This window comes from Phlebotomus papatasi, chromosome 1 (genome assembly GCF_024763615.1).
Source record: "Phlebotomus papatasi isolate M1 chromosome 1, Ppap_2.1, whole genome shotgun sequence".
NCBI classification, from domain to species: Eukaryota; Metazoa; Arthropoda; class Insecta; order Diptera; family Psychodidae; genus Phlebotomus; species Phlebotomus papatasi.
Window position 1 is genome coordinate 31,662,223 of NC_077222.1, and position 72,089 is coordinate 31,734,311.

Here is a 72,089-nt window from a genome sequence, read left to right on the forward strand (position 1 = left end):
TTTAATATTTTTATTAAATATATACTTATATAAACATACATAAGTAACAAGTAACAGGAAATATTTATTTTTTTTTCACGTCAGATACTCTAAGAAATCTCGTCTACCGAAAAGTATGTTTTTTTTTTCAAAAAACCGTTTCTAAATATCAGGTCCCAAAGGATGAATTTCGAAAATTTTGAAATGAAAAATTCAGAAAATATAATTAAAGTGTTGTGCTTAAGAGTTCCAATTATTTTTTTTTTATTTTTCGAAAATGTAAAGCAAATACGCTTTTTTTAATCTGCGAACCCTTTGAGACAAAATAATTTTTTTTTGATTACCTAAAGTTACTGTTTTATTATCTCAGACTACTATCACATGGGAGTCATTTAACAGTTGGTCTTAATTATATACCAACAGTTTTAACTTAGGTGCTGATGATGAAAATATTATCAACTGGTATTAAGGGGTAACGTCTTTGATAACGCTTAAAATTAACGTTTTTGGTGATTTTTTTTATGACTTAGCTGGTGAATTTGTTTAAAAAATTGATTTTATTTGTTCTATATTTCTATAGAGAATATATCTGCGCAGCTATCCTAAAAATTTCAAGTAAATTTGATAAAAAATACTCGATTTTTATTGCTAGTCGCGGAACGGCTTTGAAACGGAATCGATCTTTAGTCTGTGCACTGTTGCGCTGTTATTTTGTATTCAAAATAAAAATAAAAATATTATTGTGTTGGTCAAGCCATGCGTAATAACCTCTGAAAATTTAATATTTATCGATTCAACTGGAAAGTCACAAAATATTTATAAAAAATAAACTGTTAATTTTGGGCACTCCTGTAGAAGTTACCCCTTTATAAAAATCTAAAAATTGGGCAACAATGCAGCATTTGCAGTTTTTAAATTCAACATTTTATTTTTTTGAGAATTTTGCATATTATTTAAATATTACATAATTTATTTAATTTATGAAATACTCGTTTTGAACAGAATCTGAAATTTTTGTTCTTTTTATTCATAGGGTGGAATCACCAGTTCTCGCCAGTGCCCCACTTCTCGCCACTTACATTGAAATCGCTATTTTTCGCAATTTATGAAATAAATGAGTCGCAATTTTTTTGTATTGTTTCTGCTTCTACGCATAGAATCGAAAAATAATAATTATTCGTTTTGGATTCACGATTTTGATCACTTTTAGAGCAATATTTTAAGCAAGTGCATCGAATCCAACATCTCTTACCAAATGTACTAAGTGTCGTCAAATTTTCATCAGGCCAAAAATACCTATTTGGGTAAATAATTTGTCTATTGAATATTTAATTGCACTTGTGGAATACATAAAATTTTTATTTAGTCAATTAATATTTCATTTTATATTATTTTTGTATAAAAATGAGGCATGGCGAGAAGTGGTAATATTCTGGAATTGATTTTACCACCTGTCGCCATATCTTTTCAATAGGCGACGCTAACTTCACTTCGTACATTCTCAGTTGTCAAATCTGCATTGTTTACTTTCTGCAAAAGAACTCAAGATAGTGGTTACAATTAAATGCTACAATAAGTTGTATACATAATTTACGTGCAAGTAACTTTTTTATGCATTTACATAGTATACTTTTACAGAATAATACAATATTGTTACTTGGGTAGCGATGGCAGGAGGGTCTTCAATCAAAAACCGTTTCCTTTGATACGACTTTGATACGTCATTTGATTTGTAATGTCTCACCGTTCATAAACAATCCAGATTCGTGCTTAAGAGTAAATTGTATAAGCAACATTGAATCATTTAATTAATTGTATCTGGATAATTAACTTGCTTTTGACTTAGTTGATCGGTGTCGGAGCGTAAATGAGCTCTTAATTATAACGTTCATTGGTAATTTGACTAATAATCTTTAACATTTCCCACAGCGTTAAATTTTCATGTGCGCGTGACATACAGTAGGACGAAAAGTGATGCCAGAGATATTCAGATATCGCAATGCCATTAAATAATTTAGGAAATATTTGGCTTCAAAGGAATCTCATAACTCGCTTTTAATCAAGGCAAAACTATTTTGTGTTACAGGACATTTTACTTTGATTTCCGAGCCATGAAGCAAAGTCAGATTAGTGCGAGAGGCAACATCGGGAACAGCGGGCATAGCCTAGTAGAAGATTATAATTACAGTGTTAGACAATGTTGTGCATATTATTGTGGTATTTCAGCACGATCCTTCTGAGTTAATTACGTTATTTTTTTGGGGTGTGTTGTGTTTACACAGCCTTGGTGATAATTGGGTTGAGAAATAAGTGCACAGAGGCAAAATGTGCAGAAATTGAGAGAATTTTAAATTCACAACACGTGCAGGAAGTAATTGTATGATGGGTAATTTACTGGCTAATTCGCATCTTTGCCAGACAAATGAGGAAGAGCTTTATATTGTGTACATTTCCGGGAAGTTGCAGAAAGCTCGGAAATTTCAAGACTCATGTACATGGAGAGGACAAGCTGGAAGGGTGAGATCCTGTGGAAAATTTGTGTAATGAGAGGCACTGAGTGGATTGTGAGGTTCACCACTTCCGTCTTCTCTATACAATCATTGACTTTCTGGTAAAGATGAGTTCAAAGCATTTCTCATCTTACACAATTATCACGTAGAAACTTTTAATCATACCCTAAAAGCTCTGGTAAGAGAACTAATTGAAACGTTATGAAAACACACAAAATGATTTAAGAACTTGTTGCTTTTTCAACAGAGATTTTCTCATACTCATCCCGAAAATTGTCCTCAAGACCTCAAGTCATCCCAGCAATTGAGATCCTCCTACAAATTAATGAAGGAGAAAACAAAGAAATTCCCGCCCTTTTCACTGAATATGTGAAAAGTTCGTCTTTCTAGAAGCTTTTGTCGCAATTTTCTGTGATGCTCTCCAAATCCAAGAAGAAGCATAAATTACTGACTTTTCTCTTCCAAGTAATTTTTGCAATCATCAGCATACATTTGGGCATGGAGAGTGGAGGAGAAATCCACAATTTTCTTTAGATAACGTGGCAGAGGGAATATATCATTAGTGAGGATTACTTTCTGGCTCTTAATAGCGCCCACAACGGAAGAGAAAACTCTGAAAATTATCTCATTGCAATTTGAGGAAAACATAAGACATAAGAGATTTATTATACTAAAGGAGCGAGTTATGGATTTTATGAAACTATTAGGGGAGGATGGGGCAATTTCATTGGCCATTATTATAAATATAACCTTTATATGAAATGTGAATTACAATAACAACACAATTGCCCCTCTTTTTCCTAAGAAATTCTAAAATAAATTCTTGAAAATAACTAGTCACAACTGGTTACTTGTTACTGTCTATTTCCTTTGTCGATTGCGCTTGGTTTTACGGAAATATAGCCATGACAAAAACCAATTATCTCGTACGCCACTCCATTTTATATTAATCCGAGACACTTTCCCTTCTTTTAAACAGTGAGACAATATTATTTTTATAAACTATATTAATCATTAACCAGTCAAAAACTTATTTGGTTACGCTCGTGAATTACCTTTTTTAGAAGTTGATTATTAAGTAGTAAAATTTTACTTAAGTGTACAAATTATGTCATGACAACGTTATTTGCACGTCATTTAAATAACTTGCGGTAGTTTTAGGCTCTAACCAATTTTTTAACTTGATATTACGGTATTTTTACGAGTAACAATTTAGGGGAAACTGAGGCACCACTGGACCACTACTTGGACGAACTACCATGACAAACATTTCTTTGTGGTCTCGTCCTCTGAAGTCTAATATTTTGTTGCGGATTTGGCCGGAGATTATGACAGCAGGGAGGAAAAACAAACCCTAAGAGTTAAACACAACAACACTTTATTTACTTCACTATGACAGCAAATATCCACGGGAATCTAATTAAAAAAATCTCAGTCTTCGGTACTACCTTGTGTTAGGTGGTAGCCCAGTTTTCCCTATACTAAAATTAACTGAGAGTATTATAATGTTAGTTTTTCAAAAAGATATCTACAATATTCTCAAGGTAAGATCTACATCAGATTTACGGCACTAAACTTATAGTGTGCCCGCGTTTTTTTTTACGTTCTTTCATTTTTTCGAATCCATTATAAAGTTTGAATGCAAAATATGTGTGGCTCAATAGTTCCTTTATTTGTTATATTATTGTTAAACACGTTTTGTATAAAGCATATTTTTTTTATTAATTTTCTTCTTTACAATTTACAACTGATTTGATTAACGACGATATTCGTTATTGGCTTCATAACATTTACTATATCATAGGGGAGTACCGGCATAATTGAGACACTTTTATGTTTTGACTTAAAAGATTTTTTTCAAAACTCAGAAAATTACCTTGAAATTTTGTAAAACACACAAAAAAATTTTGACTCTAAATTTAAGAATATATAAGATCCTAGGATCTTAAATTGGACGTGAATCCCTGAGGCGTTTAAGTTTAGAAGCTCTGAGCGAAAGAAATGGGCTAGAATCCCTAGCTCTTTCAAGTTAAGAGATCGGGAACTTAAGGTCTGCATTAGCTGGAAAATGAAAAATGTCTACAGATTTGCAAATTGCAACTAAAACTAAATGAGCAAGGATTTAGAATTAGGTCATTGGCATTCATTGGATGGGATTTGAAATTAAATTCCTGGGTGTTTCTGTTTAAGAATTTTCCATTTTTCTGTGTGTAGCGCTTCGTATACTCACTAGTAGGGTAACGTGTGGTATTTCTGGACAAGGTGCTTTTCGAGACATAATATGGATATTTCTAAACACATTAAAAATCCTATAAATATTAGTTTTCTTATTATTTTTAAGTTGTACATGAAATTTTAAACTCTTTACGCATCAGATAAACATAAAACTTCTGAAATTTTAAAGCGTGAAATACACGTGAATTGTGACAAAACCTTCATTGCATTGTGGTCAATTTTATAGATGTCAACATAAACATTGCTGAGTTTTTTTCGATTTAAGCCACTTTACAAGTGAAATTTAAACAAAATTTATATGAATGAGTGAAGTTTAGACCTTCTACTTAAAGGTAAATAGTCAAGCTCAGTGAAATTTATTTGCATAATAGCGATTTTTGTCTGTCCCGAAATACCCAATTGTCCCGAAACACATCATTCTTACTTCTTTACATTTTTTGCTATTTTGAATAAAAAATGATGCTTTTTTTCAACATTTTTCGGTAAGAATCTTATTCTGGACAGAATAAGGAACATAAATATTTGTATCAACAAGGAAAAAAAATTTGAGAAGTCATTAGGCTGTTTGAAATTGCAAAATGCTAAAAAGTGCCCCGAAATACCACACGTTACCCTATAGACTTTATTAAAATAGCTCTATTAATGTTTTTGAAATATTTATTTAAATAATCAAAGAATAATCTATGAGTCTCAAACATGAAGGCTCTCTTCTATTTATATATTTCCTGTAAAAACAGTTTTCTTAGTCACCAGTCCATGCAGAACGGTTGGCGATATTGACTTGCAGCTTTACATTGAAGCCAAAATTTATTAAGCATTGAAAAATAGAAGAATCATATCGCACTTGCTATTTTAATTTGAGTGACATGCGTCTGGGTTCAGAATAATATTACGAAGAGGACGTTTGAATAAAAAATCTGTGCCAGTGTTCATGTAAAATAATTTTCCTCAAATTTAATAAAATGAGTGTAAGGGGAAGTGGGGCACCTTTGAAATTGGGATTTTTCTCTTATGTTTAACTGGAACTGAGCTATACCATAATGTAATTTAGCTTTTCAATCTCTTTATGCAGTTATCACGATAAGGCTCAATTTTATTTAAAAATAGGTGAAAAATCCAAATTTCAAAGGTGCCACTTCTCTCTAACCGGAACTAGTTTCTCGGGTGATGCACGCACTTTTATAACGAATAATAATGTCCAATTACGTGGGACCTACCAAAAATCGGGAATGATTTTCTCTTCCTTTTGTGGAAGAAGATTTTTTTTTATATCGGCCCTCAGTGGTTGGACATCTAAAAAGAAAGTTCAAGATGTACTCACCATAAGAATCCCTCAGATTTAAGCCTTTCACTGATTATGGAAATTTATTTTAACACTCCCTAGCACTGTACTTCATTACTAAACACTATTTACTCCACTTCGTGGCCAAAGAGGTCATTCTGGCCTTAAGAACAAATCAAATTTTATTTACACTCTGGATAACAAATAAAAAACATATGCATTGAGGAAACTCGATTGAATTTTCAATTTTTGAGGTCGTTTCACTTTCTATTAATATTTATTTTTTCTTAAATCAATTTAATGCAATGGCACCATTATTGTAGAAGAAACCTAGCACAGAGGAATTTCAATTTACTTTTTACTCCATTTTTGATTGATTTTCCATCTCAATATTATTTAACTTTCTATTTCTGTCGTCAAATATTAGATTTTTCAGCGTAAAACCTCACACCTTTAGCAATTTTGCGGATGACTTTGAGAATTTAGCCGTCTGAAATAAATATCATTTCCTTCTTCTTCCACATCGACACATTCCTGAGTCACATTTTGATGAATCTAAAATCGATAATTGGCAGAAGTGGTAGAAGCTTCAATAAAGTTAGAGGATGAGAAATGGATTCTATATTCTTGGTGAAGGTGAATGTGCGAAAAAGGGTGAAATTTTATCTGATTGGAATTTACCATATCAAAAACTATTTCCATTAAAATTCATGGAAAATGTGGGTAGGATTGAGTAAGATCAAGAGAATAGAGATTACCATCTCACAGCAACCACTTTTTTTCATTACTTATTTTCTCAAAGTAATTGTAATGGAAATTGTTTTGATGTGAAAAAATCCGATCTAATGAAATTTCTCATGGAGTCCTCTGTAGTCGCTCTTTTTGTGGCTTTGCATCCTCCTTGCTTTCCATTCGAGGTCAAAGGGCAGGATGAAGAGAAAGAAAACAATGGGAAAAGGCACGTCGCTCACGTATAAAAAGAAATGTTGTGAAAATACCATCGTAGAACTAGCAATAACACTAATATCAACCCCCATTTTTACCCTCTTTTCCCTCCAAAGAAGCTCCGATGCCAAAAAACTTCCCTTCGAGATGGAACCTCGGAAATGGTAAGGGCGAAGTACATATTTGAACATTGAGATTTTCATTCTATAATCAAACCCCTCATTCTACATTATGTATATACATATTGAAATGCACAATGGGATTCTGAGATGGTTACATTGAGAAAGCTTTCAGTGATTCTTGAAAGGAGTCGAAAGAGCGCCGTTATCATCGCAACCTTATACACTTTTCACCCTCGCAGAAACATTCGCAACTCCACATACGTTTGCGACATAAAGTGCTTATTCACTTTCAACCCGCGCAACCCATCACTTATGTCGCGATAATTGATAAGAAATTGTGATATCTTCATATCGTCTTTTCTCTCCTGGAATTTATTCCGCCAACATTCATGCTAAATTTACCAGGTTTGTATTCATGACTCGGAATTATTCCCTGGTAGAACAATTGAGTCTACGATAAAATTTTCCTAGAAATCCACAGGGATTCTTGCACGGAAGTTCTCGTTTGGTACTGTTCAAAAGGTCGTATATCACAATCTTGGAACATGAAGTGCACAATTAAGGGTTCGAGGAATCCAGATAAGATTTTAAAGTTTTATCCTGGAAAATGAAATTTTAAGGGTTGAAAATCTGGGAGGGGAGGAGGAGGAATGATAACTTTTCGATATTATCGAATCAATAGTATCGATAAATTTATAGTTGAGCCATTTATTGTGATACTCTTAAAATAATGTGACCTTTGAAAATTATCTAAATTAGGTACAAAAAGAGCAGCTATTGTTTATCAAAGTTTTCAGAATCGGTAGATGATACTATTGAAAAGAAGTTATCATATAGGATGGAGTCTATACTTATGGATATTATAGACACTTATGGACAACGCAAAAATCTTAAGTTATTACACTAGACAGATTTCGAAAAATCAAAAAAAAAGTGTTAATTACATCATAAACTAATAATTTTAAACCTTTTCGAAATTTGTTTTACGTAAAAACTTAAGATTTTTTACGCTGTCCATAAGTGTATAACATCCACGAGTGTAGACTCCACCCTAACCCTTGTTTTCACTGAAATAATTTTTCTTAATTTAAACAATTTTTTTCATATTAAACGCACGGTTTATTCCATATAAGGTCGAAGGAACACTTCTTCGACAGGGAATCCCTATTGGCACTTTTGTCAAAATGTTGAAATTTATTTAATGTATCAACGGCGTTATCACACTAGCACATTAAAATTTTAATGTGATTCACAATAATTGTCGCTTGTGAGCGTCTAAATATGTTATTTGTGTCTTTGAGTCACCTAATATTTGGGGTTTTTTCTATTTATTGATAAAGATGTGGACTTGGTCTGCAAAAATAAGTATAAATTTACCTAAAGCATAAATATTTTTCACATTACAAAATTAAAGAGAAAATCGCATTAATTTTTCGCATTAATGCTATAAATCAATTTATATCAAATTTTGCGGGCCAAGTCTACCTTTTTATCAACAAATAGATCAAATTTTGAATATAAAATTATTCAAATACATAAATAACACATTTAGACTCTCACCAGCGACAATTAATGTGAATCATATTAAAATTTTAATGTGCAAGTGTGATAACACAGTAATAAAATGTAAAAGTTTTTTAATTAATCTGCGTTTTTCGATAAGGATAAGTGTGAATTCTAAAGGTATAGATTAGGGTGTCAATAAGTCCTGACACAAGTTCTTTAAGTGTCAATAGGTGTTTCTTTCACCTTAACCCCACTTGATGTCGATAAAAATTTGTGCATAAAATATTTTCAAAACCAGTCTTAATTTAGAATATAAGCTTTAAAATTTGAAAATTATACGTGTAATTGCAAAATTAAATTAAAAAAGGAATAATATATGTATATTTATTCATTTAATCTTTAAATTCTTTAAATCTATCATGTATATGGAAAAATAAAAAATGTGACAAGCCGAAAAAATCCGAAAAAAGACACTGTGATGATTGAATTAATTTAATTAAACATTGTAAAAAATGGGATGGCAAAACGTTCCAGGTTTTGCGAAGTGCTCGAATTCGTGACTTAGATACTATACATAAAAAGTGCTTTCGCATCATTAAGCATATTTCATTAAAGCTCTTCATTGGTACAATTCATTGGGAATATTGTAGTCTTCACGAGTTCAAGGATTTCGCACAGTTTTTCCCACTGAGCAATTTCTTCTTAAGTTTACCAGTTCAAAATCGATTCGAACCGATTTATAAATCACTCAGAACATTGCATTAAAATACCTTAGGAGTAATAAAATTAATTGATTTTCGAATAAAAATTAGTGGTTTTCTCTTATGAATAGATTCATTATCGGTTCATAACCGATTTGAATCGGTTCAGGCTAGCCAGGAATTCCAAGACCTTTCCAATGAGTCCAAACGAGAAATAAAGTGTCGACCAAAAGTTTATTGATAAATCTATGTTCGAGAAACCAGGTGGAAAAAATACTAGAAAAAGTAACTTTTTAAAATTTTTCTTTTTGCAAATGAGTTGCCTGTAATCCATAAACGTTACTTATGTATTAAAATATTAAACATTAAAATATTTTGCATGGAAGCCCGAGTGCTTCGGGTAAGAAGAAGCACAGACAAATTTTAATTCTTCCCAAAGCTTTCGGCTCGGACTCCAAGCCTTCCTCAGTGACTGGTACGGGAAAGAGCACTTTTTATTCATCAAATCATTTTTCAGTCCGATTTAATATCGCGTTTGCTGGGTGACTTTTTTAGTATTCGGCCATTAGAATTTTGTATGGAGGATGGTAAATTTTACCATCCTAATTTTTCTCGGTGTAGCCGAAAGCTTTGAGAAGAATTTAAATTTTTCTGTGCTTCTTACCCGACGTTCATCGGTTGCCATACATATTGAGTTAAACGTCGGAAATTACCAAAAAAACTTAATTTTGTGTCCTATAAAAAATAATTGATTTCCCAAAATTTATCATTTTTCATCGTCCAAAAGTTTCTTGACAAATTCGTAAAATTTTGCTCAAAATGGCCAAATAGGTACAAATAACTTCTTTTAATCTCCTTTTTTTTTTGAAGTTATGTCATTTGAGAGGCAAATGGTGGGTTTGCATGAATTTTTAAAGTTTGTAATGGTCAATTTATTCAAATAAAACTGATGATGAAAAATAATTTTTTTTCGTAACTTTATATTTTAAGTTAAAATATCAAGTTACAAAAAGGTGAAAGATGGGAAATCATCCAGAGATATTTCCGAAAGGAATTTGCGTTGTCAATTGCCAAATTTTATGGAGAAACCCTATAGGATATAAATAAAATCGTTAAAGTTTATGAGTGGCACACATAGGTGCATTTGGAAAACGCTACTGGCCAACCCAGGGCTTCGACTTAGAAGGTTGATAGCTGCATTTGTAAGCATCTCTGATTGTAACCACATGAATATCTGCTCCAAAAATTCAAATTCAGTTGGTTGCTGCAGGGACACAGACTGCAAATTACAAAACTCAAGCTCAAATTGAGAAAAAAGTGGTAAGAATGGTTGTGTGACTCCTTGTAATTCATGGGTATGCAAGTCCGGTTTGCGGAAGATTTCCAAAGACAAAGTTTCCAAAAAACAAAAATTACCGAAGACAAACTGGGAAAAACAAAAGTGTAAAAAAAACAAAATAGAAAAAACGAAGATTCCCGATCCCTGTAAGTCCAATATGAATAAAAGATTGCAGTTTTACTTAAAACACATTAAAGAGTTAATCTGCAATCTTTTAGCGATGATACTTACACTGGTAAAAATAAAAGGATCATATTGATCCAAATTTTTATCAGTTTTGCAAAGGATGGATCAAATTTCAAACTTTGAATGCATATTTATCATAAAACAAGTCTTATCATAAACTTATTACTCACAACATATATCTTTCATCAAAATAATCACCAAAAACGACTTTTCATTGTTTTTATTGATTTATTTATAAAATAAATGATATTTTTCAAATGATCCTTGATGAATCATTTATTTTTACCAATGTAGATTTGTATGAATAAATCAAAAAATCCTTAACATTAAATTTCATTATATGTATCTTTAAAAAATATATCATTTAATTGATAATGAGATAATTCTTCTATTAAAAGGAAATATTGTTACAATTATTCAAAGAAATCTTTTGTTTGTTTTTTCCAACGGATTTATTGAATTTGTAAAATTAAAATCTTAAAAATCTTGTACACTAATGTACACTTTGTACACTACTTATTTTGAATTCCCAAAGCATAATTTTGAATTGTATTTACATATTGTTCGTGATGGAAAACGTATACATATTATATTCAAATAGCCAAAAATACCAAAATTACAAACGTAAGGAAAATGTACCAGCGATCGTCAGTGTTCCTCGGATCGGAAGGTTGTCCCGCGTAGCGGCACCCCAAAATAAAATGTACTTTTGAAAATTATTCACTGTATTTTAGTAATTTTCTTTAGCAAGATGCATCACGTTAGTTCATATTTAATCTACATAACCAATTTTGTCGTCGAGTTTCAAACAAAATTGCTATTATTTACCTAATTTATTGAATCACTGTATCAGAGTCTTAGCGAAAAATCCGCAATTCATCACTTTCTTAATATTTCACGCGAGAATTTGTCTGCAAGAATATGAGGATTTATGTTTGATTAAAATTATTTACAAATCTGTGTTAATTATAAAATAAATATTCAGTGACTCTAATTTCACTATCAATACAGTTTTTTTTAAGTATTTCGGCAAGGAATATTGAAATTAAATTATTTTTTGCAAACAAGTACGTTTTCTTTCATCTGTTCTTCGCATCGGCACATTTTTTTCGTGGAAAATTGCGCTCAGCTGTCGCATCTTCACAGCCATTATTAGATGTTTTTGTTGTGATAGAACAATTTACCAGTGAAAGTTTCATTAAACTTAACAATTTTAGAAGTTGTATCATGTGAATACACAGTGCACAGTGTAAGGATGACAAAGAAGCTTCAATGAAGCCTTGTTGAGTGATTTAGATGCCAAGAAAGCAGGAGAATCCTCATCAAAAACATCTGCCGATCCGTGGCTCACCCCCTTCCGATCCGTGGAACACCTGATTAACTCCCTTCCGATCCGCGGAACACATTGCATCCTTAAAATTACACCTATATATTATTAATTTCCGTAATTAGCAAAAGTGTCAATACACGAAAATGATTAAATGGATCACTAATATATCAATTGGCATGTAAAAACTTACCAAATAGTGTTTTGGAACTCATATATTCAACTAAATATGGAGCACGTCTCTTGACATTCCGATCCGTGGTACACTTCCCTTACAATCATTAAATTGATTAAAATAGTTTCACCTAACTACCTAAATATCTTGAAAGATTTTCCTTTAATATCCATTTTAGAAACAAAATTTCTACTTAATCATTTTAGTATTTGTTTTCTACATTAGAAAATACACTTTCATTTATTACTCTTTCCACAAATTGGTCTTTCAATAGAATTCCTGTGAAATTTCCCCCGCAAAATGTTGAATAATTTACCCATCAACAGGAGAAATACTTCATGTTTTGGTCTTTTCACCCAAAAGTTTCTTCAAACTGGAGAAATACTTCTAATTGAATGATCTAATAAAGACCTCATATATTTTTCAAGAGAAGAAAACTCTTAAATGACTTTCATGGATGTGGTGTATTTATGTTCATTGAGATTTATGAGTTCAATATTGACTCACTCTCTCGAGAAAACTCCTTTTTGCCTCATAATGCCAGAATTCCCACGAGTTGAAGAGTTTCTGATGCAAGTAAATAGTGTTTAAGAGCGTAGTTTCAAGGTACGAGATAAGAGTCTCTTGGTGAAGAGTGTTAGCTGCTAAAAGTTCGCATGATCCATGTAAGATTTTAGTATGCACTGTAGGAGAGCTTTGTGGGGTATGGGAGTGAGTGAAATGGGGGGTAAACATTTATGCAAATAAATAGTTGACTCAACCAGAGATTTTGTGTTGGTAAATTGTCTGTTGCTAATCCCTCAAAATGGTCTAAAATTGTCCCAAAACACTCCTTTTCACATGCTATATAATGTAACAGCCATAGATGATGTTTGGTGTCACAAACTCTTAAAAGGTTTATACTTGAAAATATCTCAAAAGATGGTTTCAAATTTCCTTACACCATCTTCAAGTATCTAAGTAATGGATTTTCGTGCTTTAGCAGTTTCCTTGAAGTTTGCCTAGTTGAGATTGGAGAGCATTCTTCCTAAGGAAAGTTAACTTTTTTTTTCCATTTTACCTCCATTGTATCAAAGTCAATATCTTTGAAGGTTTTCTCTGCTGAATTATCAAATAAAACACAAATATAATATAATTTAAAGTTGTTCCTTCAGTTGACACATGTTCAGTACATTCTATTCCGTATAGCAATTTCACGGTAGACGAAAAAATGCGAGAAGGACGACAGAAGAATGATGGGTGAGAAAGCGGAAAATTATTTTATAGGTCGACAAGTGTGCAACCAGGCGTCTCCATGAAAGGAAGCGCCTGGTGACACATTCCCAATATATGGAATTTTTTTATATCATCTGTTGTTTTAGCACAATTCCCAAAGTTGAAATACAAATATTTTCTCTGTGATGGACTCCATTTCAGTTATTTGATATTTTATGCCTGTTCACTGAATACCCTATTCGTCCTTAAAAGCAAGAAATGCAAAAAAAAGAGAGAAAAATAATGAAAATTAGACGAAAAATAATGAGAATGCCACTTGTCAAAATATTTATTTATCCACACATCAAACAACGAGGGGCTTATACATTAACAATTTCCCCACAGAGTTGTTGAAATTTGTTACAAAGAAGTCATTGTGGTTAAATATTTTCAGAAGATGCAATTTCCTCAAGAAGTACCAACATAGATATTATGCAAACTTTTAGATGCAAAGTACTCTGCAAGATTTAGGTTTTATCAACAACATTAGTTTGTGGTGCAAAAGTAAACACACCGCTTACATTTCAATTTCATTAGAATCCCATATCTACTATAAGAATCTCAAAGTCTATGTGTTTTTCGTTACAAACCACAAGGACTTTGTTAAACATGGAAATTAATCTCAATGGAATGAGATATGTAGGGAAAACTTATTAACTTAAAACAAAGGGAAAGCTTGTTACTGAAAATTTTAAGGAAGGTAAAATAATTAAATAGAAGAAGCATTTACTTACATTAACTTTTGGAAACTGCATTAGAGTAGAAATAATTTATATTAATACACTGAGAGAAATCCGAAAAAGTTAAAATAACATTCCGGAAATGTTAATTTTACCCTGCAGTATTGATCCCAAAACGGTGTAAATATTACCCTTTTTAGGTGTATTATGGGTTAAAGTTACTCTTCTTTCATGTTGATTTTGCCATTAAAAGGTGTAAAATTAACATTAAAAAATGTTGATATATTTTTTACACCCAAAAAGTGTTAAAGTTATAACGAAAAAAAGTTAATCACAGCCTCTTTTTTCTCAGTGTATAGAACATATTGCAGAACTTGGTCCTTCTGTGAGAATTCTAACTGGTCGTAATTTTAAAGTTCCGAGTGATTCGCTTTGGATAGAGCGGTAACCTTAGGTCCCTCGGGTACATAAGTGGGGATAATAAATTGGTAATTCAATATTTCAGGACAACTATTTTGTCATAAAGAAAACTTCTTAAAACTCAAATAAGATTCTTCTTATTATTAACATAACTATACAGAAATGGTTCTTATATTTTGTATGGAATCGGTACTCGGTCTTCTGATTTAGGTTTGATCCATAAGTAATTTTAAGATAATTTTAAGCATAATTTTCAATACAGTGGGACCTCGATAGAGTCAACTATAATTATTTCCAGGCCTGTTGACTCCATTGGATTCGGTGATTTTATTGGAGTCCGAAAAAAATCAATTAAAATGTGAAAATTTGATATAAAGGGGTATTATTTTATGTTTGTACTAGACAATTGATAAATTTAACACGATAGTAGAATAATTCATTTACTAAACCCATAAATTCTACACCCTCTGACCCAAAAAAATCATATGTTTGGGCAAAATTTGAAGATTAGGGAATGATTTTACAGAATGTTTTTATTATTAGTAAGTATCTAAAGTGAAAATTACTATCTATGTGATAATATTGAAGTCCATACGCGATGTTAAGATAAGGAAATGGTGTCTTAAAGATTTCCCTTTTCACTTTATTTAGAAGAGCTCTGGTAGATATTTAATTGTTGAAAATTTCGATGCAATTAACGTTATTAATTAGAATTTATTTTAAACTTTTATAGTATAAAAGAAGAGATTGATAGTTGTGCTTTTCGTTATGTCATATAACTATGGCTCTAAACTTCACAAAAGAGCAATAAAACCAATTTTTCTCATTTTCTTATTGTTCTGAAAAATGGGCGCTAAATGGTTAGAGATATCTACTTGGAGTGTTCAGATGACCCCCTAATAAGTCAACCTGAGGATTATTATTATGACCCTCATTTCCTCCCTACCCTTCCCCTTCACCGCCAAAATCGTTTTTTTTGTGGTTATAGGAAAACACGTCATACGGGGTCATAGGGTTTAATCAATAAATCTTAGGACAAGAGAGAAAAGATAAGAGAACTTTCAATCGGTCAAAACGCTTAAAATCACGAAAAAAAATTATTTTGTTGAAATTTAACTACACAGTTAATATACGAATTTTATCATAATATTGTTTTCTTTTGTTAAAAACGTTACATTGACACACCAAAATACTGATTTTAATTTCGAAAAAGTCATACAATATTATTAGTTCAATAATAATGGAAAACCTGACTCTATCGAAGTCAATTTGGGTCCAAGTTGACTCTATCGAAGTCCGTAGAGTAAAAAAATAGCTGTTGACTCTATTGGAGATTGGCTCTATCGGGGGTTGACTCTATCGAGGTCCCACCTGTATTTAATATTGAAATGTTGTTAATTGAAATACCATAACACCACAATTTTTATATAAAGTTGCAACCAATAGCTTTAGCTCTAAAGTATAGCACTGCACTTTTGATTTATCATTCATAAATAGAAGAATTTTCAGTACTCAAAGTACACAATATTTTCTTTAAATTATGGCAAAAAAGCAAATAAACTATTAAAAGGGGCGGCAAAGCTACCCAGACTTTGCTAAGTGTTCGAACTCGTGCCTTAGATACTTATACTTTCAAAGTATATTCGCATAATTTTACCGTTTACTGGTTCTCAATCTATTTGAACCTATTCATAAAACATTCTAAATAAAGTTTGCCCAATGGATTTTTAAGAGTGATAAAATTGATTTTTGAATAAAAATTACTTATCGGTTCATTATCGGTTTACAACTAATTTGGATTGATTCATAAATCACTCAAGACCTTGCCCAAAATTCCTTAGGAGTAATATAATTGAAAAGATTTCCCAGAAAAGCTATGCAAGCCATTGTGAGGAGGCGTCGACCTCGAGGCAGACCTACAAGGTGGCTGAATCAAATTCAGAATCTTCCCTTGGAGCGCCTTAGGATCGAACCTGAACATCTTCCTGAAGTGTCGGAGGATCGACAAGCGTGGGCTGCTAAATTGGATGTCATGGGCCCGCGACCCCAATAGAGATAAGCGGTTGAAAATGATGATAACGATAAAGTAATATATAATATAATTGAATTTCGGATAAAGATAAGTTAACGATTATGGACCGGTTCATTACCCGTTAGTCACAATAAAAATTGGATTTCATAAACGATGGTTTTATTAAAATGAAAAAAAAAAGAAATATTATCAAATAAACAGTGCAGTATGGAGAATAAGCCTATTTCCAATAAAATAAAATAAAAATTTAAATGACATTAACACAAGGAATAATTGATACAATTTGCGATTCTGGATTGAAATCTCATATTTTTGAGTGTATAATCTTTAGATGCCTAAAAATATATTGTAAATATAATTCATAGAGGGAATAAGGTTTATTAGAGCACAGTTCCAGGCATGTTTAATTGATTAATGTTTAATTCTCAAGTTACATGTTTAATACTTCTGAAATAATAGAGATTTAAAATCTATTACGGTATGAGGTAATTTGGAGGAAATCTCATTCTTGTGTCACTTAAAATAAGGGGCTAAAGAAGCTTTAATAAAATGAAATTCCATCGAACGTAGAATTATGCACTAAAAATGAAAAATATACCCTAAAAGTGTTTATAACTTGTTCCAAAATAAGCAATAAAACATAATATATATTATTATATTGTTAAGTATAATAGAATGCTTTATAAAATATTATCTTTTGATCGAATGGCTAAAAATGTTGATTTTGCGTTGAATATGAGTCATAATCAATGTAAAATAAAATGTAATTGTCTTACTGTGTTATCACACTTGCACATTAAAATTTTAATATGATTCACATTAATTGTCGCTAGTGAGAGTCCAAATGTGTAATTTGTGTGTTTGAATAATTTTATATTCAAAATTTGATCTATTTGTTGATAAAAAGATAGACTTGGCCCGCAAAATTTGATATAAATTGATTTATAGCATTAATGCGAAATATTAATGCGATTTTCTCTTTAATTTTTTAATGTGTAAAATATTTATGCTTTAGGTAAATTTATACTTATTTTTGCAGGCCAAGTTCACTTCTTTATCAATAAATAGAAAAACCCCAAATATTAAGTGACTCAAAGACACAAATAACATATTTGAACGCTCACAAGCGACAATTAATGTGAATCACATTAAAATTTTAATGTGCAAGTGTGATAACGCCGTTAAGTTGCTTGTGCCCGATGTAAATCAAAATTCCGAACGCCAAAATCCCGAAAGCCAAAGTTTCGAAATCTAAATCCCAAGGACCAAAATCTTGAAGAGATAAAATTCCGAATGGATCGAAATCTCGAAAGCCAAAATCACGAATGGGTCAAAATCCAAAAAAAACTAATATCCTAATTAGCCAAAATCCCTAAAAAGCCAAAATTCTGAACGCCTGAATACCAAATTTTCGAGTCACAAAATTCTAAAAAACCAAAATTATGAACGTCCAAAATTTCGAAAAGCCAAAATATTGAAGAGAGAAAATTCCGAATGGATCGAAATCCCGAAAAACTAAAAACTCGTAAAACGTAAATTCTAAAGGCCGAAATACCGAAAGTTAAAATCCTGAAAACCAAAATCCCAAAAAGAAAAAATCCGAAAAGACAAAATTCGGAATTGCCACCAACAATTTTAGTGAATTTAAGAACATTGCATCAGTTTTTTCCGTCATTGTGCTGTAGGAACCTGGCTAGGAACTAAAGTAAATTTACAAAGCAATTTGGTGCAATTTTTCATATAAAATTCTTTAATATTAAGGTGAAGTGCTCTCACTCGACCGGTAAAGTTATTTATTCAATTCATTTATATTTGTTATAATATTTAGCGTATGCTCCAAAATTAATAGGTCACTTATTCCATAAATAATATGAATTAGTGACAAACTCATAGAAATTGACATTAAAAAATTCCAAACATTCAAAAAATGACCCACCGGTCGAGTCGAGGAATCCGGTCGAGTGAGGGCACTTTACCTTATATTTCTACAGAAACTCAATTACTTATTACAAATTGAAGTGAAGACTGTCGGCAATAATGCAAGTCATTATCGGATATTGCGGATATGAAATCGTCATTGGTATTAATTAAAAATTTTCAAATGTCCTAGATATATGGTTATTAAATTCCTGCCAAGTATTTTATGGTCATCTTCCTTATAGACTAATAGAGAATTTGCCCCTTGATTATTAATAATAAATTGAGAATGAGAGATATTCAAAAGGTGTGGAGGAATTTGATGTCTCTCCTCTTTGTTTGGTGATTAAATTTCTACTCTGATGATCAGAAATGTCCATTTGTAAAATGACAATGGATGAAAACCACCCATTGTGAACTTTTCAGTATCACAAATTATATTAAATTTGGGGATGAGTCTCTTTCTATCCAAGGTTGCAAAGCACAAGGTGACAAAATGCTAATGATATCTCAAGAGAAAGAGACGATCTGTCGAGGTGTTGAAATTAATTCCTCCCACAATTTATTTTCTGGCTTTGGACTATGGAATGCCTCCCCCCTCTCATTCTGCTAATTTCATGTCTTATTTTTTGGCAAAAGAATGAAATTTTCTTCCTGTTTTCTTCACTTTCAATTTCTTGTTTGTTATTTTCATTTAATTTACAGTTCATGTTATTCTTTTTGGGTATGACGTCTCTGAAATTTTTATGACATTCACATTGCATAGCAAATATTTTTTAATTAAAGAATTATGTAAAGTATGAAATACTATAAAGGAGTATATTTGCAATTTTATAATAAAACTTTTGGATATCACCACTGTTTTTCCCGCAAAGAAATTCTCAAAATTCTTGTAACGTTCGTGATCTCTTTGATGAATTTGGCATAATAGGGTGAAGTGTTGGAAAGTAGCATCATGAACGACTGCATTTCGCCAACGAATGTGGCATATATTGTGAACTAACATAATGCACCACCCACAAACTAGTTTGCATGACTTTGTCCGCCTGAGTAAAGAGTACTTAAAATGTACTTTATTACCATTTGCATGGAAATTGCAAAAGAAGATTATGTTTTAAGCATATGCCATGTGACGTAGGTTTACAAATTTGCAGCATAAATTAAAATACGTGGCTTAAAAGCGAAACCTCGACTTAAGTGAAAATGTACGCTTAAAATGTCTTTGTTCTATGCATTGTCTCTTTAAATTTTAAATTATAGACAAAAAGGTACCTATTCGGTGAAAGAATTTCAATCAAACTTCTATCACATGGGATTCTTTTGCCCTTAAAATTGATCCGGGAGGGAAGCGTGAAAAAAATCAATGTTAGATGGTGAAGAATTTTGAGAATGTGCCCAGAAAGAAGAGGCCAAGGAGCTTTAAGGCTTATGAACTTTATTGAATGAACACCAAAAGCATTAAATGACACAAGAATGCTTCATACCGTGAAAACTCTCAAGCCTATTTCCACATACCAGTCCACATTCTATCGATTTGTCATGTTCCTTTTCCTTCAGACATAATTCTGCGTTGTATTACTTGTGCACCAACTGCCTGATAGGGCAGTAATTTTTCCCACAAATGTCAAAGAGAATGAGAAGAACGATATTTATTAAATTTAGAGCAGGAAATTTAGCAAGAGCACAAGAAAACAATTTCCGATGATAAACAATAATGGAAGGAGGAGGTGAAAGACGGAAATTGCCATCAAAAATCTAATCTCTTCTTGTTTAGCATGTTCTATTGTTGAAATCGAAATTGATGGGGTGTGGTACAAAGTGGTCAAACGAGGATATACCCAACCTAATCTTTTGATAGAGCCAGTGATAAGCTTTATAAAGGTTGTGGGAGATCTTTGATTTTTTTCCCTTTCAAATCGGTTTCTTTATCTCCCAGAATCTGCGAAAATAGCAACAATTTTGCATTATACACACATTCAATTTTTGAATATTTAATAGCATAAAATATTTTAGTCTTACTGCGTCTTCTGATTGACTGAATTTTAAGGACAGACTCATCGAATTATCTGATTGGGTAAAATTTGGTTAATATTTTATATTGGACATCATATTCGGTATTATTTTGGAATAATAATGTTTAAACTTTGATTTCTTAAAGATTAGACATTAAATTTTAATTTATGTCATGCATGCCTTTTATTACCAACATATCTTTTCTTAAGGTTTAACTTTTGTTTATTAACTAAATTTAGCATTGGCACGGCAAAGGTGTAAGGATTGACTCTTTTTCTTTCTTAGGATAATTTTAAGAAAAATGACGGATGTCCGCTTCGTTATTCGGTTTGATTTTTTTTTAAAGGGATATTTTTAAGGGATAGGGAACGTACGAAAGGAGAGAGGGGAATAATAAAGAGGTTGGGTACGAGATAATGTCATTTGAGGACGGGTCATCGAAGACCGAAAGTCGATATCTCTTACCGTTTAAGCTCCAGAACAGTGAGAAGTTGAAAAAAAGTCGATTATATAACTGCTCTCTCTTTGAGTTCGAGCAGTAAAAGTTTGAATTGAAATTGAAGTCTATGACAGAAAGTAAGATATCGATTTTGATCTTCAAACCGTTTTGAACAAGCTCAGACATGTTCGAAAAGTTCTCTAATTAACTTGAAAAATTTGTTTAAAGGATTAGAAAATTTTTGAAGAAGGAACATAACAAAAGAAAGTGATGTTGCGTTTTCAGTTATCATCTTATACAAGATTTTCCTAATAATTAGCTGTCAAAGTAATAAAGAATCGTTGAAACGAGAAAAGGTTTTCTTAACCCATTACATAACTTTGCATATTATTAGATGAAAACTAGACGATTTTAGATAATTTATTTTTGCACAAAATACCGATTGCAATCACTGCAATCGGATTGAAAGTTTCAAAACCTTTTCAAAAAATCCAAATTTAACCAAATCGGTTAAAAATAGACTCTCTATAAAGTAGTAAAAACTTTTTTCTTCAAAAATTCAAATGGAGATTTTTTTAGGTCATAGGTTTCGACGAAATTCTCGCCTGGATCACCTCTACTGGTCAGACAGGATAAATGTACATAATTAAGAATCCATATAATAGTAATTATATTGAAAACCTTAAACAAATTCCTCATTAGGTATTAGAAGAGCACAACACTTTTACACTTTTGGATATGTTTTGAAAACATATCCAAAAATAAAAGAAATTTTGGAGGGGTTGGGGAGGGGTGGGCAGAAGGAGAAAAAACTTCTAGAGATACCATTTAGGTGAGATTCTTAACAATCTCACCTACTATAATCCTAACAAAATTTCATGTCGTCCGATCGACCTCAAACTTGGCCAAAATGTGTTTCGCCACTTCCTGATCACGAATATATATGTGGCTATTTTACGTTCCCGGCCGGCCGGCCGCTCTTTGGAGCTTAATAGCTCCTAAACTAAAAAAGATATCGACTTGCGGTTTTCGGCAAAGGTTATATATCGGGTGAAAATTGCAACTTGGTGCATTGACCCCCCACACCCCACCCCTCCATCCGCCATTTTGAAGACCCCCATTTTTTTGTTTACTCAATAGCTCAGCCCCTATGGCATCGATCGGGCTCAAATTTTAGTATGTTATAGCTGGGCCTTAGAGCTTTCCATCAATACCAAACTTAAGGTCCCCCGACCCCCCTGCCCCGAGCTATAAGGGTCCAAAAAAAATTTCTTAAAATGGCCATAACTCCGGTTATAATTGTCAGAATTTAAAAAGTGAGGGCTTTTTGGAAAGCTCTCGTGAAATGCCACTTTCCCTTCTAACATCGCAAGTTCATAAAACCACCGCTAGGGGCGCTATTATTAAAAAGAAAATTTTTAAATCTTATAAGTTGAATAACTCAAAAATTCCATTGTGCATCGGGCTGAAATTTTAGTATGTTGTAGCCGTTGATTATACCTATCAAACAAAAAAAACCTTAAGTCGATCCATAACCCCTGACCCGAGCTATAAGGGGTCAAAGTTCGAACATTGACCGGCCTCTATCTCCGGTTCTAACTAACATAGCGACCTAAATTTTACCTTTTTGGTTTCGTCTCGATGAGCACTTTCAGATGGAAGTTCAAAAAGTCACCACAGGTGGCGCTGTGATAGCGTCAAAATTCATCGAAATTCAAAGTCACTTTTCTCAAAAACGGCATTGTGCAAGTTAATGAAATTTTAGTATGTTGTAGTCCAGTCTAGGACGTTTCCAAAAGGGTGCGTATGTGCGCTGTGGTTTCAATAGAACCGGAGATATGAGGGGTCAAAGTTCACGAAATTCAAAAAATCATATCTCCGGTTCTATGTGACCGATTTTGATGAATGAGGACTTAAACGAAAGATCTCACCAAATGCTACAACTTTCTAGAATATTTGAACTTCGTGGGATCAACACCAGGGGCGCCACAGTCGAAAAACGAATTTCAATATCACATAACCTCAATTATCTCGACTGTCGCTGAACCGATTTTGATGATTACTTCAACATAATTGTAGAGCACATTTGTCTCTACATTTCGTCCATACATCATTTTCCGCTCAGACTACGCTATCACTCCGATTTTGCCGTTTAAGTGTGAAAAAATTGATTTTTCCAATAATAACGCTTTGCAATCACTCAGATGCCAATTTGACTGCCTCTACTCCACCAAGACACTTAAAATAGGGGTTTAAATGGAAAGTCCCGCAAAATACAACAATTCTTTGCTATAGTTGAAGTTCAACAAATGACTACTTGGGGAACTCTGGATGAAAAAACGAGTTAAGAAACAAAAAACCTCGCTTATCTTGGCTTCTGAGTAATCGATGAGTTCAAGTTCTACGGCAAAATTATAGAGAACATTCTGGTCTACATTTCACCCATATAACACTTTTCTGTCAGTTCATCCAAATCCTTGATATTTTGGTTTAAATACAAAATTTGTATAATTTCACGAATTTGATTCAAGATAACTGAATGGCGTCTCCCAACTTCAGCTCCAAATCGAATTTGCATGCATTCCGAGTTAGCTCACGTTAAGAATCTCACCTACATAAGCCGGTTAGGATTATCTGTCCCTTTTTTTACTGGGAAGACCGGAAGACCGGACCGAAGACCGGAAGTTGATATGTCTTACCGTTTAAGCTCTAGGACGTTGACAAGTTGAAAAAAGTCGATTATTTAACTGCTATCTCTTTGAGTTTTAGCAGTAAAATAGAAGTACTATCTTTTAATGCATTTTTTTTTCGCTTCTCGGAAAATACAGTAGATTCTCGCTCAATCTTATCTTTTTCAATCAGGCGCAAAATTTTGTTGACAATTTTCACGTTTGATTTTAAAGCAAATTTGTTCAAATTCGCTGTATTTCCTCTTTCTTTTTCGTGATTCTTAAAATTTTAGCGCTTTTTGTGGAATTTATAATGATTTTGATGCCCAAATCTTTCGATAATTTGGATGGCATTTTGCCCCATATGCCCGATTAACCTTTTAAGGACGATTGGAACACCGGTGTCCCATAAAGAAAATAATTTTTCCTGAATACCTAAAGTTATCATTTTCTTATATTTGTACATAATTGCAAAGTAGAAGGTTTAAGGAATCTAGGATATTTTTTTTAAGTCTGTAGCTATTGGCCATATATTATATTAAATTTTTAAGCTAAAAAATGACGAATTTTTAAATTCTCATATTGAAAATTAATTTTAATTATTTTTTATACTTCCAATTTTTTTTAAACAAAACCTTTTTGGTAAAAGAAACTACAATACTCAAACATCATATTTTTCATTAGAGTGAAAATTATCTCTCATTGGTATAGTTAGAAAAATTACTTAAATTTTTGAACTATTTTTGTCCCTATCATTCATAGAGACAAAAAATACACCAAATCAGACTTTGTTGGCTTTTCGAAGGTTAGATGTAAGACTTTTTACTGATTTTGTTTATCGGTTTTATTTTTATTGCTGATTTTCAGTCAGCGAAAACTGTCTCGTCGTTAAAGGGTTAAGAGAGAGTCTCTGTTTACAAAATGTTTGCATGAAGTTAAGCATGACAAGTTTGACATCGCGTCCATTTTCATAATATTTTCCTTCATTTCTCTTTCCTTATTTGATTTCTGTGTAACAAGTTCTTTTTTTTAGATTGGTACATAATATAACTTAATGAAGTTAATGAAATATTGATATAAAAAAATTAAATTCTGTGACCATTAAGACGTGTATTTGATATTAATAGCACTACTCCATGCTTTCTTAATTAAGATGTTTCTTTCCACAATAATGATATATTAATCTGTACAGGAGCTAATTGCAAAATATAAAAGTTCTATCTTCAGTATTTCTAGTGTATTGCTCTAATGGGTTAAAAGAAGTTCTTTTTGCATCAGTTAAATCTCTTGTAGGATAACAGAAGCTGTGATCATTACAGAATGACAGCTAATTCATTTCAGTGTCCACTGATGTTTAACACTTCTATGTAGCATCTTCTTGGTCAATTTGTGGGGTGGATTCATCGTCATCTTTTCCTTCATTTTGGAGTCGAATGGTGTATCTCCAAGGCTCACGGAAGGGATTAATCTTGTCACACCCACGCATCCTTCTATGGGTCTCTGGGGTGTCTCCATTGAATTCTTTTGTCTATGGTACCCGGATGCGGTATTATTCGTTGATGGGTTGCCTCAATTCCTCTTCCTTCAGCGAATTTATGACGCAATGGAAATGGGATCGACACATGCGAAAGTTCTCGTTGGTAATTTCCTCTCCCATTTCGATTCCTCATTAATTCGACATGAGAATTTCTGAGCTTTCTGCAATAATTCTTCCATCATCATGAGCCCTTAGTCCCAGGAATGCGACAGATATTGCTGTAGATGGATTCTCACAATTCCAGTTTTTGTTCTTGAGGACTCCTGTGCCGAGGATTCTTATATTTTAATTATCAACCACTACCGTTTTCCACATTTGAGGAATTTTTATATGAGAACTTACGATATGATCTCCCCAGAGAGATACCAGGATAATTGTGCAATAGGAGATTATTGCGAGGGTGTTTCTGCGTAAAGTAGCAGAAAAACAAGTCACTTTTCTGTAAAGGTCAAGATGTTCGAATCTGAGGAAATTAGAGCAACACCCAGGAGGGTGTTTTTCACCAAATACAGAAATAGCTGCATATTGGCAAAATTGAATGATCTTGTATAAAAACAACCAATGTTGCCTATTTATTACTTTACACCCTGAAGCAATTGGTATTATTGAATAATATTGTTTAATTTTTTTTTGATTTTTCTCTTCTTTTTGTGTTCTTAGGAAAATAGTTACTCAGACTTTACGGAGGCGGGAGATATTTTTGATACCAATAACCAATACGTATGCCCCCTTACGAAAATATATGCGTAAATATTTGTCACACTGTCCGTTATAAACAGGAGGACAAACAGTGAGAGATGACGAATTGTATAAGATAATTTTTGGATCATTACCATGACACTTCTATTTATTCGTCAATTTCGTCTACCAACCACCTCTTGAAAAGTAGATCTTTTTAAAAATTAATTGAAAAAACACTTCTAAGAATATTTTCTAATGATGTTATTCAGGTTGATATTTCATTTATTTAAGTTTATTACCTCTATTTACTCTTTTACCGTGTTTTCAATTCAGAAAGTTCAAAGTGAATTTTGTCCATGACTCGTTTTCAGTCAATCTGAGGTATGCTTTTAGCTATTGAAGCAAATATTTTCATGTGTTCGATTCATTAAAAAATTTATGAAAGAAAATTAAGCTGTCAGAAGCGTAAGTCGTCCGAAGATACTGCACTTTTCCTTATAGAGACTATATTTTTGATCGTTTGGATTTGTTTTAGAATTCTTGGAAAATCTGATTGGTATCAACTAGTAATGAGTCCAAAATGAATCGATTATCAACTTATAATCAGATTTTATCCGGAATTCAATTGCGTTAATTTCGCGCAATTGATTTTGCGTTGATGCACCGTTGTATGTCCTGAATTCTATTACCAGAAATGATTAGCCATCAAACGACGAGAAAAAATTTGGTGCATCCTAATGCATTAACGTTAAATTTGATCAAAATAAAAGCAAGCAGACGCCTTAAAAGGGAAAGATTACCGGATTTTTTCAATATTTAAGAATTTTTATAAATTTGTGTTTTTTTTTTATTGATGGCATACAAATGGATATTTGCTTTTCGTGTATTTCATGCTAATATTGTCAAAAAAATTTATTGTATATAATAGGAGAGACTGGGGCAAAAAGTCACAAATCGAAAAATTCAAAATTCAATATCTTCCAAGGTAAAAAAGATAGCCGCTCAAATTCTTTTCTATCCTCCATAGACCTTCTTCAATGTCGTAAGTTTCTTAGAATTCGAACAAGGAATTTAGAAAATAAAAAATATTGAAATTTTTGAAATATTTTCCTTGCAGAAGATAACAATTATTAACTATTTATTTTCCAAAATTGATGCACTGGTGAATATTTTCTAAATAATTTGTAGTCTTTGAATACGAATCCGGTATCTATTTTAGAATTTCACAAAAGTTCTTTTCTACAGAAATCTTTTTATTAAAAATGGCCACATGGGGTAAAAAGTAACAAAACGTATGGAGCAAAAAGTAAGAAAAACCGAAGCAATTTCTGATGTCTCACGGCGAAAAGAAACGTCATTATCATGTCTCGCCGCTTGTTTGGATTTGTCAAACGATTTTCAGTCTTTTGTGTGTTTTTTCTAAAATAGCTTCAACAGCGCTTTTCTCGTTTTTTTACTTTTCGTAGAGAAAACGATATTTTACAAAGATGTATGTAGATGAATAAATATTCTATGAAAATATGTCCTCTCGGTATTTTTTTCAAATTTACGGAAGCCCGTAATGAAGCGAATCAAAATATGATAATACCCAATGTCTGGTACTATTTGCCCCAGCATTTTTGAGAATAGTCATAAAATTACCTTTTAGAAATTGGCTCGATAAACGTACTTCCTTACAAAATAGAGAAAAATTACTTTCACAAAGTTGCAGAGCGGTAATTTTCCTATAAAACTGTGCTAATTAGAAATTTTTGAAGCCCTCGAGTAGCTTGTAAAAAAATAAAATATCCGTTTTGTGACTTTTTGCCTCAGTCTTCCCAACAGATTGTAATAAAAATGTGGGAGTAAAAATCAAATTAGAAGGGATTTTCAATTTTGAATTGGTATAAGCATTGAAAAATTAACGAGGTGAAAAGAAAGAAACTTCTCAAAATATGTTCAAAGTTGTTGACTCCTGATGTTTTCATTTTCTTATCAGTTAGAATACCAAATTACTTCATAAATGAAATTTAGACAAACATTGAAAAAATACCTTAAGGATAGGGTAGAGTGAGGTAATTTGGAATCGGGTCGAATTTGGAATTTTGAGATTTCTTTACGATTCTAGATTGACAATGTTATGAGGTAAAAATAAAGTTTAAAGATCTACCGTAGATGTATAAATCCAATTCAAAATTTTCTGTAATTAAAGTTTTAAAAGTCTCTCGAGCAGTAGGAGGATTCAGTAACAGTATGATAATGTCATGTGACAAAGTTAAAGTTTTTTATGTGGTAAATTCAGCAAGACTCTGTTTGAAAATATGATTTATATCAATCATTGAGAGGTTCATAGATTTTCTTGTTAGTGAACATACGATACTCATTGGTTTTTTATGTTTCCTTGATTCTGAATTTAACTACGAAGATTTGTCACATGACATTGTCATATTGTAATAGAATTGCCCTACAAATTTATAAATTAAAAAATGTTTCACATTTCTATTAGAGCTTTCTTTTGTTCTGGATTTGGTTTGGTAGTGTTGCAAACCTTTGGAAAAAATACGGGAAACATCTATAAGAATCATCAAAATCCCAATAAGAATATATTTCCCTGATGCATTTACCTTCAATAAACAAAGTGGCAGAGCATTAGCACAGAGATTCTTAACAATTATAGGGCCGGGAAGGCGTCAAATACCTTTAGGAGGGAAGAGAGAATAATTAGAGAATGTATTCGGCGAGGAGGATTAAAAATTTTCCCTTCCGCCGAAGAAACAATCTCTTCCCTTTGTGGTGGGTAACCTCGTGGTAGATCTTGGGCCCCTTTTCCTCGAAATCGCTCAAATCTCAAGCCTTTCCTTTTGGATTTTCACTCTCCCCTGTACAGCTGATCTCTCCACTTCACAATAAAAAACTCCTTTCAATTCACAAATTTATTTTACACTTAAATTTATAAATTTTTCCTCAAATTTTAATTTTTTCACCAATCACCAATTTTGCACAGACAAGAAGAAAGAACTAACTGAAATACCGGAACAAGTCCAAAAAATTGCAAGATGATAGAAGGAGAAATCCCACACTGCTTTCGATATTCTCCTTCTCTCTTTCCATCGATACTTTTTGAATCCGCTTCTCTTATTAATGGTCACTTCTTCATTTTTACACTAAAACCCCAACAGGTAGTAATCGTTTTTTTAATTGCAACGATCTTCATGTGAAAGTTGCTAGTAATTTTCCTCTTGCGAGAACAGGATCGTAAAGAGAATATTCACGAACAGGGGAGTCAGTAATGGTTCGATTGAGGGATCGGAAGCATGAAGATCCGGAGATCCGTATTCTAGGCCTCAAGGAGTTGATTTGATAGTTAGTTATGCTTGGACCAAAATGGGCCTGGGATAAACAATATGGACGCTTTAAAATTAAAGATCTTTAGTGGTATACTAATTAGTCTTAAGAGGCCAATGTCAAGATTTAGCTCAGAATTAAAGGGTATGTTATTCAATTTAAGATACAATATCACAAATAAATTTAAAAAATTGCTACATTTTCTGAACTTATTTTGTGTTTGCTTTCTTTCAATGTTTTCCCACGATTTTTGCTTAGTGATCCATATACGTATGGTATGAAAAGGAGGTTTCAATCAAACTTGAAAGCAGTAGTTCTTCAGGGAAATTTATATGCATTTTGTTATGTAAGAAGATTCTTCAATTTCACTCAACAATGCATTGTATAGCAATTTATCAGCCATTCCCACGAGGAATTTTAAGGAGGATAGAAGAGGAAAATTTCACTCAAACTGTCGTGCATTTAGTTGCTCAAATAGCGATTGCAATTTTGCATCGAAATTGATTTAGTGTCATGACGTGATAAGGGTGGAAATTGCATGTGAAAAGTGGGTGGTAAAATCTGTCTCTATCCCGAAAGTCATGACTCAGATGAATCTCACCTGTCTTCCCTGGTTAGCAATTCATGTGTAAATTTCCCTATGACTCCTCGGCTTGTCCTTTTTTTTTTGCTCCCACCGGGAAATCCCTAAATCATCCAGAGGCTGAAAGTGTATAAAGAAAATGGAATCATGTCAGTGAGATATGGCATACTTTCAATCCTTCCCCCCGTACCCAGATATGAAGCGGAAAGCACTTTTCAGCATCCATTATGGCATAGTCCTCTCGAAAGTCAATCTGTATCTGCTCCCGCTCTCTTCCGGATTTTTCAACCCCTTTTCCTGTGGCCGCTGTGAAACACCAGCAACACAATTTATTATCGCTTCTGTGGATGTTTGATATCGCGCCTCCACTACTCAAAATAAATGGTTGACATTTTGAACCATCTGCTGAATGAACAAATTTATCAAAAGAGCCTTTTATCCACTCACAAATATTGTATGGCCTGTCACACTATTTCATAAGCAATTATTTGGAGTTTACTACTAGGGGTATTTTTATAATAAAATAGAATTTTATTATATTGAAACTGTAACTTTATTTTTGATACCCAAAATAAATTTTAGGGTTTTAAATCTTGTCTACAAAGGATTTTAGTTTTAATATTCCAAAGAGAGGCGACATTGTTACTATTTGCAATTCTAATGATTCAACAATTGCTATGTTGCGCACATTATACAACAAAGGTAAAGCATTGCACAGGGCTTATGCAAAAAGCAATAAAGTCAGGAATTTACACTATTAAATGGATTGGATTTATGCTGAAACCATTGTCTAAAACATATGAATTTACCGCGGAGTTCAAAGTACCTTCAGTATATATTCAGATCGGAGATTTTGTACACTGAAACTGACGATATAACCCGAATAACCGAAATGAGAAAATTATTGCAATAATGACCAAATTAACGTTATTTGATGTTTCAATTGCAGAAATTGGAGAACATTTCAGAGTTTAATATTTTGAAGGTTTAAATTTAAAAATTTTCAAAACTTATTCCTTTAATTCTGAGATAAAATAAATGTCTGAATTTTATTTATTTCTATTCGCTCTGTGGAATATTCGAACTTGAGCTTAGAATTACTTTAACTCTTTGGTTTTTTGGGGACACACATAAATAATTTTGAATTATAAGGACATGTAAATCTAAGATAATTTTTAATATAATCGGTTTCTTTCAAGTTTTATACAGTCTGTTCTAATTTATGAAAATTTTAGTGTGCTTTTTATTTGTATTTTTCATTAGATCTTTGGAACCAAAACATAGGAGGAAGTGGGGCAACTTTTAATTGCAGTACTTTCAAAATAGGTAATTTTTCTTTTATTTTTAAATGGAACTTAGCCTTAATACATAAATGTAATATAAGTAGAAGCATGTAGGTATGGTTCGCACAGAGTGAACCTTCAAACGATGTGAATTTTCTCTTTGTTTGCAAAGAGCTGACTTACTATATCTCATCTCGATTCATGAGCTTAATAATGATCTATCATATGGCTGAGAAATGACGAACTAGCTCTTTGTAAACAAAAAGAAAATTTGCGTTGTTTAAAGGTTCACTCTGTGCAAACAATTCCAACATTCCCCTATATTTTACAATACCTTTGTCAACCTATATTATTATATTACGGTAATGTCCAATTCCATGTAAAAAAGAGATGGAAAATTGTCCCAGTATATTGAGGAATGCTCGAACTCACGAGATGAGCTATCCGTAAATTATTCTTTTGGATGTTTTTTTTTAATATGTATCGATTTATCATCGATTAAATACGTTCATAAATCGGAAAACATTTCTGAACTAGAAAATTGTCTAAGAAGTGTGCATTTCCCACAGCTTTTTTATTAGTAACATGCTTACGTGCAAATAAAAATGGATATTCGAGAAAAATAAATAAATTAGGATTACTTGACCAATTAATTATTATTGATTGAGACTGGTATAGCTAATGGTGAAATTTTAAAACCTTTCCCAAAAAAAACAAGAAACAAAACGGATACAGGAGGGCTCCCTTAAAGTACTTTAGATAAACCTTGAGATGACTATTTATCCTGCTTTTTTTCTTTAATTAAGGTTCGGTTTGATTGGAAGTGGCAAATTTTGATTGGAGAAAGACCTATTTCGTTCTTTCAATTTTTATTCACTACGACATTTCCATAAGCTGTGTTTCCTTTATCACATAGGGTCGAAAAAAATTTGTCACACTAGATTTAGAGGCTAAATAGACTAAGGTTGATGTTCGAGAATATTTAGTCTGTAAAATTTGGCAGTAGGGGAAAGTGCCCATGCTTTACACGGTCCCAAGTTTTACAATGACTAATTTTTTTGTATATTTTTCAATAAATGTGACTCATTTCTTCTATATTTTTAAAAACTATGGGAAAGTGTCTTGTTTTTAAAATATATTGCGGAGTCGTATTTATTCAGAAACATTGGAAAAAATTACTCATTCTAAAGGTTGGGACCGTGCAAAGCATGGGCACTTACCCCTATAAATTATAGATTTATCCCAATTTATCGCATACAAAGTGCTTAGGATCATCGATTAGTGATCCTTTTCATAAATTTCTTTTACCTAGTCTTTTACTGCCAAATTTACCGACTAAATATTCTCGAGGATCAACCTGAGTCTATTTGGGGTCTTAAGAGTAAAGGATTTTGTGATATAGATACAAATACAAATACTTCTCCATGAGCCCATGACATCCAGTTTAGCAGCCCACATCTGTCGATCCTTCGCCACTTCAAAGAGATGTTGGTCTTGTTACTTCAAGAAAAAATGGAATGAAACAACCAAGAACTGCGGTGATGATCTTGTACAGACCTTGATGGGAGGACTCAAGAAGAAGATTCGAGATTTCGCCAATCAAATACTTGAATAAAAAAAACTAATATATCTAATAAATCTACAATGAATTAAAGTTCCGAAAAATATTTTCTTTTTTTTAAATATTAGGGTAAGTGTGTCAAATTTCGGCATAGTCGCATGCAAGCGACAAAGTCTCAAGTTTTAAATGTAATATTTTTAATAAAAATTGAATATTTTTGTTGCTCTTTTATAAGGAGTGTTGCTTGGAACCTGGCAGACAGTTTATCATCTTTAATTTCTCTGAAATCATTCTAAATACATTTTAAAATGAATAAAAATGTAGACATAGAATTGGTGGCCTATTTCGGCCACCTTCATTCTCATAGTTCCTTGCTCTTCCAGAATTCTTTCAATGTCTTTTTCAGATCATCTTGCTCATCGAAGCGACATTTTTTGTTATTTTTTCGCATTGTACAATCTCAAGAGTATGCAAAAACTAAAAATTCATGGAAACTCGAGGAACAAAAAATACGGCCGAAATTGCAAGCTGGCCGGAATTTGGCACACTTACCCTATGTAGAATTTATTTTTAAAACATTATTCTTGAGAATAATTTTATCGTGGACACGTTTTATTAATTTCAAAAAACTTAGTTGCAAATAGTTTTCCCAAAATAAAAGCTAAAGCATTTTCCTTTATGCATTAGTCACGAACGAATAAATCCACAGATAAATTTTCAATAGGAGTTTCAAATTCATAAACTATTGTGAATAGTATCAAATGGTTTACATAGATAATAGTTCAGAGTTTAGATAAATAAACATCAAAATCTCTAACGTAGACAGGATATCGTTGAGTCTTCTAGGGAAATATTTCATGTATTCGTCCTACGGAATGCTTGCATATCAATGTACAGAAAACAATTTTATCACTTTGAATTTACGCTAAAATGAGTTTGGCTGTGGTTGATTTATCAAATTGCATTGAGCGTGGGCAACTTGGTGGATTTTCATTGGTTTCACTGTAAACCTTTAATTATTTCATTTTCGTTTATATCCGATCCATTTCCCCAACAGACATCATATTCTGTCCAGGTGAACTGGAATCTGTGGGTGAGCTTCCCACTGTTGGAAAAGTTAATCAGTGAAAATTGCGTGGGATAATTAAAGCGCGGTTTATGAGGTCCAGCTCTGGTTACGTTAATAGAAGTTTTCAAATTATGTTAAATAGGGGAGAGATAAGCAGTTTCATACATGTATTACACGTGGTCTAAAAAATTTTGCTATTTATTTACGAGTCAACAATATCACTGACATCAGGGTTACGATTCCTAAAAATATTCATTTTGAAAAAGATTAAAAATAAAAAAATTATCTGCATTTATAACTGCCCCACCCTTCGTAATGTCCATAATTCACCCTCTAAAACTATCTAAAATTCTTCTGAATACTTAGTGGGCGGAGTTCTGAGAACATCTCCTAAATTGCTCTCTTATATCAATTTGGAAATGGAACAACGTATAACAATATAGAGAATTGTGAGTGAATTTTCTTTCTCAAAAGTTTAGCCTCGTAAATTTCAGCATTAGTTCAAGTGCAATTTTCAAACTACCACAAAGTATTTTGCCAATAAATATACTTTAGTGGAAAATTGAAATGACTTCTGGTGGTTCACAGGTTTGAAAACATAAAACATTGATTTATTTATTATTTTATTGGAAGATGAACTATTTTCAGACTAAACTTTTGCAATTGATTTTTTTCGAAATGGAATTCAATGAGAAAAGTTTATTGGTATTTGATTTGATTTGAATGGGTCTTGTTTTAAAGCAATTTCATTTGCTGTTCTATTGGAAAATTTACACTAAAGCCTTATGGCCACCATATATTTTGAGAAATTTACGTGAAAACTTTGGTTTTCAATAAAATTGTTTTAGATTTATCGGCGATTTGCCAGTGATTTCTATCAATAAGTTAAGTTTAGACGTAAAAAGCTATCACAATTTGTAGAGGCCTTTAGAAAAGCCGCTCATTCATCGCCGTCTTAGCGTCAGCACCAAGCTTCAAGATAAAACTTTGAGAAAGTTTCTTAATTGGTTATGTGTTTTACTATTTCTTAAGGCGTTATGAAAAAAAGCAGATATATAAATATATATTTTCAAAATAATAATAACAAAATAGTTAATTTTCTTGCGTGTGTAGCAACACTAGGGGAGACTGGGGCAAAAAGTCACAAATCGAAAATTTCAAAATTCAATATCTTCCAAGATAAATATGATAGCAGCTTACATTTTTTTCCATCCTCCATAGGTCTTCTTTAATGTCGTAAGTTTGTTAGAATTTGAACAAGGAATTTAGAAAATAAAAAATATCGAAATTTTTAGTCCTATTTTTGAAATATTTTCCGTGCAGAAGATATCAATTATTATCTACTTATTTTAAATTTGATGCATTGGTGAATATTTCCCAAATTATCTGGATATTCTTTGAATACGAATTCGCTATCTATTTTAGAATTTTACAAACATACTTTTCTCTAGAAATCCTTTTATTAAAAAGGACCACTTGGGGTAAAAAGTAACAAAAGCTATGGTGCAAGAAGTAACAAAAACCGAAACAATTTTTGACGTCCCACGGTGAAAAGAAACGTCAATGCTGGTGTCGCCGCTTGTTGTTTTTATTAGTCAAACGATTTGCAGTCTTTTGTGTGTTTTTTGTAAGATAGCTTAAAATGCGTTTTTTCGCTCAGATAGTGAAAACGGTGTTTTACAAAGGTGTAGAAGAATAAATTTCCAATGAAAATATGTCCTCTAGGTACTTTTATATACTTGCCTGATACTTTTTAGTAGATACTTTTTTACTCATGCCTGACCTTTTAGAAATTGGCTCGATAAATATATTTCCATACAAAATAGAAAAAAATGACTTTCACAAAGTTGTAGAGCGGTAAATTTCCTATAAAACTGTGCTAATTAGAAATTTCGGAGCTGATCGGGTAGCTTGTAAAAAAATAAAATATCAGTTTTGTGACTTTTTGCCCCAGTTTCCCCTACTGTTCTCAAATGCTTTTGTATTATCGACTTTTTTTGTGTTGATTTCTGTCTCGACTGTTTTCTCCAGTCCTCACTGTTTTCTGAATCCATCAAACAGTCCTAACAGGTACCAATACAAAGTACAGTCGATTATGCAGAAATAGGGGTAAGCTCGCTACCTTCGGACGATTTATGCGTCGCACAAATCATTTCTTTCAATGTGTTATAAATTAATTTGGCCAATTAATTATACTTTAATGGCTAATTCAATGCTTCAAATTTTAAAGAAAAGAGCTATAGGTGAAATCCATAAGGAACATAGAGAAAAAATTGAATTGTCCGAAGCTTGAGTCGTCCAAAGGTAGCGCGCTTTCCCCTACTTGAGAACAGTACAATGCTAAAAAATGTTCATTTTTCATTGAAATAGCACCATAATTGTCGCTTTAATTCATCAAACATACTTTAAGCCGCAAAAAATGAATTTAAACTTTTCCGCGAATATTGATATAAATGTAATATCTGATTTTTATATATTTTTTCTGATAACTAAATTAGTACATTATGTAAATCCAGCAAAAATTCAATATATAAAAAAATACGTAACGTTACTTAAAATGCATAAAAGCATATAAAGCAATGTGTTGCAAAAATATGATGTTTTTAATTAATATATATTTTCATAAATATAACACTATTTTTTCCCTTTTGAGGTTTTCATATTTTCCAGCACTTTCAGCAGGTCAATTCAAAATCATCACCCGAAAATTAAGCCAAGCGATAAATGTGTTTTGTGACAGGGAAGTCGTATGAATTAATTAACTAGGATTGTGCACAAAAATTAGGTCAAATGCGAAGTTTAACGTAACTCCATTTGAGCATGATTTATGAAATTTTTGTAAAGCAATTCAAGCGTCAAGTGTTTCACCAGGAAATAGTTTTAAGTTGTGAGGAAGATAGAGCAAAACTTTGTGAAATTTCACAGCTTGTCCATAAAAATGCAAGACCTTTCATCACGAAACTTGCCACGTTGTGCTTATCATTGTAAAAACTTGAGTCACATATTAAATAGCCACATTAATCATAGGACTTTTTGAAAGGAAAACGAAAATAAATCTAGAGCAATTTGAGCCGTCTTCGGATGCCTTTTTGCATTTTTTTAGTCATAAATGTAGGGTAGAATGTACCCCTTGTAGCTGCTTTATGTTGTTTTAATATACTTAATTTTTATTCAATCTTGCAGAAGTGTTGTGTTTTTATTAATATATGCCACCAGTAGTATCCGATTAATTTTATTCTAAGGCAAAATTCAATTCCATTAATAGAATAAAATAAAATATAAAGACAAATAATAAATATGTTATTTTTAGATTTTATTTTTTGCTTTAGGAAAAAGAAAAAAAAATATTCACATGATCTGGCCGATGACGATACTCAAAGTCTGATAAACTTCCCCTTACTAATTCATAAATTTGGAAAATTTACTTAGAGTAAATCTGGTGAAATTCTGTTTAATAGGGCATATCATCACAATTTCTAGAAGAAGAATAGTGAATATTTGTAAAGTAACAGGTTTTCTTAATAATTTTTAGTTTTTTTAGATATTAAAAAATAGTTGTGAAAAACCAGAGACACCCAAAATCCCGAAAGCCAAAAATCCTGAAAGCCAAAATCCCAAACGTTCAAAGGATGAAATTGTAAGATAATGTGTAGAACAATCTCCCAAGACACAGAAAATTTCCCTTTGCCTCCAACAAGTACAGGTGTAATCGTGGAAGTATCTATGACAATTTTAGGAATTCGGGATTTTGGCTTTCGGGATTTTGACCGCGACCCATAATCTTACGTAATGAAGGTCTTCTGTGAATTTTACATATATTTCAATCTACTTAATTTGTTAATTTCCAAATGGTTATAAGGAGAGCTTTTACTTTATATTCTTTCATATTCCACTTAGAATCTATACGTTTTTTTCTTATTTAATGAAAGTTCAAACACCAGCCTGAGAATAAAACATAGATATATCTTAAAAGTCAGCTAAATCCCAGCCCAACTCCAACGACGACACCCTCGACGGTTACATTAAAATTAATTTGAGCATATATCCAACTATTACAATATGCTTTTAGCACTGTTCAAAAGTCTCGGGGGAAATTATTGCAAACTCCGTGCGATTCTGCTTATTTTCTGGGAAATACAATAGTCCTGTCTGAGCGCATATGGCTGATATGGCTATTCTTTGAGGGCTTTCAGACTGTGTTGAATATCATAAGGGGAAAAAAATCTCACAATAGAAGATGTCGAAGATATATAAGAGACTTTGAAACTTTTATCCGTTGAGATTTAAGTCCATGAAGTATGTCCTTTAGATGTTGCACAGAGGAAATCATCATTTTCACTCTTTTTCTCCTTCTTTTTTGTTGTTCATTTTTTCATCATTCAAGCACACTCCTTATGGGAATGGGAATGGACAATAACATCTCAGAAAGATCTGTAATAACTTAACAATTGACCGAGGAAATGGCAAAGAAAAACCATGACACGACATTCTCGATACGGATGGAGCCAAAAGTAGGTCAGAAGTTTGATGGACATAAAAGTTTTAAGTTTTTCTTTAAAGCTCAAGATGCATCATCCTCTTAATTGAATAAAATTTCTCAAGATACCGAAAGGAATTGAGTGCATTTTAGATGACACGCGAGCAGATATCAGGTTGTATTACCAGGGTGTTTAAGGGATTAAAGTAAATTAACAAATACGTACAAAGAAAAGTAAATTCAATTAGGAAGAATGCATGCACTGAGAAAAAAAGAGGCTACGATTAACTTATTTTCGTCATAACTTTAACATTTTTCGGGTGTAAAAATATATCAATATTTTTTCATGTTAATTTTACACCTTTTTAAGGATAAAATTAACATAAAAAGGGTAATTTTAACCCCAAATACGCCTAAAAAGCATAATATTTACACCGATTTCGGATCAATACTGCAAGGTAAAATAAACATTTCCGGAGTGTTATTTTAACTTTTTCGGATTTCTAATAAATCCTAATAAAGTAATTAGTAACTTTTTTCCTCATAACTTTGACACTTTTTACGTGTAAAAATATATCAACATTTTTTAATGTTAATTTTACACCTTTTTAAAGGTAAAATTAACATGAAAAAGGGTAACTTTAACCCATAATACACCTAAAAAAGGTAATATTTGCACCGATTTCGGATCAATAATGCAGGGTAAAATTAACATTTCCGGAATGTTATTTTAACTTTTTCGGATTTCTCTCAGTGTGAATATCTTATTAGGTGATGACGATTATATTGGTCTTTTTTGTTTCCTTCAAATTCATTTTTACAGCGGAAATTACGGTAAAAGAAAAAAAAGAATAAATGTAATTTTTGTCGCATATCAAGAGATTCAGAAGCACTGTCTGTAATTGAAGTTTGAGAGTGTTCAGTTTATCAAGCATATGCGAGAATAGATCCTTATTAATGGCTCACTGGGGGATTAGTTCAAATTAGGAAGCGATAAATAGTTCACATTTAAAATTTTGAATAAATTTAGGTTTATGCAATAAATTCTAAATAATTATTATGCTATTGGAATACACTGACAAAATAACGTCTGAATTCTCTGAATACCATTTAAAATTTAAAACAGGGGAAAGTGGGACTACTTTGAGCTGTGGGATTACATTGATATCTGATTTTTTCGACTATTTTTAAATAAAGCTGGACATTACGATTATTTTATTTAAATCTACAATTGTTTTGTCTATACAAATAACATTATTTTAATACCCAGTTTCCTTTATAAATATGCGAAAAATTCGTATAACAATGTGGCCCCACAGCTCAATGTAGCCCCACCTCCCTCTACTTCATTTTTGTTGATAGCGGAATCGATTTTTATAAAGAAAAAAAATAGACCCAAAAATTAGACTAATTTTTAGTTTCAAAATCTCTAAAGTAGTTTGCAAAAAATTGTCTTTATAAATAATTAACAAAATATAAATCATATTCAAAAATTATTGATATCGTTAGGGCTAATTTCAAGATAAGTTAAAAAATCATGTTTTAGAAGGGGTTGAAGGGGTTGGGGGTGATTTGGGTAAGTTACTTCGCTAGAGAATATTGGCTTGTGGGGGGGGGGTCACCGAAGACTAAAAGTCAATATCTCTTACGGCTTGAAAGCCAGGATGGAGAGAAGTTCAAAAGAATTTACATTTCGAAAACTGCTCTTTTAGAGTTCGAGCAGTTAAAAATCAATTTTATGCTATTTTTTTGACACACGTTTTTGTGACACTTGAAAAACCATTTTTGTTGCATTCTGATAGTCAGTTAGACGTGATTCTCTTATAATCACACGTATTGTAATCCTCGGAATTTTTTCTAAGACTTCCAACCAATCGAGCTTACAGAAAATATTTCGGAAATAACCGATTTTGAAAAAGACCAACCGTCAATTTGAAATCATATGTGGGAAGGTCCACTTTAAAAATGCCTTTTTAAAGAAGATTTTCCCTATCCTCCTAGACAATAGCGTCAGAATTTCTTAAAAAGGCAATTTTTGACGAAAATTGTTTCTAGTGTGTAGACATCATAAGACAAGGAAATTTGAATGAGAAATGCTCAAAATGCATTAAATCAAATTAAGGAATCACACCTATTGTAAGTAGTCTAGCTACTATTCTTCTTCTTATTCATCTTCTTCTTCTGCTTCTATTTTAATTTTAATAATTTTAAGCAATCACACCTATTTTAATCCTCAGATTTTCTCTAACTCCTTCAATCTGTCTTACGGCCTTTACAAACTGGAAGCAATTTTCGTCAAAAATCGCTTTTTATTAAGGAAATTGTTTGCACAGCTGTAGGTAAACATAAAAATTCTGTTAAAAAAGCAATTTTTAACGAAAATTGCTCCCAGTGTGTAGAGAGAGACCTTTAAAGTGTCTACACATTGTAGCTGATTTCATCAAAAATAATTTTAAAAATTGTTGTAAGAAAAATTTCTATATTTGAAGGAATTTTTAAACAAAAATGCGTCCACATTGTGTTTATTTTCCATCAAAAATATTTGACAGATTGCAATCATTCCCAGGACTCTTGCTCTTAAAATTGGTTGTTTCACTGCTGGAAAAAGTGATAAAAGTATTTGTGGAAGTTCTATGGGATAGTATTTGTTGATTTTTTGTGGAAAATCTTTTAAATATAAAAAGGAAGAGTGTTTTTCTAGAGATGTCGTACCTGTTAGAATCTAACCCAGATTTGAAGGCAAGGAAGGAATATTTCGACGGCTCCATTCCATACTATTCTAAGTCGACTTAGCCTTTTATTACTCCGAAAGATATGTTGTTCCTGGGGACCGCGATCTGCAACTGGTGAAAATTTGGTGGTCATCCGACGTCCGGGTAACGACATATTTCATTTTTTTTTGATAAAAAAAATTACATAGGCAGGGTAGGGAATCGCCAACTTCAAATGTCTCTCCTGAAATGTTGTCATTCTGAGATAGCATAGTATGGAATGGAAGCGTCGATTTCCTCTGATTTTTCTCTAGAAATTGCCGGAAGTTAATGCATCTGTGTATTCCTGAGTTGTTCTTTAATACAGTGGCTCTGTACTCCATGGATTACAACATGGATGGAAAAGAGGAAGTTAACGAACTCTTTGGCATCTCTATATTGACTATTCGGAATTCAGGAACATAACCTCAAAACTGTCTTTATTTTCATATACATATTGCGGTTCATTCACAATTTGCTGTGGAAAAATGTTCTTTTTTCGCGATAATCTCAAAAACACTTTCAAAGAAAAAATCCCAGAAACTACCTGGAGAAGTGAATTTGTATTTGTAACCAGAAGCCTCTTACATTTTTGAAATATTTAATAATGTGTAGACAGCTTTACAGAACATCTTTTGAACATATTTGATTCTGAAAATTACCAGTAGTGACCAATTTAAAGTAAAATGTGAAAAAATCCGCTTGAAAACAATACAAATTGTATGAAAAATGCTTAAAACGAACCCATGGGCAATGAGAGAATCATATCTACCACAAGCAGATTTGGTCTTATTGTTTGATTTGACAGAAGCAAAACAAAAACATCTGCTGATGTCTAATTTTGCTGTGGAAGTGCGTGTTTTTCTCCGAGATTTTCATGAAAAATGTTGTAATATCCCAATTGTGGAGCTCAGAGGCAAAATGACACATATCCTATGCTTTAGCCATAGAATATGTGTCATTTTGCCTCTGAGCTCCACAATTATCTTGTGAATTTATTCAATGGAATCTCTGGATGGGTCAAATATTCCTGAGCGTCGCACAGTGTGACTCAAAACAGTTAGGAATTCTCAAAGTCGGTGGTCAATAATTTTGACAGATGCTTTTGCTCTCTGCGTCATCTGCTTTATGTCAAGAAGAACATTTACTAGACAAGACCGTATTTTTCCATATTTGAAAAATCATATTAAATTTGCAATTCAATTTTGCTTGAACAAAATTATGCGAAAAATTAACCTTGCAAGATGAGTTTTATCAAGTGTATCAATTTTATTAAGTGTATCAATTTTATTAAGTGCTAAACAAATAAACAATCACTGTTCTTGATTTGCAATTTCTCTTGCTTAGTCACGTTAGCAAATGACTTGAATAAATAGTGATAAAACTGTCGTCGTGTCGGTATCACTGATATGATTAGTGGAATTTTTATCTCACTGCTTCCTTCTCTTATAAATAGCGTTGATGTTCTGAGGTCTCTTCTACTATCAGTTGAGCACTTTATCAAGTAACTTCGTTGTTAGTGAACATAAAAGAAAACAATGACTTGTGAGGAAAGTGATATTCCGTCCTGGTTAAATGAAACTTTTTTCGAGAATATCCTTCGAAAGTGTGAGAACGATAGTACGATTTCCGTGGATTCGCTACAAGTTAGTTTAGCGAGTGGAAAGGGTGAACATTATGCTAGTATAATTTTTCGTGGACAATTTAATGGTATCCAAAATGGTAGTAAGAAGAGATACAATGTGATCATCAAAGCGCCTTATGAAGAGAATGAATTGGCCAATGACATCATCAAGCAGTATAATTTTTTCGAACAAGAAATGGAAATGTATGATAAAATTCTGCCGGAATGCCACAGGTTATTGGGCACTATAGATGATCATTCGCAAATCTCACCAAAATCTTTGTTTTGTGATTACGAAAAGAGCATTATTGTGTGTGAAGACCTCAGTGCAAAAGGCTTTCAAATGGCTGATAGAAAAACCGGATTAGACCGTCAGCATATAGAACTTGCCATAAAGAAAATAGCTAGACTTCATGCAACATCTATAGCAATTGAAGCCAAATCCGGATACAATTTAAAGAAGTTTGATACCGGTATATTTAATCGAAAAACATCAGCATTTACTTCATATTTCCTAACAAGTCTCGATGCTCTTGTTAACTGCATCTCAAGATGGAAGGACTATGATTATTATGTTGATAAATTAATAAAACTCAGACCGCATTTTGAGGAAAGGGCACGACAGATGTACGAACCAAAAGAGAATGATTTTAATGTTTTAATACATGGTGATCTATGGACCAATAATCTTATGTACAAGTACAACAATGAACAGAAACCAATTGATGTGCAAATTATTGATTACCAATTGATGTGTTGGGCACCTGCAGCAATTGATCTCCACTTTTTATTTAATACCTCACTTAAGGAAGATCTCAAGAGAACTATATATGATGAATTGGTACAATTCTACCACCTACACCTGAGTGATACTCTTAAGAAACTTGGATTAGGCAACAAAGTTCCAACACTCCATGAACTTCAAATTTCCATGCTGAAGAATGAATTCAGTGTTCTCACGAGTGGTCTCATAGAACAGCCAGTTATGATTTTGGATGATGAGTTTGCTGCTGAAGCAGATTTCAATGCACTTCTTGGATTAGATAGCAGATCACTTAAGTTCAAAGAGAATTTGTACAAGAATGAGAAGATTCACAGTGTCATACGGTATCTACTTCCAAGATTGGATCATAAGGGTCTACTTGATTGCTAAGCTTATCTGCAATTGTAGGCTATATATTAAAAGAAAATAAAAGAAATTATCAAATTTCTTAATTTTTGAAAACATTTTGTCCAAGAGGAAACTTAGTCTACTAGAGCTTTTTCAGTATCTGATATAATGAATTACTTCACTTGTTTAAAATAATGTCAATAGTGCAGGTATATAACGTTCTATATAATTGGGTCTCCCCGCAAGAAGGGTTCGGAGCATCAAAGAGTGAGAATTGTACCACTAGAGGTATTTACTCATTCACTGAGAGAAATCCGAAAAAGTTAAAATAACATTCCGGAAATATTAATTTTACCCTGCATTATTGATCCGAAATCGGTGTAAACATTACCCTCTTTAGGTGTATTAGGGGTTAAAATTACTCTTTTTCATGTTAATTTTACCCTTAAAAAGGTGTAAAATTAACATTAAAAAATGTTGATATATTTTTACACCTAAAAATGTTAAAGTTACGAGGAAAAAAAGTTAATCGTTCCCTCTTTTTTTCTCAGTGTTGTAATTATTCACTGCTAAAAATGATCAGTATTTCATTGAATTTAAACAGCATTAAATATCAGATTTTTCTTGGCTCACTTTTTTGTTAGCACGAATTACGAACAGAGTAAAATAAAATTGATTGATTTATTTATTGTCATATTTGTTTTTGCCCCCCCTCCCCCCCATAGGGCCATCACCGCCTTATTAGCGTTGATGCAAACTTCCAGGACGGAAACGATGGAAAGTTCCTTCATTAGGGGAAACTGGGGCAGTAGTAAACACGGGGTAGTTGTAAACACTGCAATGTTTGTAATTCAATTTTGAATTTCAGAGGACGAGACCTATATGAATTTATAGAGTGTAGATTCCTTGTTCCCTGAACAATAATAATAATAATAATATATAATAAGTTTATTGGTTCATGCCCAGGATACAGAAAGTAACATGTAGGACTATACAAAAAATAGTTGACATAAGTCCAAGTAGTGTAAACATAAAAATCAGTGTTTAGAACTACCCCGTGTTTACCACTGCTCCAGTTTCCCCTATGTTTTGCGACCGTACATAAGCACATATAGGCACATTACCTGGGAAGATGGGTATCCTCACAGGGAGAATTGAAAGAAAACCAAGTTATAAAGATTCTTTGGCTTCAAACAACGCAATAGTCCATTCAATGATGTGTATTGAAATGGATTAAAACACTTGATTATAGACACATTCTCCATCGAGAGCACAGGTTATCTCAATGCTATATTAGCATTGAACAGACTGGGCCATTGCTCTTTTAATCGATTTTCAAAGAAGCAATGGAGAAGTGATATGACACCTTCATTTTTTTCGATTGGATAACTCACTGAGAACAGCGCCATCTAGTGTAAGAAAAATTTCCAAGGCGGGAAATATTTTCAGTTGTTCAAAACAATGTAATTCACATTATTCACATGTATTTTATACTAAACTTTAATTTCACTAAGCCTAGACTCATTTTAAATGCATTTCAAAAGTTTTCACAAGAGTTTTATGAGCAAAATATCCTTTGTTTTGATTTTTCTTGGCATCAGCTGATTTCGATGGTGGTCGATGAAATTTCGAACAGTGAATTCAAATAGAGAATGTTAACGGACTATGTAATATGAAAGTGTCAAGAAAAAGCAATTGACCGGGCAATTGCTTTTTGCTTTTTGTTCAAGGTATTTAAATTTGGCTAATTTTACTAAAATATCATTTTCTTTTTACAGAATATTGTCTCAGAGAACGGAAAAAATCAAATTGATGCAAAAATTGGTTTGATGCCTCAATTTTTTGAATATTTTTTCCACGTGTAAAAAAGCAAAGAAGAAGTAGAAAAGCAATGACCATGTAAAAAAGCCCAGTCTGTTCGATGTGATTATTCACAATGAGTGGAACCAAAAAATTCACTGTTCACACAAATTCTGTAGATCTTAGTCGGGACAACACACAAAGCACACAAGCTTAAATACAGTTTATTGGTTCACAACTAATTTGAACCGATTCGTAACTCACTCACAAGATCGTCCAAAATAGTTTTAGGAGTAATAAAATAGAATTTTGGATAAAAATTAATTTTTAGTTCATAAATGGTTCTTAACCGATTGGGACCTCTCCAGACTTGTCAGAAATTTCAAGGCGTTTCTAACGATCTCAAACATGCAACCATAATAGAAATATGGTTTTTAGAGCGGATTCCGAAAGCCAAAATTCCGAAAGCCAAAATCCCGAAAGTCAAAATCCCGAAAGTCAAAATGCTGGAACCCAAAATCCCGAATGGGCCAAAATCCCGAAAGCCAAAGTCCCGATTTCTTAAAAGTGTCATAGACTCGCACGATTGCAACCGCGCTTGCTGAAGGCAAAGGGAAATTTTCGGTGTCTTCAGAAATTATTCTACACATTATCCATCAAATAATTTCATCCTTTTCAGGATTTTGAACATTCGGGATTTTGGCTTTCGGGATTTTAGTTTTTGGGATTTTAGCTTTGGGGATTTTCGCCCTTTCGAGAATTTGGCGTTCAGTTTTTTGGCTTTCGTTGATTACATTGATATATTCTCTAAAGTTATTTTTCTTAATTTAGTGAAAGTGCATTTCACATCAATTCCGTTACGTTTTTGAAAATATTGTTCCAACTTGAGGAGTGGGAAATGCCATCTATACCCCACAAATGTTCAAATTTAAGGAATTCTACTATAATTGAAGGACTAAAGTAACTAAAAATCCATTCCCGACAGAAATTCGAATATTAATTATACCGAGAAAAACTAGGATGGTAAAATTTACCATCCTCCATACAAAATTCTAATGGTCGGATAGTAAAAAAGTCACCCAACAAACGCGATATTAAATCGGACCGTCAAAAATTGTAGAATCTATTGTATGGATAGTAAATTCTAATAGCCGGATAGTAAATTCTAATATCCCCGGATATTAGATTTTACTAGCAGGATGGTAAATTTTACTGGAAGGATAGTAAATTTTACTAGCCGGATATTAGAATCTAAGAAAGATCAAGATAAAATCTAAAGGAGGATAGTAGATTTTACCATCCGGCTATTAGAATTTACTATCCATAGGATAGTAAATTTTAAAATGTCAGGATGGTAGATTCTAAAAGAAAGTTTCTATGGCGGATGGGATTTTCTACTATCTTTTGAGGCAGTAGAATTTAAAGACACGATTTGTAGAAAATACCATCTAAATTTTTCTTGGTGTACCCAGGAATAAATTATCTAAAATCACTCAATTTGCGTATGACGTATAATACCATGGTAAGGAATGGGTTAAGGTGTATCTGTATTGTCCACTGCAACCGTTAATCACTCTAATCTTTGTGTTATCGAATTAGTACTACAGTACGACTACAGTAATGTCAGCGTTTTTGATTCTATTGTTTCCGAAATTTTCTAAATTATTAGTTTTTGTAGTTACTATTTAATTTACTAATTCACTCGTATTTTAAAAATTTGATATTAAAGAAAACTGCGGAATTAGTGAATATAGGATAGTTGTGAACACTGCAATTTTAAAATCAGATTTAGAACTTCCCGTCTGATCTTGCTGACCTTGCTGATCTTGCTGATCTTGCTGCCTAAAGCTGACACCCAGCTTTAGGAACTATTTTAGCCCTCACAGGCAAGATCCGAGTGGTAGGCCCGAATTAAGGACTGAATTTTGCCACGTATATCAATGGCGGGCGAATGAAACTGTCAGTTGCACATCATGACTTCACTTTCGAATTTTATACAAACGATAGAAGCTACAAAGTTAGTGATATATTTTAATTGACCAGTATGAACGATTTAACATTTTAGAAAAGTAAAAACAATTGTGTAAAAAAATTGTCTCATAAAAAATATTCACGAAGAGGAATGAAAAACACGTATTTCAAGGTTGCAAACTTGTTTATTGTAATCACGACACTGTTCTCTATGCGAAACGCACCGCCGAATATTTATTATTATTAGTAAAAACACTAAAATCACTCACAATAATTGTGCAAATTTAAAAACAAATAAAATCTTTTAAAAAATATTCCATCTTGTCACTGACAGCTGAGCAACACGGCCGGCAACATAATTTTTTTTAGTTCCGCTGCTCGCCACCATGAACGCACAACAGTGTCCTTCACGTATTTTTGATAAGGGGTATTTTGTATGGGAACTTCTTAAAAGTAAGGTATGAAAGATAGGGGTTAATTCAGGCTATAAGCCACACTTACCTGGTCAGACGGGTTTATAGAATGAGACATATAAATTCTTATATACCACAGGGATCTTTGCCCGCTAAAGAATTGACCGACAAAGTCCAAGTAGTTTAGACATTAAAATCAGTGTTTAGAATTACCCTGTTTATTGCTGCCCCAGTTTCCTCTATTGTAGAATTTTGGGGATTGACATTGGAACCGTACTGTATTCTTTGAGAATTGATAGATGATTAGCAGAGCTCACCTAATTTAGTAAAAACAAAAATATTTGTTTCTGTTTCAGTTTTTTGTACTCATTTGGTAAAGTTGAAAGAGCAGTAAATAAAGCAAAGGATTTTGAGGAATGCTCGATTTAATTATTTTCATTCTGCTCTGTAACTTTGTTTCAGAATATATTTTTCATCCAAACATAAATTAATTTAATTCTGCTTTTTTGAAGTTGATATTAGATCACTGGACTTTTAAAAATTTCAGTATTTTAATAATTTGAATAGTTTCGTTCTTTGATATGATACTAGACTGGCAAACAAATGTATGGAAAATTATATAAATAAAGCATTAGTTCATGAATTGGATCAATCTGAAAGGGTTTTATTCGTTTAATATATTTTTTTTATTTTGTTTTAAAATCAATTCGAACCGATGAAAAAATATTTTTCAAATAAAATTGAGATGTTTCATAAGTGTTTACAATTTTCTTTCAAAATCAGTTCAACCATTTAATATTATTGTTTTGATGTAATTATATTGTTATAACCATTGAAAGATTGCACCATTATGTCAAAAATATACTAAGTTGCAAAATAAAAGCATCCCACACAAAAATCGAACACTTTCTTGTACATGAAACGCTGTCTGCTTTGGAGCTATTTATCACTTTCTAAACAATTTCTTATCTCAAGGATAATTCACTTCATCGTGCAATTTCTCTGATCAACAAAACAGTGAGTGGGTGAAGTATTTTTCCCTAAAAATCCGCTTCCATTTAACCCAATTTTATTTCTTCAGTAAGTACATTTTGCTTGGAAAAATTCAACAACATTTACACAAGACTTTTCTCCGTTAAGTTTGCTCTCAAGATGGTTAATCTTAGTGATTACTCTGTAACTTTCTTCAGAACTGAGAGGTAAGATGGACAAACATTTTGCTTATATTGCTTGATGCTCAGGTACAATAATCTTTCCAATTAATGTTTCAATATTTCCCTGAGGGATTAAACTCTTGCTAAGCTTTAATGCAAGATAAATTCATTTAATTGGAATAAGACAAAGATTGTCAGTGAAGGTGAGTGCATATGAGCAAAAAAATGTAGAAGACTCCTGTGTATTTTCTCAATTAAAATTTTAATGAAATTACAAAGTGTTTGCATCTTAGTCAAGTATTATTATGAGTCTCATCTTATTGTATGTATGTACAGACAAGTTTATCTTACAACCTTAAGTGGATAAAAGTCTTCAGTGATGCATTACATTTTCTTGAACTTCCCTGAAGGTCATATCGAGCTTATGCTTCGTATTGCTTTAGGCATAAATGATACCGTAAAACAATTCTATTTTCGTAAATTTTTCCAAAGAAATTCCTAAGAGAATTCAAGAATCTTATTGTAGTATTAATAAACCCACGTATGGAATTGTAACGTGTTTAGCATTTGATATTATTGGCATTAACTTAAATTGATCAGAAATACTATAAATAACTTTCAATGCCCATAATACGCGCACTGAAAGGTTAAGGTTACACAAAGAATCAGCTTATTGTCAGTGAGATTCTTATAGTGTTAATAAAAATCACAGGGAGCTAGCAAGGAACCTATAGGGTAAGGGCTCATAATTTTGGACAGTCTGCTTATAAGCATCGAAGTTCCAAGTTTGAAGTGCGATATTTTCAATACTAATTGACATTTCTTGTTACTCTCTTTTCAGAAGGGTTGTTTAGAAACTTAGCAAGCTATTTATCATCTTATTTTTATTAAAATGAGTCTTAATACGTTTAAAAATGAATTGATATGTAGAGGTGACTTTGGCTCTTATTTTGGAAAACTTGTTTATTAATTTGTCCAACTTGGCTGTAAATTTGGACAGCTAATCCGCCTCAATAGGATGCCCATTGTTCTTCATTTCATGAACCAATCTTACCAATACCTCTTCCTGTTTATGTAAGGGAAACGTAGAATGTCACAGAAGCCCGGAAACTTTCCATATCATTCATTAAAGTGACTTGACTTCGATACTCCAAGTACATGCGGTTTCGCTCATTCTCTGACCTTTCCGGGAGCCTTTCAAGGCATTTCTCGCTACATCTCTTTCGTAAAGATGATGCTCCTTTGTTTCTCCAGGCATTTGTCCAACCTAGTCATCACAAAAGCTAAAACTTCACGAAATTTCGTGAGAAAAACACCTGTTCAAAATAAGAGCCATCACCTCACTGGTAAATGTCTTAAAACATTTCCCATTTTTCACACGAAAAATCTAATTCACAAGGAAAATCTCACTTCAGATCAAATGTACAAATCACCACTAACGTGAATCAACACAATATTCAATGAGTATTCAATAATATCACTCAAAAAAACCGAAGAAACATTGTTAGTACTTCACTACAGCTAAATAAGAACTGAAGTAAACACGAAGTTCTCTCATATTTCTCGTAAGCAATTGCTTACACTGAATTTTCAACAAAGCAATTTCAACTCAAATCATATTCAAAATTTAACGTATTTAGTGTCAAAATCTTCCAAAAAGAACAAATATTTAGATAGAATTCATTATTCATCAAATATTGGAATAAAAATCCATCATTTTAATCAATTTATTTTTAGTGTCCAATGTTATCCTCAAAGTGTCCACAATTATGAGCCTTTCCCCTACGCGTATTTAGGGCTTTCATTGGGACTAAATTGGAACACGCGAATACCTCAACCACAGAGCAAGTGAAAACTAACGGATTCCATCTTATTATATTATCTCGACACGATTAATATATTAATGAAAATCATAAAGATCTTCAAAATATACGCACAGAAAAATTTTGACTCTAAATTTAAGAATATATAAAACTCTGGTAACTTAAATTGGACGTGAATCCAAGAGGCGTTTAAATTCCGAAGCTCTTTGACAAAGAAATGGGCTAGAATCCCTATCTCTTTGACGCTAAGAGATCGGGAGTTTAAGTTCAGCATTAGCTGAAAAATGAAAAATGTCTTGAGATTTGCAAATTACAATTAAAATTAATGATTAAGGATTTAGGATTAGGGCATTGGCATTTAGTGGATGGGATTTGAAATTAAACTCCTGGGTGTTTCTGTTTAAGAATTTTCCATTTTTCTATGTGTAATGTAGGGGAGAGCCTGCATGTTTGAGACACATTTTTATGTGTTGATTTTAAGACGATTATTTCCATTTTATTAATTATGTTGAAATTTTGTAAAACATTTAGTATACTCACTAGTATATGGACAGTGACTTGATTAGTGTTTTGTCACATTTATTTAAATAATAATAGAATAATCCACCGCGTGTCAAACATGCAGGCTCTCCTATACATAAGGCATTGTGTGAAAAGCTTTGGAAAATTGTGTGTTTCATTCTTCAGATGTAATCAAAAAATTTCGACACTCACTGCAAAGACAGTTTGTTTTAAAATTCTAATTAAAAACCTTGAGAATCAGGGAGATAAATTACTTCATGGACAGATTATCCTAAAAAAACCTAGCTCAGTTCCACTACCGTAAGCTATCCCGTTCTATATAAACTACTTCCGGGTACGTCAGAAGTAGTTATCCCTTCAGGACCGGAATTTTAGCAAGAAAATATCGTGTTTTCTACTTTTTTTTTGAAAAAAATTCCATCCTGAAATTGTTTGTTATTAATCGTATCGGAATATTTTATTACAATGTAATCATGTTATACTGTGTTGTTAATCCTGTATTGGAAGAATCTGCTAAGTCTGTGTGTAGACAACCCAGGGGCGCCTTCCCGCAATGTAGATGCTTCTTTCATGTCCCAGAAGTTTTATTTGGGCAGAGGCGATCTATTTTATTATATTTTATCATAGTGAAAATGTCTTTTCCTGACATTCGGTTGCTTGCACCGGGCGGGACTCGAACTCACAACTTTGCGATTCGAGTCAGAGATCTCGTCCGCCCTAGACCCAACACTGAGAAAAATCCAAAAAAGTTAAAATAACATTCCGGAAATGTTTATTTCACCTTGCAGTATTAATCCGAAAACGGTGTAGATATTACCCTTTTTAGGTGTATTATGGGTTAAAGTTACCCTTCTTTCATGTTAACTTTACCCTTAACAACCGTAAAATTAACATTAAAAACTGTTGATATGTTTTTACACGTAAAAAGTGTTAAAGTTATGAGGAAAAAAGTTAATCACATCCTCGTTTTTTCTGAGGGAACGGTTTTACCTATTGCGTCACAGAGATCCCCTATCTTGAAATGATAATCACCCCTGTCATACTCTGAAATATCTCCAAGGGAAAACATTTGTGATCCGGTAAGTTAATTCACTCAAAATTCCTAATTAAAGTTTTTCAAAATCGAAATTTAAAATCGCTCAGGGAGTGTATTCCCCAACAGACTGTTGAATACTTGGAATCGTTGGAAAGGTCTGGGAATTTGTAATAAATGTGAACCCGTATAATATATAAACCGATTAATATTTTTTCTAAAAAACAACTCCTAAGATATTTTTGGTCATCATCTTAGGTTACTCCTAAGGTTTTTTAGGCGATCTTTTGATTTTTTTTTATGAATTGGTTCAAATCGATTTTCGTGAGCACAGTAATTTTCCCTAACTAAACTTCTAAAAACGTTTTTTTTTAATACAGGTAAATGATGCAAAAATACTTTTGAAGGGTAGCATATAAGTCACGACGAGTTCGAGCATTACGTAAATTCGAGACTCTGTTCCATCTCCTTCTCAATTGAAAGCTCTTAACTCTTTCGCGTCTTTAGGGTCATATATGACCCGGGAAAAAAGTTTCTTTTTGGCTATTTACATTAATTGAAATCTAACTGGAGTCTTGAAAAAATGAGCCAAGAATCTTACATACTTATATTATGATGTCGTGCACGAACAGATAGATATCAATTAATGTAAATACCCAAAAAAAACTCTTTTCCCCGAGTCATGACATTACCCTAAAGACGCGAAAGAGTTAAGCCCTTAAAATCATATAAAATTATTCCATTCATTGTAATTTTATCTAGAAAATAACATTTCAAGAATAATAAACTGTGAGTGGCTATTGGAGATTAGGCTTTATTAGATACAAGTTCTAGGGGAAAGGCTCATAATTTTGTCCAGTTTCTTATTTTGGACACTTTGAGGGTAAAATTGGACACTAAAAATAAATTGATTAAAATGATAGATTTTTATTCCAATATTTGATGAATAATGAATTCTATCTAAATATTTGTTCTTTTTGGAAGATTTTGACACTAAATACGTTAAATTTTGAATATGATTTGAGTTGAAATTGCTTTGTTGAAAATTCAGTATGAGCAAATGCTTACGAGAAATATGACAGAACTTCGTGTTTACTTCAGTCGTATTTAGCTGTGGTGAAGTACTAACAATGTTTCTTCGGTTTTTTTGAGTGATATTATTGAATACTCATTGAATATTGTGTTGATTCACGTTAGTGGTGATTTGTACATTTGACCTGAAGTGAGATTTGCCTTGTGAGTTAGATTTTTCGTGTGAAAAATGGGAAATACTTTAAAACATTTACCAGTGAGGTGATACTCCTTATTTTGGACAGGTGTTTTTCTCTCGAAATTTCGTGAAGTTTTAGCTTTTGTGAAGACTAGGTTGGACAAATGTCTCGAGAAACAAAGGATCATCATCTCTACGAACAAGATGTAGTGAGAAATGCCTTGAAAGGCTCCCGGAAAGGCCAGGAAATACACAAATCCGAGTGTACTAGGAGTGCCGAAGTCAACTCACTTTAATGAATGATATGGAAAGTTTCCGGGTTTCTTGTGACATTCTACGTTTCCCTTACATGAACAGGAAGAGGACTTGGTAAGATTGGTTCGAAAAATGAAGAACAATGGGCATCCTATTGAGGCGGATTAGCTGTCCAAATTTACAGCCAAGTTGGACAAATTAATAACCAAGTTGTCCAAAATAAGAGCCAAAGTCACCTCTACTTATCAATTCATTTTAAACGTATTAAAACTAATTTTAATAAAAATAAGACGATAAAGAGCTTGCTAAGTTTCTAAACAACCCTTCTGAAAAGAGAGTAACAAGAAATGTCAATTAGTATAGAAAATATCGCACTTCAAACTTGGAACATCGATGCTTATAAGCAGACTGTCCAAAATTATGAGCCTTTACCCTAATTTTCATTTCACACGATACAAGATCTTTCCCAAAAATTAGTGAATAACAATGTAATTTTTGATATCATTTGAGATTTTGGGTGCAGACCTGATATACAATGCAATAATTCCTTTCAGTGTATACAGAATAAGAAATTATTGATTGTGCAAATATTTGTGCAAATTGTTGCACTAACTAGTAGAATCAGGAAAAACCATTTGTGTTTTCTTTACTTACATTTAATATATAAAGCAAAATGACAATGGTTAAATCTCAGTAAATGCCAAGTTGAGAGCTGTGGTCTTAGTAAATAAGTACAATTACTCAATGTATTGTTGAAAAGACGGAGAGACAGATTAAATTACAACCGCATGGAAGAAAGATTAAAATGGTTTTTCTGTTGAAGCTAATTGAATGAGTATCAACGTTAGTCCATTGTGTGGAAAACATTGTCCTGAATTAATGTATTTTTTAGGAAATTGAACAAAATCCCTAAACTTTTACTTCGAAAAGGAAATAACAAAGAACAACAAGAAAAAGACTTTCTAAAAAATTAAATCAAAATTGGGCGTTTTGTAGTACACAGTTCAATTTTCTTTACAGGTTTTAATGGATTGTGGAATACCTTTGAGAATTTGAGGGGTTTCATTTTCAAATGATCCTAATCAAACATATTGGAACAATATTCTCCAGAGAAAACGCTTCAAATTGTGCCCATGCAGAAAGTTCTTGTATCATAAAATATTCACACAAAAAAAAATGTTGATATTCTTTTCCCTTGAGATTATATTAGCAAGATGAATGGAGAAAGGTGGAAATATCCATCATTAAAATAATGCATTTGACGCGAAGGGACCCCAAAAAGTGTATCAATTTATCGTATTTCACATAACATAACTTTTGGCTCCTGATGAAATTGCTTATGGCACGATGTCGATAAATATTTGAGAAAATATAAAATTTTTCCCTTTGCCAAACATTTACTCCGCGTGTTATAAAAATATAAAATAAACAAGGACATTGTAAAGGATGGAAGAAATCGATTAAATTTATTCTTTCAAACAAAAATTTGTCACCCATCCAGAGTCCAATTGCTTTGAGTGGGTTCTTGTGACAATTTTCCGAGACACGAAATATTGTTGCATTCTTGAGCATGAAGAGAATATACTTAGCAATTTTGCTCCTGAAGCACTTTCTACCGGGATTGTGAGCAACTTTTCATGCAGAAGTGAATGCAATTGCTTTAAGTGAAATTCTTGTATACAACTCCACTCATGAATGACAGTGAATTGGAGGGAAAATAGAATATAACCCCTTGGCACAATATTTCACCCAAAACATGAGAAATGCTTAAGAACAAAAGTAAATTTTTCATTCCATTGAGCACACGTTCCAGCACATTTTTCCAGGTCAGGATAATTTCAATAGATTTCCAGTTTTTTGCCAATTTTTTTTTAGCGCAAAGATTCAAATATATTCAAATTGTTTCAATCGAAATAATGTAAATTCCTGCAGAATTCTTAATCTATAACGCAAAAGCTAAAGCAAAGACGTGATGTGAAATAAATCCTGTGTAAGGTTAGATTATTAGTATTTTCACATTCTTATGAGAACACATAGGGTAAGGGCTCATAATTTTGGACAGTCTGCTTATAAGCATCGATGTTCCAAGTTTGAAGTGCGATTATTTTCAATACTAATTGACATTTCTTGTTACTCTCTTTTCAGAAAGGTTGTTTAGAAACTTAGCAAGCTATTTATCGTCTTATTTTTACTAAAATTAGTTTTATTACGTTTAAAAATGAATTGATATGTAGAGGTGAATTTGACTCTTATTTTGGACAACTTGTTTATTAATTTGGCCAATTTGGTTGTAAATTTGGACAGCTAATCCGCCTCAATAGGATGCCCATTGTTCTTCATTTCATGAACCAATCTTACCAAGACCTCTTCCTGTTCATGTAAGAGAAACGTAGAATGTCACAAGAAACCCGGAAACTTTCCATATCATTCATTAAAGTGAGTTGACTTCGGTACTCCAAGTACGCTCGGATTTGTGCATTCCCTGGCCTTTCCGGGAGCCTTTCAAGGCATTTCTCGCTACAACTCGTTCATAGAGATGGCGTTCCTTTGTTTCTCCAGGCATTTGTCCAACCTAGTCATCACAAAAGCTAAAACTTCACGAAATTTCGTGAGAAAACACCTGTCCAAAATAAGAATCATCACCTCACTGGTGAATGTCTTGGAAAATTTCCCATTTTTCACACGAAAAATCTAATTCGCAAGGCAAATCTCACTTCAAGTCAAAGGTACAAATCACCACTAATGTGAATCAACACAATTTTCAATGAATTATTCAATAATATCACTCAAGAAAAGCGAAGAAACATTGTTAGTACTTCACCACGGCTAAATACGACTGAAGTAAACACGAAGTTCTGTCATATTTCTCGTAAGCAATTCCTCACACTGAATTTTCAACAAAGCAATTTCAACTCAAATCATATTCAAAATTTAACGTATTTAGTGTTAAAATCTTCCAAAAAGAACAAATATTAAGATAAAATTCATTATTCATCAAATATTGGAATAAAAATCCATCATTTTAATCAATTTATTTTTAGTGTCCAATGTTATCCTCAAAGTGTCCAAAATAAGAAACTGGACAAAATTATGAGCCTTTCCCCTAATCTCCGATTCGTCTCAAACTTTATCAAAATATACAAAGATTTTATTTATTTGGCGACAAATGCGAAAAGGATTTATCGTGTGTATCACCGAAAGGAAGATTGAGTAATTAATCCTAGTGGGAATTCACAAACCTTAGGCTAACGCATACAGGATCTAGTCTTTCAGGAGAAGATTGGGCGAAGGGCTTGAAATCCCACCCCAGTATAAGTGCTACGAACACCATGGTCCAATGCTGAAAAGACTGGAGAGTACCAGGCAAACTTCCGGCCAGCTTTTTATATACGACAAGTGCTTGAAAAATGCTGGGAGTCTTTCAGCTTTTCATCGACTTCAAGAAGGCCTACGACACAATCAACAGAGAGGGGAGCCTTGTGGACAGACATGAGGAAGCGTGGCATTCCACCTAAACTAATCAGTTTAGTCAGAATGACCAGAATTTCCAACTCAAAGTGCCAGGACAAAGCAGTGGGTTAGAGCTCAGGGATTTTCAGGATGGGCTTAGGTCTGAGGTAGGGGGATGCTCTGTTTCCCACACTACTGGTAGAAATAAAAGGATTAACTTGATCCAAATTTGATCATTTTGCAAAGGATGGATCAAATTAACATACGTATTCTATTATGATAAATGTGCATTCAGAGTTTGAAATTTGATCCAACCTTTGCAAAAGAATCAAATTTGGATTAATTTGATCCTTTTATTTTTACCAGTGCACGTTATTCAACCTATCAAATATGCCGTTAGAGTATAGGGTTATAATGCTGCAAAATTTAAGATAAAATTGGGGTGTTCAATGATGACGTGAATCGTGTGCGAAGATGGAAACTTGATTGATACTTCGCACAAAACGCCACTAAATTTTCATTTTCCTCTTAGAGAAAATCTGAGGATTTCCTGGGATTTTGTGAGCTGAGATTATGAACCTTGTCAGTAAGAGATTTTTTGATATAGTTGGAGAATCGATACAGTTTGCATGGTAGTTAGAAAAAATCAATGAACTTGAACATTATTTTTGTGTGCGAAACATCAAAGCCTTCCCGTACTCTAATATTTCCCACTAATAAAATTGATTTTCGGTCAAAAATTACTTACCGATTCATAACCGATTTGAACCTATTTATATATCACTCAAAATCTTTCCCAAAATATTTTAAAATTGAATTTAATTAAATCAGCTGAAACGCCACTCTCGACCCTAATATCTCCCCCTTGTATCAGCAATATGATACAAATTTTGTTCAATTAGCCTTGTCACTATATATATGAAAATGACTTGTGTTGATACAGTGTTTTGATCCTTCATTATAACGTCTCTCAACACTACCAGTATCCATGTATCGAGCTATGGTTCGGGATGCAATAGTTTTATTCACAATCAGATATTCAAGGACTTTAATACATCCTAATCAGATCCTTTAAGGCACTGCTAGACTGCTTTTGTTATCAAACAATTTTCGTATTATACAATTTTTAGTTTACACCCCACTAGTGATTTCCAAAAATCGCTTATTCTATGATTTATTTTATTTGCGTCAATGCGAAATAAAACCCTTTCTTTGCGTCTTTTGGAGTAAACAACCAAAACTGCTGACTGCTGACCGCAACTTCCAGTGCAATGCACTATCTGTCCATTGTACTTTGTATTCGCCAAGTGACATATTATAATACATTCAGAGTCATTTTTAAATGCTAATTTCTTTTCAACTATTATTGCTCAATAGATAATACAAATTGTGAATAACTTTAAAAATTAATTTAAGTCGTCTGAAGTTTTAGAAAAAAAAGCTAAAAAGTGTTCAAATTAAGCATCAAAGCTTTCTCGAACTCCACAGAGAGAGCACTAAATAATTATTTCACGATTTTTTAACCCCCCAAATTAATTTTTTTCAAAATATTTTCGCGTTCGAAACGATTTTTGGGGAATGATGCCACGCTCTTTGTCTGTCTGTCCGTATGTCAGTCCGTTCGTCTGTCTGTCCGTCCGGTATTACTCCTAAAGTCCAAATGGTTAGAGATAGAAACTTAGGACTTTCAGGGGAGCCTCCCATAAATCGACCCTGGACCCATTAACATGTTCCTCATTTCTTTCCACCATGTTTAATGGGATTGCTCAAAAACGTGTAGTGCGATTTTTTTATTTTTGAAAATGTATTAAAGATTACCGAGGCAGATATTTCGTCTTTATACGAAAATACCGTTTAATCATTTCTAATACGGATTTTCAAGGTTAAAGCAGGGGCCTCTCGACATTTCATTTTTCCATACGTTTTTGCATAGAGGCACTGAAGACTATTAGCAAGTTTTTTCCTAAAGTGAATTAACTTATCAGTCTGATATATTTCGAAATCGTGTATTAAAAGCTATCTAAAAATACATATTTCATAATGGTCGCCAAAATTATACAAAAAACTACGAGCAAGTTTGTTTAAGTCGCGTTGCAATAGCTGCCAAATTTTTACAAGGAAAATTGAAAAATAGCTTCACTTTTTATTAGGCTTGATGGGCCCCTGGTTAAAGGTTAAAAAACCTCTACAGACCTTATTTCTAAACCGAATGGTAACATCGTTTGGGGTCGTTGGAAAGGTCTTGGAATCTTTGACAGGCCTGAACCTATTCCAATCGGTTATGAACCGGTTTATAATCTACAACTAATTTTTCTTTGAAAAGCAAATGCATTTTGGGCAATATTTTGAGTCAATCGGTTGAGAACCGATAAACGGTAAATGATTTGAAAGTACTTTTGAGGTCAGGGGCATGACATTTCCTATGTTTCCCTTTTGTTTTAGCGAGCCGAAAATTTTTTTGAGTTTATTAGCTGTTTTCCGTCATTGTAGAATGAATTAGTAAAAAATACTAATACAAAATAAAAGCCAATTTAATAGCGAAGATGCAACCGAAAACCCTAAATTGGCAATCTACGTAGTTTTGGAGATATCTCGTGAAATGTGTACGAAAACAGGGAAAAAATTACACTAAAACTGGTCGCATTTTTCAGAGCTAATGTCACCTCCCTGTTTGAGGTATAGGATCGAAGTCACGTGTTCGAGTATTTCACAAAGCTTGGGACCTGGGCCGCTTTGTCACCCCTTCCTTTAGGATGAAAGTTATAGCGACCTGAAATTGATTGCAGGTTATTTCATTCCATTTGAAGTTATAAAATTTTCCTTAGTCTTGGGATAAAATACGAGTACACACTTATAAAATTTTATAACTTCCAACAAAAGAATAAATAAAAACTGAAATCTATCCGGCTTAGATGGTCTAAATATTTCTACATTAAATAAAGCTTAAAACAAAATTTAAAAAATTGAAAGTTAGATCCCATTAAGAATCTTTAGGAGCTGCAAGTTTAAATAGACTAATCGTGTATCAAGATCAAAATTTATTCGATGATTTTTTTGTATAACTTTTCATATTGAGTTGAGAACTTTAAAAAAGTTTTTGAATAAAAATTATAAAATAGTTCAACTTCTTTTCTAAAGTGTAAAATGTGATGCTGAAGTAATTTAATATATTTAGCTTATTTGCTCTCAGAATTCTGAACTATTTCAATTATCAAGAATATTGCAATTCACAACATATTCATGGACTTTAATTGCTCAAAGTTTTTACAACTCAAGAAAATTTTATAGTTCAACTTTTTTGTGTGTACTTCAGTTTCATTGCACATGATATTTTTAGTCTACTTTCTTTCCAAATTGAATTCAACATTTTAATAAAATATGTTGAAAAAATTGAAAAAATAAAGAAAAAATTATATACGAGAATAGAGACTAAAAAATGTTTGTTTAACAAATTCTTGTTGAGGATTTGAACGTGAAATTTTAAGGCATGCGCTTTATAATGTTCGAAAGTTTCATAAGGGGAAATAGACTACAAGTCTCCAACTCTTCTGATGAGCTTTTCAGTTGACGAAGAAGCTTCAGCTGTAAAGGATGTTATTTGTCGCCCAAAGAAACAGAAAAATTACGTAAAAAATATTTTCTTGATGATTTTCCGCATGAAATATTTAAAAATAAATTTTATATCGCAATGTTAAAGCTTCAGTCTAAATGATGAACTCTTGATGGAAATTCCATTGATGTCTCAAGGTTAAGACGCTGCAAAGTTCCTCTGCAGAGAAAATTTGCAAATAGGCTTATTCGTTAAGAAGGGGAACCTTTAAGTTCCACCCTTCAAATAAGAGACTACCAATTCCCCAAAATAATTGAATTTACATCAACAAAGGGGCTTCTAAAAGAGGCAAATCACTACAACTTCTCTCAACAATAATTGATATGCTTATCGGCATGAAAGTATTTCTTGGCATTTTACAAGGCCTTTTTCCACTTGGTCACGACAGAAGAAAAGGAGATTAGGAAATGTAATTATGAGTGTCTCTTCTTTGATACAATGAGACATTTCACCGAAAGACTTTTTTTTTTAGACAATCGTCTTCTCAAATGTCCGTAGTTGTGTCTGGGAAACGACAGAAAGTGCGAGGGTGTTAAAGAGGGGAGAATTTGAAAGAAACTCACTCAAAAAAAGTTGACACTTTATCAGCCAAATTGAGCTTTTCATGGCCCATATCAATTATCGATGAGAAGGGTCAGCTGCAGCTTGTCCTTTCCTAGAATGTTCTCTTTAAGTGACTGTTGAGGCTATTTTTAATTTTACGGAGTTGGGAGTTAGGATACAAAAAAGCTATTATAATTTTGTGATTTTCCTGAAAAACAAATTTATTTTCTTTATTTTTTACTCCTATTATTTCTTGGAAAATATGCCGACTAGAAAAAATATATATCTTATGTGAACAACAGAATGCTACAAATTAAGCTGACTGTTCGAATTTAGGGACCATTTGTCTTTTTTTCGATGTCATTTTTAACGCAATATAAGGGGTTGAGATAAGTTTGTGACAGTTTGTGAGATATGTGATTCTTTAATTGAAACTGAGGAAGAAGCACGATTACGATATATCCATTAGTAAGGTCTTGTTTTCTTCCGTAAAGTACTAAAATTTCCTAAAAATCGAAAATTAGAATTTTGAGATATATAAAATCTATATTTCTAAAATCTATTTCATTGCGCTTTTAGCGGTAGTTGTCCGAAGTAGAGATATCCTGAAAAGTTATAATATTTTACTAAATCTGTTATATACGGTGTCAATCGATATCGGTCAGTTTCAATCATAGTATGGCTCTTCTAGGATTTAATTTTAAACTCTCTATAATAAAATCCAAAATTTTAGTCAGACGTCATATAGGAGTTAGACTATTGCAGGTGGAGGAAAGATAGAAAATGTATCGGTACGTAAATGTATGTACCGGTTATAGACCGATAAATCGGTTTATAATCGGTTTGGTTATTGGTAAGCCGGTTTGATCTGCACAAGTATAGTAACAGGGTGTCTAAAGACCACGTCAATATACAAACTCTATCCCTTAGCAGGAAATGCTCCACCACGTGTGGGGCGGCAAATAATCTCCAGTAGAGAGATGTGCAAGGTTCTTTCTGAACCGAAGCATCTTCTCTATTGTAGAGCATATGGCCTATTCGACACATGTCAACCCAGTCGGCGGCCATAACCCACCAATCCTAATCCTTTTATTCCTTTGACACGCCCAACCCTTACCATCCTTATGGGTGCTGAAAGGTTGCTTTGGGGCTCTTATTGTTACACCGAGAAAAATGTGGATGGTAAAATTTACCATCCTCCATACAAAGTTCTACTATAGGGATAGATGCTTGTTTACTGAAGAAATGATCGTCATGGTCGTCATAGACCAAGCAGTTTAGAAATAAAAATCACTGGTGATGTTTTGTAATTTCCCAGGTTCCTCTAGATTAAGCAGTATCTCAGGTTAGGTTATATGGCTTATTAGCTGCAATTTCTCAGTATAGTCAAGTGTGGTAATCCGGGCGGTTCGCTATCTGGATCGTTTATGACTAATCCACTTAAAATAATATTTTTATTTTTGTTTCCGTAAGATAGTCACTACAGTAACATAATATAACTATTCAAGTTTGAGAAAAATCAAAAATAATATTTTTATCCATTAAATTAGTGAGTGTAATCGATTCATTTCAATCTTGTACCAGCTGGGTTCTTCACTAAAAAATTTCCAGCAGTGATATTTTCGGTAATGATAGCTGGTTGATTGAAAACATTTATTGTTTTTCTTTGTGAAAAAAAGTATTTTAAATCCAAATGTTTAATTAAAAATGAATTAGCAAAAAGGCAATCCAGTTAGTGCATGCTGACTTATTTCAGTATTATCATTATTTTATAATTTTTTTTAAAAATATTTTTGATATTATTTATATTATGTTTCTGAATGAAACAGTGAATAATTCTATCGATTTAGAAGAAGTAAAAAAGAATTTCATCAGTTCAAAAACAAGCGTTTAAGTAGCACTCTTCGGAAAATGATTCAGTTACCTCACCTTACTATAAGAAAGATTTCTTCGAGAATTTTTAACTTGGGATTAGATATTAAGATCTATGCACCTAACAGATCTTGAATCACTACAATTTTTTTTTAGGGTTTTTTACAATTATTTAGAAATTTTAATTATTCGGGAACTAGTTTAAACCTCTAGTTTAAGTCTATAAACATTATTCTGATCTGTATTTCAGTGTAAAAATAAAACTTCGCCTATTCGGGTTATAGTTCGGATACTCCCTATGCAATCGTCGGAAAGGCGGATATTTTATTTAGAAGACTATGGATTCTTACCGTACGTTTAAGAGGAGAATTCTATGGAAGATTTTTTGTTTTGTATTGAAGAAAAACGATTCCGTAGAACTCTATAATGAAGTCTGGAAAGTATTTAGATAGAGGTAGACAAATGCTTCGAAGAGATGAGGATGATCCAGTTTTTGATTCAGCACATTGCGTCGAAGTGTAGGGGAAACTGGGGCACCACCAAACACGGGGTAGCACCAAACACTGCGATTTTTTAATCGGATATTCGACTTCAGAGGATAAGACCGATAGGAATTTATAGGCGCTATAGGGATGCTTGTCTACTGAAGAAATGGTTGAGAGTGTCCAAGTACAGTAGAGTCTCTCAAATCTGAATCTCTCAAATTCGAACGCCGTTTGGATTCAAAATGTCAATTGTGCGGTTATGTTAGAAAGTTCGTATTCTTGGTGAACGAAAATCATATTTATGTGCTTCTTCCTGAATGTTTACATACATTATGGTCGTGTAAAATGAAAAGGAAGTATGTTACCACTAAAACTTGCGAGAAAGTACTGGAATTTGATTCAAAGTACAATTTAATCTCACACAAATTTCGTTAGTTTTGAAAAAAATCGTTCGAATTTGAGAGGTGAGAAATGTCAAAAATACCCCCCGAGCGTTCGAATTTAGGAGACTCTACTGTACTTTAGAAATAAAAATTAGTGTTTGGTGCTATCCCGTGTTTGGTGGTGCCCCAGTTTCCCCTATCAGGATGCGCAGGATTACTAGAAGTACGTAGGATGACTCTGGTGTCCCTAATGAAAATTTTATTATACTGGAGATTCACTATCCAGTAAAATTTATTTTAAAATTTACTAGGTTTTTTAGTGTAGTGAAATCTTTATTCAATCTGAACTAGTAAATCAATTTTGAAAGTTTAGCTCATACAAAGCTCTTTTAAATAACCATATAAAAACCCTGTTAATTTTTAATGTGTTATGTATATACACTTTTTTAGCTTTTGCGTGATCTTTCGCCTATAAACTTGCACTATTTTTAAACGTTTTTCGGATATTATGAAAGTATGAAAGCTTTCAATATTTATTTATGGCGTGTTTTATTTTTGCCGGAAGGTCAAAGAATGAATTTTATCACGTGCAGGAAGTTGACCAAATCGTAAAAAGACTTGTGAATAACGTGAAATTTCCGCCAATAAATCGGAAAATGTATATGGAAATGTGGGATACAGTAAAACTTTCCAGTCGCATATTTGTGTGGAGGAAATTGGTCAAGGGGATGCTGAAGGTGTTTGAAAATCCATGAGAATTTTTCTCGAGAATCCTCATAAGACATTTCTCTATTTTTATCCACTTTATTCTCAGCACAAACAACCTCAGAAAGTAAACAAATTTTAACCTCTTTTTCTTTTGATACATCTTCTGCTCCACAACCACTGTCACCCTCTTCTTGCGCTGAAATGGATGAAAGTAATTTATCTATATACGTGTGAAAAGTGTGGAAAATTGATTTAAATACCCTATCCATCAATAAAACCATTTTTGAGTTGGTACAAAGGGATGACATTCTATAAGAAATTTCCCAATGATACTTTTATGTCTCTCTTGGGTCTTGTTCGTGGGTTGAGTGACCCATTGTAACTCTCGAGACAACTTCAATGAATTGTTCACAATTGAGTCAATTTCACAACGTAAAAGTAAATGCCACAGAGATTCATTCCAACGACCATAGATAAGCTTGTTCCTTTGCGTGTCTCATTGCTCCTTCAGGGAAAAATTTTCTTACTTTATCATGAGGGGAACGCAAGAGGCACCAGAAAAAGGAACGAAATCACAGACATATTTCCCATTCAAGTACACTTCATAAATTTATATGTAGGGCTTTTTTTTTAGGGAAAAAGGTTTCCATCCAGAAATGAAACTCTCTTAGAAGCTTAAATTCTTCAAGAACGATTTTATTGTCTATGTAAATTTGAAACCAATAGCAATCCTTTCATTTGTGCATAAATCATATTTTAATGCCAAAAATATAAACGACCCTCTCCATTGTGACAGCGGTGACAACCATTGATGCGGATATATTCAACATAACCAGAGAATGGAGGGTAATAAAAATTTTCTAAGAAAAAAGAAAAAGAGATAAGTATCCAGTGAAGTAACATGATTGAATTGACAAAGTTCTGGAGAGCGCTTGGTAAGGAATAAGACATCATTGAGTTTTTGTAAGTTGTTGAATGGAAAAGTTTTACAAATCAAAAGCAGAAAAAATATGCATGAAACGTTAAACGCTATTACATTATGCTCAATGGAATGAACAAGGATGATAAACACTTTTTATGCAGATATTCCTTTCAGCGAGATGTTTTGGTTATGTTTCGGTTTACATCTTATTCTAAATTAATCAAATAAATAATCTTTAAAGGTCGTCTAAAAGGTAAAATTAAAAAAGTATAAAAAAGTTTTATCAAGTATGGTTGAAGTTGAAAATATTTCGTTCGGATTTACGCAACAAATTGGATTGATTAGCATTTTGAGATTGATACAATCGCATTATGTATTAGATCCTATCACAATTTTTGATTGACTTTACGCCACTTTGTGGTTGATTGCAGTCATTTCATTTTATACAATTTTTGAATGGATCCCACCCCATTTTACCATACCATTCAATGCTATTTTGCAGTTGATTCTATCAAATTTATTTATAGAGAGATAGATATTTTATTCATCGACAAATGCTTTAAAAGCGCTACAACATTACAGAAACAGTGACTTATTTTCCCTCTATTGCGTCCACCGCCGTCTTAGCGTTGGTGACCAACCTCCAGAGACAAACGGTGGAAATCCTCCTTCAAAGGTAGTATAAGCAGTTATGTTTAATCTTATCGCATTTTGGAATTAAGTCTATTCACTTTCTGACCTGATTCTATTCTATTTTGGAATTCATTCATTACCCATTTTTTCTAATTGATTCTATCCAATTTTCTGTTTCAATATATTTTTAGATAGATTTTTATTCTATTTTTTTTGAGTAATTATGTCTTATTTAGGGAATGATTCTACACTGAGTGAGAGAAATCCGAAAAAGTTAAAATAACATTCCGGAAATGTTAATTTTACCATGGAGTATTGATCCGAAATCGGTGTAAATATTACCCTTTTTAGGTGTATTAGGAGTAAAAGGTACCCTTTTTCATATTAATTTTACCCTTAATAAGGTGTAAAATTAACATTAAAAAATGTTGATATATTTTTACACCTAAAAAGTGTTAAATTTATGAGGAAAAAATGTTAATCGCACCCTCTTTTTTTCTCAGTGTATCCATTGAGGAATAGGGGAAACTGGGGCACCACCAAACACGGGGTACCACCAAACACTGCGATTTTTTAATTGGATATTGGATATCAGAGGATAAGACCGATAGGAATTTATAGGCACTATAGGGATGCTTGTCCACTGAAGGAATGGTCGTGATAGTCTAAGTAGTTTAGAAACAAAAATTAGTGTTTGGTGGTACCCCGTGTTTGGTGGTGCCCCAGTTTCCCCTATTACTGTCCTTCTTTAATAATTATTCTTTCCATTTTTGTGATTGATTTCATTCATATTCGCGATAATTCCTATCCAATTTTTAAATTCATTCTATCAATTTTCTTTTGATTGATTCTATTCTGTTTCGTGTTTGATTCCATTAAATTTTATGTTTAACTCTAACCCATTTTGTGTTTAATTATAAAACAATTTGTGATTAATTCTCTTTCACTTTATGTTTGATTCCACTAAATCTTTTGATTAATTCCATACTAATTTTTTATGATTCCACCATATTTTTTGATTAAATCTATCCAATTTTCTTCTTTTATTCAACCACATTTTTTGATTAATTCTATACCATTTTATGTTTAAGTTCACCACATGTTTTGATTATTTCTATCTGATTTTGTGTGTAATTCCACCACATTCTGGCATTGACTTTTTATTCTATTTTTCATGTTTGATTCTACTACATTTTCTATCAAATTTTATGGTTGATTCCATCAAGTTTTTTAATTAATTCTATCTCATTTTGCATTTGATCCTATTCCATTTTGTTTATGATTCCACTTTTTTCTGTGAATAAATCTATTCTATTTTATGTTTAATTTACCACATTTTGTGAAAATTTTATCTCACTGTGTTGAATTCCACCACATTTTGTCGTTGATTCTATTCCATTTCGCGTTTGATTTCTACACAATTTGTGATTAATTCTACCCCACTTTGTGTTTAATTTCACAACGTCTTTAGATTAATTTTATCAAATTTTGTATTTCAATTTTTTCCCATTTTATGTTTGATTCTATCACACTTTGTGATTAATACTATCCTATTTAGTGTTTAATATCATTGGAATCGGGAATCTTCGTTTTTTTCATTTTGTTTTTTACACTTTTGTTTTTCCCAATTTGTCTTTGGAATTCTTTGTCTTCGGTAATTTTTGTTTTTTGGAAACTATATTTATGGAAATCTTGTCTTTTATACATTTTGTACAATTATCGGAAATTTTTGTCTGTGACACATTTTGCACAAGTATATTTTATAACATTCCAAAAATTTCCCTTTTCTCAGAAAATTTTCCTTTGCCCCAAAGGACGAATCTAAAAACTTCCCAAAACAAAGAAAATTTCCCTTTGTCCCGACAGGTGATACTGATAACTTCCGAAAACACAGAAAATTTCCCTTTGCCCCAAGGGACGAAACTAAAAACTTCCGAAAAATACAGAAAAGTACCCCAACAGGTGATACTGATAACTTCCCAAAATACAGCAAATTTCCCCTTGCCCAAAAAGACGAAACCTAAAATTTGAAAAAAAACTAATCTGATTTCATTTAATAAAATATACTTGTTTAAAATATATGAAAGACAAAATTTCCAAAGACAAAGTTTCCAAAAAACAAAAATTACCGACGACAACGATTCCAAAGACAAACTGGGAAAAACAAAAGTGTAAAAAACAAAATGGAAAAAACGAAGATTCCGCAAACCGCTGTCACTACATTTTATGATTGATTTTATAACTTTTTGTATGATTCCAACACATTTTGTGATGAATTCTCTTCTTTTTTGTATGGCGTCTACACATTAGTAGAATTTAAAAAAAAAATGCTTTTTTAAAGAAAATTTCCCCTATCCTTGTAGGCACAAACGTCAGATTTTTTTAAAAAAGATCATTTTTGACGAAAATTTCTATCTATCACTATTTGTGATTGGGTCTATTTCATTTTGTGTTTGATTCCACCATATTTTGTGGTTAATTCTATCCATTTTTGTGTTTGATTCCACCACATTTTATGATTATTCATATTCCACTTTTTGTTTAATTCTACAACATTTTGTGATTAATGCAATCCCAGCTTATGCCTGATTCCACTAGAATTTGTGATTCATTTTGTGTTTGATTTTATCGTGTTATGTGATTAGTTCTATCCAAGCATGTGGCAAGTTAATTTTTTTTATATGGAGCTATTTGAAGCCAATTTCCTAAATTGATCTCGGACTCAGCTCACAGTGCTCCGAGGAAAAAATGTATTTAAACAAAAATTTAGTATATTTATCCCTTCATACGGAAAGGTATCTTATAATACGGAAGAAATTCTCATTTTTTAGATATTTAGCGTAACGGTCGCGAGTTCAAAAAAATCCCATATAAATTTAAATCGAAATATGAGAAAGTGGCTTCAAATTTCAAGCAACTTTCCGGGGGCCTGGTTCTATAATCACATCGAACAGACTGGGCTTTTTTACATGGTCATTGCTTTTTTACTTCTTCATTGCTTTTTTACACGTGGAAAAAATATTCAAAAAATTGAGGCATCAAACCAATTTTTGCATCAATTTGATCTTTTTCCGTTCTCTGAGACAATATTCTGTAAAAAGAAAATGATATTTTAGTAAAATTAGCCAAATTTAAATACCTTGAACAAAAAGCAAAAAGCAATTGCCCGGTCAATTGCTTTTTCTTGACAATTCCATATCACATAGTCCGTTAACTCTTTCGTCTCTTTTGGGACTCTGAGTACCCAAAGCAGCATATGAATATTCAGTGAAAAACAGTGTTTTTTAATTATTTAGAACTGATAAAAATTCAATTCTTTTGGATGATTACAAACTATAAGGATGTCCAAATGTAAGATATTTTTTGTAGGACCTCAATTAATTCCTGAGCTTACAAGGGAAGGTCTCGGACCTTCGGATGAATTTCTTTATGAAACTTTGCATATTACCTATTTTGGGCACGACAAATACGATGGTGATAGTAAGAAACCTTGCAATTTGTTGTGTCACCCGTTACAGGGGGGGGGGGTGTTTGGGGGCCAAATTCACATTTTTGGCTGTAGGAGCCAGAGGGTTGAAGATAGCGACTTGGGGTCTTCGGGTGACCCCCCCATAAGTTGACCTGGGGAATCTAAATATAACCTTCGTTTTTCCCCCACCCCTCCCCTTTCCCTAAAAACACGTTTTTCTGTAATATCTCGAAAACTACTCTTCAGATAATTTTCATTGGCTGATATGTTTTAGACCTTGTCCAGACGGATATTTCGTCCATACATGCCAATGACCTTGAAAAATTCCTTCATGGTGTTTTTCAAGGTCAAATGTACTACGCTCAAAAAACTCACTTTTTTCAGACAATTTTATTAAAGCATAATTTTTTAAGAACCCTAATCGATTGCTTAATCAATATAAGCCAATTTAAGCCACTTTAATTCCATTGACACGCTTTTAACATTTATATATATTTCAAACCCAATTGTCATTTTAAAAATATTTTATTTGATTTGACACCTAATATTTGATTTTGACTGATTTTCTGAAGTAAGACATCATGGTAATGCAATTTTCATTAAATTTGTGAAATTTATGAAATTTACAAGGAAATTTATGAAATTTTATGAAACTTATGAAAATTTACTTGATAATGTTTTAACGACTGCTGATTAATCATTTTCAATTTATAGCATGGATTATCACTTGTAAATGAAACGAAATAAGCTATATTAGGAGAAAACCAAAATCTATTACGACAATAATATATTGAATTTCAAGTGTATAAAAAGATTTATATGTAATCATGAACAAAAAATGCTAGTTTCTGGAAGGCATAATTTTCAAAACTAAATATTTTAAAATCACACGGCTCCAAACAGCTGAAAAGCCGAAGCTAGAGGAAGAGAATAATCCGAATCCCGTCAGATTATTCCCTTGCTCTGGTGAGAACTTCCTGGGGAATTATTCCACTGTTTGGACTGACTCTCGGCTGTTTTCACGGCCTCTAGTAACGGCTCTTTCGAGCCACCGGGCTTAAGGCAGTAATGCCCCCTTGTGTAGGCTACCCCCGGGGGTGCCTCGAGAGAGTTTAACCAAGGTTAGAAATAAATTTCCAACCTTGCAGTCCGGCAAATGAATGCCTCTAGGGAAAAATTCCTCCAGAAATATTCTCAAATCCTGCCCTAGGTCTTAAGGCTTCTTGAAGAGAAGCCGCTGTTTCCTGGCAGTAGGGAGCCAATTGGCCGCTGGTAATCCTTAGGCAATAGGATGCCGCTGGTCTTGGGCCAAAAGGGAGATGCGATTTCTCTGGAACAAGCACTCTCGTGCTGCTAGAAGTGAAACTCAGGAATCTCTATCGCAATCTGATTTATTTAACAAAAATTAACCCTATTTATACAAATCATTTTTACCCCACTTAATTACTAAGGTGAACTTCGTGAACCCATAATGCGTCATTGCAAAATTGCACATTCTTTATTTTGCTGACGAAAAAATGCTGATCAAGAAGTGAATGAACGGGTGTCATTAACACTAAGCATAATGATGTCCTACTTTCAATAAGAATTTGACAATTTTCAATCTCTAATATCATAGAAACTACTTGTTAGAATGGTAGCAAATTGATATCAGATACAGTTAAGGATATAGAAAATAGGATGGTAAAAGTTTAGGATCGTTTAGCATCCTAGTTTTTTTTCAATATTTGCCGTTAAAGTGAGGCTTGTTTTGTATACTTCGTGAAATGACTCGATTTAACCAGAACTAAAATCCGTATATTAGTTAAACTATTCGTCTCTAATTGAAATGACAGGACATTCCTAGTAGTAAAAGTATCTAAAAATAGTGTAGTAGTCCTTAAATCCTTTAAGGATAAGTCATTGACTTAAAAAAGGGGTAACGAAAACCCTTGTAAAGTCTTGGTGAAGCCAAAACTTTCCAACTTTTGTGTTGAATAATTCGTATCCTTTTTAGGATGTGAGGACTTATGATGAATATCCTGGCGATTTAACTATTCAAAAGTAGTTCGATATGAATTAAAACCCATTATTATCCCTCAAAGATTAAAAAATCCTAATTT

General features: G+C 32.6%; 1 protein-coding gene across 1 annotated transcript; it reads left to right on the forward strand.

Moving 5' to 3' along the window:
- The first annotated feature begins 42,102 nt into the window (after positions 1 to 42,102).
- Positions 42,103 to 44,419, forward strand: LOC129798819 (uncharacterized). The gene has a single exon (XM_055842196.1). It carries the CDS (start codon positions 42,535 to 42,537, stop codon positions 43,771 to 43,773), a length of 1,239 nt encoding a protein of 412 aa, XP_055698171.1. The 5' UTR covers positions 42,103 to 42,534; the 3' UTR covers positions 43,774 to 44,419.
- The last annotated feature ends 27,670 nt before the right edge of the window (positions 44,420 to 72,089 follow it).

Excerpts from the sequence above, each read along its gene's own strand:
- LOC129798819 (XM_055842196.1), top strand. The coding sequence starts at position 42,535 with ATGACTTGTGAGGAAAGTGATATTCCGTCCTGGTTAAATGAAACTTTT.